This window comes from Hibiscus syriacus, unplaced genomic scaffold (assembly GCF_006381635.1).
Source record: "Hibiscus syriacus cultivar Baekdansim isolate YM2019G1 unplaced genomic scaffold, ASM638163v2 tig00110458_pilon, whole genome shotgun sequence".
Classification (NCBI taxonomy): Eukaryota; Viridiplantae; Streptophyta; class Magnoliopsida; order Malvales; family Malvaceae; genus Hibiscus; species Hibiscus syriacus.
The window spans coordinates 34,119-106,207 of NW_024062745.1; the positions used below are offsets into that span (position 1 = coordinate 34,119).

A 72,089-nucleotide genomic window follows, 5' to 3' on the forward strand; every position below is an offset into this window, starting at 1 on the left:
GAATAATAGAGTAATTTTCACTCTTTAAAAAGTATTCTTTACAATCTAGAAAAAAATCTAATTACATTAACCATTTATTTTTTTAATAAACATCAAAAGAGTAAAAATTAGTTTGTTAAATAATGAAATTACAATCACACAGAGAAAAAGAAAAAGAAACTAGATAATTTTAAAAATATAAAATAGGCAACCAAACATCACTATTAGTAATGAATGATAAACACCATCAACAATAATATAATAATGATAGACCAAAAGGACAATCAAATAAATGTATACCGAAAAATAACGGTAAATTAAATTTTAGAAATGAATTTTTTTTTACAAGAACAAGTAGAGACATTCATAACTTTTACAAGAAAAAATGAAAATTTATTAAATAAAATTACATAAAAATTTAAATATATAAAAATAAGAGTATAATATTAAGAGGGTAGAAAAGAGAAAAATAAAGTGAGAAACAAAACACAACCAAAATTACGATTAAACATGTAAAGCACTTCAAAAGAAAAAGAATGAGTGATAAACACTTGAACCAAAGGTGGATGGTGTTACTCTTGTAAACAAATTATAAAAAATTTCTAATAAGGCATAATATAAAAAAAATAGCCCCCAACGTTTTTTCATTTTGGCCCATATTTTTTTAAGTATTTTGACCCTCAACGTTTCATTTTAGGGCAAAAACCCCCCTTCTATAGATCAAAACTATTAGCTAACACATAATTAACGCTCTAAAATATGAGTCTTTTCAACCTAAAATTTGAGTACTAAAACGCTATAGAAAAAAAGGAACAATGGTCAAAGTGATTATTTTGTCAAATGTCAAGGACTTTTTACCTTAAAATGAAATATTGGAGGCCAAAATGCTCCCAAAAAAATAGAATGGTAACCAAAATGACCATTTTAATAAACGTTGAAGGTTAATTTTGATATTATGCATTCTAATAAAATGAAGATAGACATGTGGGGTCTCAATATTATATTTTGTACTATACTATTTGTACTCATATTACCAACTAAGAATTATTCGAATGCATCCATGACACGGTATTATTCATTTTGAAAGTCTAAAGAATATTCTCACGGCTGAGAATTTTTTTTCCCAACACTAATTCTCTAGTTAAAGGTGTGAATTAGACGTTTATTTAGGGTTTATTTATGATATAAGTAAAACTGTGTTTGTTACCAGACATTGTCTACTTCAATTATGTTAGTTTTCTTAAGAGTACGATGTCTCGATTTTTATTTACAAAATTAAATCTAAATATTTCAAGTAACAAATCAATTAAACGATCTCAATTACTAAAATAATATTACTTTTTAGGACTCAAATTCAGATAACTCTATTTATAAAATATGTACATATTTTTATTTATAAAAATATTTTAAGTCCGTAAGGATCGTATAATATTCTTACAACTATGTCTACTTTGAGAGATATCACAATGGATGGTTCCCATGCAATACATAAAATGTGGGGACCGCCCGATTGACAAGATCCCATAAGCACAAACGACGACCATCGATTGTGCTCAAATCGCTGTTAATAATTCCACTCCCCCTCAAGCTACAACTAAGCCCTTTATATTGCATTGTTTTATTCCAAACGCTTCATCATCTCTCTTACATAATAACCGAATAGTTCAAGAAAGTTTACAAAACAGGAGAGACATAGTCGATGGCTAAACAGATGCAGAAGACCAGCATGTTCATCGAGCGAACTCCCGGCGAGTACGAGAATGGCGATATCCAAAAGAACTTGGATGACGACGGTCGATCCAAGAGAACGGGTAAATAAAAGTTACTGTTTACAGTAGTATCTATTTAGATGTTTTCTTAGTCTATTGATAACATTCACACCTTGCAAATATGACCATATGTAACTTTTGATTTTGACGTGGCTCTGGTTTTTTTTTTTTTTGAAAGGGACTTGGGTTACCGCGAGTGCTCATATTATCACTGCAGTGATTGGGTCTGGTGTTTTATCTCTTGCATGGGCTATTGCACAACTGGGATGGGTGGCAGGACCGGCGGTTCTCATGGCTTTCTCCTTCATAACTTACTTTACTTCCACTCTTCTTGCTGATTGTTATAGAGCTCCTGATCCTGTCCATGGGAAGAGAAATTATACCTACATGGATGTTGTTAGAGCTTACTTAGGTATTAATATGTACTAAATGATGGATTTTACAGTTCCAAGAAAAATATGTTTTCGAAGCGAAATTACTTCTTGATTATGCGTGTGTACATAAATATTTTCTTTTTCTTTTCTCCAGGAGGAAGAAAAGTTCAGCTCTGCGGATTGGCTCAGTATGCAAATCTTGTTGGGATAACCGTTGGATACACTATCACAGCATCAATCAGCATGGTGTAAGTATACAGATAGTCAAAAAGAAAATTTGGTATAATGTCAAAAAAATGTCTCTAAATGTTTGATTATTTTTATTCATTTATTTTAAAGCATTCAAATTTCATTTTAAGGCAAAAAAGTCTATAATACTTGACTAAATAGTTATTTTAGCCTTTATTTTTTTAGCATTTTGGCCCTAACTTTTTTATTTTATGACAAAAACTGTCCCTATTTTGAAACGTTATTCGTTTGTTGAGTAGAATTCATTGAGCGACTTTAATGTTAAAAATGAGTGTTGTTCTCTTTAGAGGATTCAGGTTTAAGTAACTTTGCAGTGTGTGTGCGCGCACAATTTGTGAGAGGTTAAGAAAATTTTAAACGTAGTACCTTGTGATTACTTTGTTAAGTACATAAGAATCTTTTTATCTCAAAATGAAACTTTAAGGATCAAAATACTTTAAAAAATAAAAATTAAATTAAATATTTAAGCAGACATTAGGGACATTTTTTTGTCGTTATACCAATAGATTTTGTAACTTTGAAGTTTGAATTTCAGATTCTTGTAAAATACCCTTTTTTTTTACTTAATTGTTTCCTTTTGATTAATCTTAATCAATTGTGTTAATTGCCTTGTGAAACATCAGGGCGGTGAAAAGGTCAAATTGCTTCCACAAGCATGGTCATCAAGTGAAGTGCCAAACATCAAACTACCCATTCATGGCCATCTTCGCAGCCATCCAACTCGTTCTGAGCCAAATCCCCAACTTCGACAAGCTTTCTTGGCTCTCCATTGTCGCCGCCGTCATGTCTTTCGCTTATTCTTCCATCGGCCTCGGCCTCTCCATTGCCAAAGTTGCAGGTAAAATCATCAACACCTCACATAATATAACAAAAACAAATTCATTAAAAAAAGTGAACGTAATTGTTTCCATGTATTTGTGACATGAAGGTGGGGGACATGTGAGGACAACCTTAACGGGTGTAACAGTGGGGGTTGACGTGTCGGGATCCGAAAAGGTTTGGAGGACCTTCCAAGCTATCGGCGACATCGCCTTTGCCTATGCTTACTCCACTGTCCTCATCGAGATTCAGGCAAGTACACTTCCACCGTAACATAAATACATATAGACACCGATTTTATATCATGACACAAATTTTAAAAATTATACTAAAAATGGAGATATTTTGGAATAAGTATTTAGATAGTTTGTATATTATTGGGACAAAATGTTTTATCGTATAGACCCACAAATATAACTTCGTGTAAACATATATTTTTTTCATATTTGAATTTATATGAATTCAATTAAAAAATTAAATTACTCAATAGCATAACATATAAATTAATTTATTCTTTTTTAATATAATAAAGAAAAATTAACAATTTATCTTGCATAGGTGAGACCAAGATTCGTATGGACCAAAAAAAAATCAAGTGGACCATAATATTCTAGAGTTTGAGCCACTTTTATTTTCGTAAAAGAGAATTTTTTTTCTTTGTCGATTCCCATGAATTTATTAGCGACGGATTGTGACATCCAGTCTACTTGTGTTCAGCTTTCAACTTTTTATTTTTGTCGCATATAAAGAAAGAAAGAAAGAATCATTTTTCTTAAAAGAGCAGCCTCAAGAATAATTCGTCGCCATAGTCCATGTGAAGTTCTACTTAGCAGCAGCCTTGATATAGAAATGTGTTATTGAATTTGTCATTATTTTTTAATAAAATTGGTAAAAATTACTTAAAATATTATTATTTCTATTTAAAATATTAATTTTTTAACATGTTTGGTAAAATGTCTAATAATAACAAAATTAGTAAAAAAAACCGGTAGTACTTTACTAGATATGTTAACAAAATCGGTAAAACGCTCGATAATAACAAAACCGATAGAATTAATAATATTTCTAATAATTTTTTTACTAGTTTTATTAAAAAATAATAAAAAACCGATAACATCTTTTTTTAGTCGTATATTAAGATTGCCTCACGTGATACTTTCTTGATAGTCCATAGACATGAACAAATTACAAAACAAGAAGTACATTACTGAAACATCTAATCGTCACTATAAACAATTTTAGATAAATTACGTATTTAGTACTTAAATTATTAGTTTTGATCTGCTTTACTATATAAACTTTTATTTTTTTTCAAAACCACACCCAACGTTTAGTTTTTGTTTCATTTTAGTACCTGCTGTTAAAAGCTTAATGCGTTTAGTACCTAAATTATCAGTTTTGATCCGTTTTATTATCTAAACTATCAATTTTTATTCGTTTTAGTACCTAAATTTTTAATTTTTTTAAAACCATACATAACATTTAGTTTTTGTTTCATTTTGGTACCCGCCGTTAAAAGTTTAACATGTTTAGTAACTAAACTATCAGTTTTTGACCGTTTTAGTACCTAAACTTTCAATTTTTTCAAAAATTAACGTTAAGTTTTAACGGATACTAAAATGAAACAAAAACTAAACATTAAATATAATTTTGAAAAAAATGAAAGTTTAAGTACTAAAACGGATTAAAACTCATAGTTTAGATACTAAATATTTAGTTTACCCTTTTTTTGTCTAAGAAAAATGGAATTTTTATGATTACAGGACACAATCAAATCGAGCCCACCGGAGAACAAGTCTATGAAAAGAGCAACTAGTGTTGGTGTTTCGACGACCACTTTGTTTTATGTACTTTGCGGTGTTTTCGGATATGCCGCATTCGGAAACGATGCGCCGGGGAATTTTCTTACAGGCTTTGGTTTTTATGAACCGTTTTGGTTGATTGACTTTGCCAACGTCTGCATTGCCATCCATCTCATTGGTGCATACCAGGTAAAATCTCATATCCTCAACGCATACATGCACATATTCCAAATACTGATAAAAATCTGACACAGTCAGTATTGATATCACCTATAATAATAAAAATAAAACTAAATTGTATAATTACCGTGTAGTAATAAAATTTATTATCTTAGAAGTAATTTAATTTGACTTAATGTAATCTCAAAAGTAGCCGTTGTTGTAAGGTTAACACAGTCTTTAAATTATGTACACCTAAAATTAGAAAGTGAAACTCATTTGGTATTTTATTTTTCGAAGATCTAACTTATCAAACGAGTTTCACTTTCTTATTTTAGGTGATCAAAATTTAAAAAACTATTAATTTTGAAGAATAATATCTACTTTTGAAAATACACCAGACCAAATAACTTCTAAAGTAACTATATCATTTTCTTCTATTTGCATTATCTAACAATAAGCTCTAACCATGATTTACATGCATTCAGGTCTTTGCACAACCGTTGTTCGGGTTCGTCGAGGGTTGGTGTTCGAGGAACTGGTCCGATAACAAGTTCATTACAGGTGAACGCGAGGTTGACATTCCGTTCTACGGAATTTACTACGTTAACTTCTTCAGGTTAGTGTGGAGGACATCATACGTTATCGTAACTGCCGTCGTAGCAATGATATTTCCTTTCTTCAACGATTTCTTGGGTCTCATCGGAGCCGGCTCGTTTTGGCCGTTAACGGTCTACTTTCCGATAGAGATGCACATCGCGCAAACGAAAATTCCCAGATACTCGTTCAGGTGGATATGGTTAAAAATACTTAGCTGGGTTTGTTTGGTGGTTTCACTCGTCGCTGCAGCCGGATCCGTTCAAGGACTGATTCAAAGCCTGAAGACATATAAACCTTTTCAGACTCAAGAATAATACTTTTAATTGTTAACAAATATGAAAAAAATTGTGCAATAAGTAAGAATCTGTAATTTGTTCACCCTTCTTCTGTATTTTGAAATTTGAATGTGCATGTAGTGTGTTACCTTTTGAAAAACAATGTTAAGACAGTTTCTGCGATGTTGTTCATGGAAAATGTTGTTTTTGAAGCGTTATCGAAATATACACAACGCTAGGCCATGCATTACTATCGCAGTAATCTTTCGGGTGGGTCCGGAATTGGGCTTCGACTTGAATAAATGGGTTAGAGTCACCACCGATCATTTAAAAAATATTTAGGTTGATCGTACACCATCTTACCTGATCTGCATTTTACCATAAATATGTCAGATTCGGGAGTCGGTTATAGTTAAGGAAGGATTAACACCCTTGAACTGCCCTTTCGGTACAATTTAATTTGTCGGTTGTCGTAATTGTGAAAATTAAAATTTAAAAAAACGCGATTCAAATTACTTACCTTTGATTGATTAAAATTCCTCTAAAAAGTCAAAAATTTTAGATAAGAAATAATAAATAAATGTTAAATAAATCAAAAGGAAAAAATAAAAAATAAAAAACATAAAAATAAATAAATAAAATAAAATAAAAAATAAAGGTAAAAATATTAAATATTAAATATTAAATAAATCAAAGGGGAAAATATAAAATAAAATAAAATAAAATAAAAAATGTTAAATTTTAAAAGTAATAAAATAAAAGCAATAAGAAGTAAAATAAAAAAATGACAAAATTAAAAGGAGAAGAAAAATGAATAACTAAAAAAAATGCTAAAATTAAAAAGAAAAAAATGAATAACTAAAAGTTTAGAGGATCAAATTGAAACAATTTGATACTAAAAATGAGATGCAAGAGAAAAATAAAGAGTTAGAGGGGTTAAATTGTAAAAAATGTAAATTATAAATAGGGACTGAATTGAATAAATTGAAGATTCAGAGGCCAAATTGAACATAGTGACCAAAATGAATTACGCTTTAAAAGTTGGGGGACGGCGAAAAGGATTAACTATCTCCTAATTACACAAAGGCCTCTCGGCTATAAATAGCCCAAAAACTAAAAAAATAGCATTTTCCTCCAAAACAAAAAAACCTCTCACCCTTAAAAAACTCGGTCAAAAAATTCTAAACTCACCCAAATGACCCTCTCGACCCCGTGAACCCAAAACCGACCCTCAAACCCCCATATCCCAAAAAAAAAAACACTTTACTCAGTGTGGATCTAACAAGCAAGTTTCGAGTTTTCACCTTTTCTGAGGAAAACGTTTCATTTTCCGGCGCTTTTCCTCCAATGTCGTTCCTTCACTGCCCTTGCTCCTTTAGATGAGAAAAAGCCTTAACTTTTTCTGTTTTTGTTGATATTTGGGATGGTTTTTGTATGATTTGCTCTTGTGTTTGCTTCGATATTTTCTGTTGTATTTCGATCTTGTTGTTTTTTTGTCGTATTCTCTGTTGGTTGTGGTTCGTGATAGACTTTGTGGGGTATTTATACCCCATCGTCGGTGGTTCGTTTTCGGTGATCTCAGGTTGTTCCCGATTATTTCGGGACGTCAATGGACTGTTCGTGGGTTGACCGAACACCCCGGGATAGTGCAGTCTCGGGGATCTCGCCCGCCCGTTTCACGTGCTTGGCTCTTGACTTCCCAGAGCGTGTGGCGCCCTCCTGCTAGATATAAAACCCTAATTGGTTTAGGGCTGAATCAAGCCCAAACTCGATTGGGTTTCCTACTGGGCCTTTGTTGGACTTCATTTGGACCTGAAAATAAATAAAAAGAAAAAATTAATAAATAATAATAATAATAATAATATATTATTATTATATATTTTTTCAAAAATATTTCCAAAACTATATAATATATATTTTCAAAAATATTTTAAAACTATATATAATATTTTTTTTAAATGTTTTTAAAATTATATATTATATATGTTGTCAAAAATGTTTTCAAAACTATATACTATATAAGTTTTCAAAATGTTTTCAAAAACTATATATTATATAAGTTTTCAAAATGTTTTTCAAAAACTATATATTATATATATTTTCAAAATGTTTTTAAAAACTATATATTATATATATTTTCAAAATGTTTTCAAAAACTATATATTATATAAGTTTTTAAAATGTTTTTGAAAACTATTTATTATTATATATATATATATATTTTTAAATGTTTTTTTAAAAACTATATATTATAAATTTTCAAAATGTTTTCAAAAACTATATATTATATATATATTTCAAAAACTATACGATATTATTATATATAAAAAAAACTCCGGATGAAAATGGGTGTCTACCGCTACCATAATAACCGATAAAACAAATCATAGAAGATCCTGTATTAAACCTGCACTTTTATATCTTTACTTAAAATATAAATAAACTAATCCTTACATTATTTTTTATTAGCCAACATCCTTTTTCATTAATGACGTTACTTAATCCGGTTAAATGCTGCAGAACAACGGTGAGCTGAAAGCCACGCCATCCGATATGGTAGATTAGTTGGTTTGGAATTAGAACTTTGGCTTCAGTTACAGGTCTTTAGGCATCCAACTTAAATATTATTTAAGAAATACTACCCAACATCAATCGGTTATAGTCTAGTTGGTTAGGATATTCGGCTCTCACACGAAAGACCCGGCACGGAATTTTAATGTTTTTTTTAATATGGTAAGGCAGTTGATGAATAATCACTATCCCATCGACTGTTTCCTTGGGCATTAATCCATGAAACCAATTAAATATTAGTTGCTATCATCTGCTCCTAATTCCTCTGGCGAAGCTTAATTCTTGGGCAACAATGGATCATCATGACCTTTTGCAGACAAAGCTTAAACTACGACAACTACAAATTTTGATGGTGTCTATATTTGGATCTCTCAAAAATAATTTTGTTAAAACAGAACCAAAGACATGATGGTAAAATATAGTCATGGTTAAGGTGCTGTGGAAATTTGTATTTGACTACCGAATGTTAAGTCCAGGTGAAGCATAAACTTAGTTTATTGTTTTACTTGCCTGCAATCTCTCTCTTGGTTTATATCCTGCTAGGTCGATAGTCAACATTTTGTTGTTTAAACGTTCAATATTTAACTGCATCAACCTCGGCATGTAGTTGCTGTGGTGTAGTGGTTATCACGTCAGTCTTACACACTGAAGGTCCCCAGTTCGATCCTGGGCAGCAACAACTATTATACCACTCAAAATTTTGAACTCCTTCCCTCCTTAATATTAACTTGTCTAATATCGCCTCATATTTATGTTGCAAAAGATAAACGTAGGTTGTTCGAGTAAAATCATCAACAATGCTCTGATTGAATTCTTTGAAATGACCTTAACAACAAAATTACCAACATTCTGATATTAGTTGGGCTTAAGTTTGATTAGTGCACGAGTTATTCATACTTCTCTTTGTATAGAATTGAAATCGGTTGCATTGTGTTCTTGATTGAAAGCAAATAAAATTGTTTGGGGAAAATGTTACATGACTCGCGAAAAATTGTTACATAACGAGAACCAACAAAATTACTGGTCTTTTTTAAGAGAATTAGTTGATATGGTGGGATGAAGCATTAAATATTTATTTTAAATAATTCTGGCTGGAATTATGGAATACTCTTTTAAGCTTGAGGGTGAATGATTCAAACTTCTAGGTAATTGGTGGTGAATTTAATGTGGTGAGGAATAAGGCCGAGCGAAGCGGTTGTGTGGGTGTGTCTTTGCGGTCAAAAGAGTTCAATTTATTTGCTTATCAATTCCATATTATCAGTCTCGGCTGCGCTTTGGTCTGCATGGTTGTGTCGTAATATATGGATGTTTAATGGGAAGCGTATCTCCTTAAAGGTGTTGTTGTTTCAAGTTAAACTACCGGTGTTGGTTTGGTTAAATGCGCTGAAAGCTAGTATTGTGATTAATGAATCGGCTTGGTGGACAAATTCGAGGGATTGCCTGTCCACGGATTTGAGCTTATTTGGGCGAGCTGTTGTTTGGGGTCCTAGCGGCTGGATTTTCTGAATTTCAGGTGTTGTCAAAGAGGGGTAGGGGGGTTGTCTTCGCTCGCCTTCGGGTTTCATTAGGGCCTTATTCTATGCCCCTTCTTTGGATTGTAGTTCCATTGATTCTGATTTGGAAGCGATAAAAGTAGATTTGGAAGGTTTCCCCCCCCCCCTGGATACAGCTTCTGAGGGAACTAAGTATTTGTTGGTGGTTTCCACCTCTCGTGTGACATTGAATTGAATCTCCACCTCTCGTGTGGCTTTGAATTGGATCTCCAATCCAATCTATCAACCAGGGTTTTAAATAGAACCGTGATAGGACCCGCAAAATAGCGATCGCGCTGTCTTCTGATATGTCTTTTATGGTTGTAATTGCAGTAAACGAGACAAACCGAAAACACGACCGCGACCGTGATTTGAATCCCTGCTATCGACCAATGAAACTTGCGCAGCTGCTGGATGAGATTGAGGCATGATACTTTTAAGGCCTGGCGGTAAGCTTTGTTGGTTTACTATTGGGACTGTGGACTGGGTCGAATGTGGAGCTTGTTGATGTTTCAAATTGGCGTTCAGCTGCTGCTTTATCTCGGTTTAGAGTCCAGCAAATGCCGCTGGTTTGGTGGAGGGCCCTGATTGTGTGTCTTCTTCTCTTCACTTAAGCTTTACTGTTTATTCTAGGCTTTTATGTATCTAGTGTGTGCTTTGATGATTGGATGTGCGTTTAGTTTTGGGCTTTGTGTTGTGTTCCTGCGGTTTTGTCGGTACCATGATCGTTTGCAGCACTGTTTTTCTTTTGCTGGTTGTAAGCTTGGATATTGTGTAGTTTTGCTTCAGGTGGATCTTAGTTAATTATACGTACTCTTTTCTTCCACTTAGGTCTAGAGAGATTTTCAACTAAACATATAACCAAATCGGTTTTGTTTAATCTATAATATTACCTTGTTGATAAAAAATCCAATAATTCTATTGTATTAACAAAAAAATCGATTTTTATTTTATTTTAAAATACATATAAAAAACTTCATTTAAATATATAATAATAAATAACAAACAAATTAATCTAAATATTTATTTATTTATTTTATTTATAAAATTTAAGATTACTTTAGAATACAACACATGTAAATTCCAGAGTTTAAGGCTCCATTTGGTTAACGTCATATTTCATTCCCGAAAAGAATGTTTTTTTCCAGGTAAATATACTCATGTTTGGATGGTCTACATTCCCAAGTGTAGGGAATGAATGAATACCAACAGTGGTATTTTTTTCATGCTTTCTCGGGAATGTCATACCCCCACCTCTCTTAGGTATTTGTTTATTCTCGGTCCCGTTGTCTAAAGTACCCTTCTCCCCGCTTGGTTATGGCTGATAGGAAATTGTGATGAAGAGAATGTCGATGCAGCTGTTTCAAGCAGATGGAAGCTTAAGTCAGAAATATATGTTCATTCGGAACTAATGGATTTGTTGCATAAAGACATGGGTGGATATGAAAGAATTGCTGCTAAGCTTCCAGTATTCATTGGAAAGAAATGGCGATGAACTAAGAAGATATATAGCTTATTTGAGCACTTCGTGTTGTGCAGTCTCGGCCCTGAGATGCGAACATCGGATGGGATCAAAGGGTACCAGGGAACCGAGTACATGTTTTTGCCTTATCTCCTAGACCAGTATCCGCCTCTCAATCATATCATCTATCCGCCTCCTCCTCAGCTCTCAATCGTAAGTCCCCTCCTGATTTCCATAATCATTTTCCAATTATGAATCGATTTTCCCAATTCTTTGTCTCTGTGTTTGCTTCGTCTCCAAGTGCAAGCCAAAGTTTGTGTTGTTGCGCCCCACTTTTACCTTTTCATCTCATTCTGCAAGTCTAAACTAGGTCTTCTTTCTCACTCTCTCTTTGTAAGGAGTTCATTTTTGGATTTCTTTTCTGGGTTTTAGGGCATAATCAAACTGAGTTATAACATAGATTTCTTTCCTGGATTTTGGTTGTTCCGTTTCAATCTTAAGCAAATCCTTAGCTTTGCTCATGGTTTAACCTTGATATTAGTTATTAAATTGTTTGTGAAGTAAAACCGCGAAGAATCATGAAGGGTTTTTGATACACATTGCAAATCAAAACACTAACCAAACAATTAGTTTAAAAAGTTAAAAAAAATGTTCATAAAGTGATGCCCTTTTTCATTTTGATAGCAAAAACATTTTCCTGTGTTTCCTTTGCTGATCAATTTTATGTTTTAATTTCGCTTTTATGTTGGGTTTTGAGATTTTTGACACAATTTTCTAAATTTTGAATCAGGGAATTTGGTTTGGGCAGTCGAGGACTACAATTGAGCTGTTGTGTTTAATAATCTTATAGAGGCTGGTATATCAAAGATGTTTTTGAAAGAAGATTCTTTCAGCTCTTTTAACTTATGTTGGGATCAATCTTGGTCTTTGCTTCTTCTTTTTCACTCTAAATTCGATATTGAGGAACAACCCAGGTAATATCACAGTATATTCGCTCTAAACTCTAAACCGTAAGTCCCCTAGATTTCCATAATCATTTTCGAATTATGAATCAATTTTCCCAATTCTTTGGATCTGTGTTTGCTTCGTCTCCAAGTGCAAGCCACTTCCATAATACGATTCATGTGTTTGCCTATTGAATAGATGTTCTAAACTCTAAACCATAACTCCAGCTTATATTGCACCTGAAGTTCTTTCTCAGAGAGAATATGATGGCAAGGTACTTTACTCTCTATCTACTTTTGTTCAAATATTGTTGATAGTGGCTTGTTTACGAGGCTAGGGTTTTTCAGTTATGATTGTATTATTATGCTAAATAGTTTTATGATGGAGTAGTTGATGCCTTAACTTACTGTTCTAAAGAATAAAGATAGTCAGATGTTACTTGATAATATTTTAAGAATTGTTGAGGGTGATTATAAGCTTGGTTAAAGATCAATTGCTCAGAATATTTATCAATTGATTGGATATCTACTAGTAGTGCACTTTATCATGAAGGTTTTCATTTTAACGATCATGAAAGCAATAGCTCCTAAGATATTTGGCAAAGAGAAACTGAGGTCTGGATTTCTTTTAAGTCTTTCCAAAGCATAGATATAAAGTCTTCTCATTTTCTATTTCTGATTAATTTTAGGATTGTATTCCTTTTTCATATGGCAGATGTATGGTCATGTGGAGTGACTCTTTATGTTATGTTGGTTGGTGCTTACCCGTTTGAGGACCAGGAGGATCCAAAGAATTTTAGGAAAACTATTAGTGTGAGCTACAGACTTCTGAACATCCATTTTTTAACTATCCTCGATCATCTAATTTCTTTATGATTTCTAATGTTCTTTATTTTATTTGCAGAGAATAATGTCAGTTCAATACTCCAGCTTTGTGAATTGCAACTATAGTGATTATAAGCCCTTATGCATTGAATAGATATGTGGATTCCACTGTCGATGAGTTGTTGAGGGAAGATGAATCTATGTCCCTGTTTTGTCACTCTGCTTTTGGACAAAAGTCGATTCCTCCGACTGGCAATGCAATTTTGATCAAACATGTAATTAACTAAGAATGATTTTGAAGGATTAGTAGTTGATATAGTTAACCTGACTTTTATCTTTGCTGATGTTTTTCAAATTCTGGATTTGATAGATTGCTAATGAATGCAAAGTACTTCCATTGGCACTTAAAGTGATTGGAGCTTCCTTGCAAGACCAACCAGAAATGTACTGGATAAATGCAAGGAAAAGGTTATCACGAGGAGAACCAATCTGCGAGTCTCATGAAAGTAAATTGCTCGATCGAATGGCAATCGGTTTCGAGTGCAGTAACAAAAATGACTTCTGTCGAAGTAAAATCCTGATTAACACAGTCTAAGATGAACGTTGCCAATCACTATTTGTATTAAACTTGGGAGTTTGTACAAAAGTGGAACGGATACAATTTTATTTTTCACAGGAAAGTGTTTGTAAAACAAGTTCTTGTAATGGAATTTGTAAGAAATACAATATATATTTTCTATCATATCTTAAGAATGTGAGCGTTTTGTCATAGATTTTAACTGAAATGTGAACGTTTTCAGGCAAATGGACCAGCTAGCATCATATCCATAAAAAAAGAACATATCCATAACTATGTAATGTTAACATTACAGAGTGGAAAACACGTAAACAAGACAAGCTGCAACAGTTAACCACTAGAAATTAATCACTAACATTTAATTATAAAAACACCTTGTTTACATTGCATCCCTAGAAATGACATAGTTACCAAGTAAGCTCTAATCTCGTGTTTTGCCATGTTTTTTTCCAAATAAAGGTTGTATCAACACTGTCAAAACAGTTATCAATCGGTTAACATCTCCATGCACAGGAAGCGACAATAGCTCGATTCATCCAGCCGAGATAAAGAACATCATCTCTCTCTTCAAGTGTATACTTGTCACAATAGCTTTGCAGCAAAGTTTTGATGGTATTGTTGACGAATGAGCTTAATGGAGAGGGTGTAAAGCCAACCATAATAAACCTTGATCTCCATTTTCCTAGAAGTTCATGACATTCCACTCTTTCAAGCCCTTCGCATGCTATAATGTTGACGATCTCCCGGGCCAGATAATGATGTTCAGTTTTGATCCGCTCCTTGTGTTAATATAAAATTTTAATATATTTTTATATAAATTATGTAAAATTTAATATTAATTAAAATTAAAATAATAAATTATATATTTAAATGCTCAAGTAATATATTATCGATGAATTTTTATATAAATAATTTTTATTTAAATATTTAGAATTTCACTTGTTAAAAAATATAGAACAAGGATAATTTGGTAAAATATACATTCCAGTAATCTTTTATTCCTTCAACCAAACACTGTAATCTTACATTCCTGCCAAACCAACTAACCAAACAAAGTAATGTAATATTCTCAGTAATCCTATTCCCTGGTAATCTTTTATTCCCACTGGTAATCTTACATTCTGTGAACCAAACGCACCCTAAGGGTATTCAGTCATTCCAAGGCTTGGGGTATTTTAAGTCATTTCACACTTTAGGGGTATTTTAGTCATTTTACAGTTCAATGATATTTCAGTCCTTTTTTCGGTCCAGTCTTTCCATTTAATTTAAACTTGTCATTTATTTAAGTTATTTCGAACAATTCTGAGAATAAGAGTACTTTCGATAAGTTAGTCCTAGGTGAATTCTAGTAAATTAGAAATTTTGTGTCTAGTGCATTCTCAGGTTACAAACTGTTTATAAAAAATATTCCGAATAAAATAGGAACTTAACAGTTAAATCAATAATTTATCTGACTATATATGAATTCTCAGGGTATTTTCTCAGGGTCAATACGGGCTATTTTTACCACTCAAGGGTAATTTCATAATTTTTCATCTAGTTATTTTCTGTGTTTCAATTATTAATAAGAGTAATCAAATTTTAAAGGTTATGAGGTTAAACGCTTCACTGGTTAATCACAAAACTTGGAATTGTTCCTTATAAATCTTCTAATTTCTTATACGAGTCATCAGAGTTTTATTCAGTTACTTACTTTTCACCGTATTCGAATCGAGTTTAGAAATAATTAACTATACAAATGAGACGAAACATATTTATCCATGCACTTAGCAATACCAACATGTATCGTAAAGCATGTATAGGGAAGTAAAGTATTACCTTGATTCTCGAGCTACACTGGTCGAACATTCAAACTCTATTCGATCGCTCTCACACTTGAATCCAACATCCAATAATATCTCGGATACATATCAACAAATATTACATCAGAAATAGAGCTTAATTGCGAAAAATAGATTGAATCGAGAGGTTAATAAGTGAAAAACAACTTACTAGGTTTGAATTTGGCGAAACAGACCTAAAAACGAACTCAAAACGTCAAAAAAATCAGGATATTTGTTCTAAGAAATAGCCAACGACGATCAATGCTCGGTCAATAGCTCGGCTCGACTCAGCTCAAACGACTCGGTCCAGACCGACCCAACCAGTTTAAACTAGTTTCAGACTGATTCAGTTGATCAACAGACCCCCTGGTTGACAGACGACACCCACGAGCAGGGAGCGGTGTGTGCGGCAGCTCTGGTCGTCAGTTTGACGTGAACTTTTCTAGTCTTGTAGATCAGCACATCAAGAGTCTCATGGTGGTGGCAGTGTGGCGAACAAACACCGGGGTCGTTTGAAAAAGATGAAAAATTGAAGCAATAGGGGTGGGTTTTGGGCGTAGCTTTGGGATGAATTTTTACGGTGAATGACGCCGATTTTCGGAGAGAGGTTGGAGGGGTTTTAGTCGTCGGTCAATGGTGAGTCGAATACTGGCGACGATGCAGTCCAAAGATGGTCGAACGGCGAGGAATCAACGAAGGGGTGACAGCGACTAGGGATTAGAGGGATTAGAGTTGGGGAAATTTTGGGAATTTAGGGTTTGGGTATTATAACCTTAGTCTTAAGCCTTCAAAATATATATATTTAATAAAAATCATTAACAGTTCCCAACCTAATGGTAGGATGATAGGCGGCTATGTCTGGGATATGAGTTAGAAACCCCTCAGCCATATTCTTACCTATTTTATTTTAATTTTTTCTTTGACAACAAAAAAGAGAAAATTCAAGATTAAGTCTCTGAACTTCCTACATATTCAAAATCGAACTTCAAGATTTGAAAAATTGCAATTCAGTTCCTAAATTAACTAAATTAATTTTATAATTTTTTTGTACTTTTTTATTATTTTTATTTTAAAATGGGGTTGTGACATTGTGAGTATTTTCTGTTTATTTCTTGCTACGTACCAGCTCTTCTTCTAAGAAGATATTTTTTTATCACATTATTGTTTCCTTATATTTACTTTTTGGTGTTCTGTTTCATATTTGTGGCATGAATTTTCTTAATCCCTTATCTTGATATCTGCCCAGGTCAAAGATGTCTTCCTCCCATGGTATAATGCGTATAGGTTTCTTGTTCAGAATGCTAAAAGACTCGAGTATGAGGGTCTGCCCCATTTGTTCCTATTGCTGTCACTGTTCTTCAAAAATCATCTAATGTGCTTGATCAATGGATAAACTCTTCAACTCAAAGTCTTGTTCACTTTGTTCGAGAGGAAATGGATGCGTATCGACTTTATAAGGTTCTGTCTATAAACCAACATAACCTCATGAAATTTTCTTGCCTATATATCAATATGAGAAACCTTGAATTTAATACCAAACTCAATTTAGAAATTTTGGCAACATATATCTAGGTTTTGATATAGATTTCACACTTTTTTAGCATTCAGAGTTGGCATCAGCTTAACAACATTGATGGTGCATACCGGATTTTTAAGATTTAAGAAATGTGTGGTACTGGTTCTATGGTTTTTTGAAACAGACTAAATCGGCTTCTTATATTATTGCTACAATGTAGATTTAGGGAATACCACTACCATAACACATTTGAGACACCTTTCAATAGATGTTATGCGCTAGTTTGTTGTACATCTATAATATCACTCTGTAAAACTGAAAAGAATTTATGCATGTGTATACTTTTTTTGGTGGTTCCATATCTTTTGAAGTTTCTCGACAACCTCACAAATATATATGTGAGATTCAACCGTAAGAGACTGAAAGGCCGTACTGGAGAGGAAGACTGCCGTATGGCACTCTCCACTCTTTATAATGTATGTAATATTGTTTCATTTTCTTAGCGATGACTTATTGCTTCTTATCTGCTATTATGCGTTCAGTAATGATCGTATCACTATTCACATGCTTAGAAACTTGTACGATGGTTTTAGGTGCTTCTAACTTCATGTAAGGTGATGGCTCCCTTCACACCTTTCTTAACTGAGGTTCTTTATCAAAATATGCGAAAAGTCAGTGATGGAGCAGAGGAAAACATCCATTATTGTAGATTTCGTCAGGAAGAAGGAAAGGTATTGTTCATTTTTGTTGTAATTATGCTAATATAGTCTGGTCTGTATAGTTCATTAATGGTTTGTTTTCTTAATTATAAAGTTGTATCATACTACTATAAATTTTACCGAGTCAAATGTCATTGGTGTCTTAAGAGGGGGGAGCGAATTGAAGAAAGTGTGACAAGGATGATGAAGATAATTGATCTTGCCCGCAACAATCGTGAGCGTCACAACAAGCCTCTCAAAACACCTCTGAGGTCTGCTTATAAGCTCTCTTGTTGATATTTCACTTATATGTTTCTTGTCTTTCTGCATTCTCTCACCCATTCGTTCTTATAATTTAGGGAGATGGTAGTTGTTCATCCAGATGAAGACTTTCTTGAGGACATAGCTGGCAAATTAAGAGAGGTGCATGGGCAATATGAAAACTTTAGTTCTTTTTTCTTAATTTAATAAATGCCTGTTGTTCTACTTGTTCTCTCTTTGTTATTCATTGGCAGACATTACCTATAGACAAAGTTATTCAAGTTTTCAATGAAGCATTCAAATTCTTTTATTTTTTTTTTTGGGGGGGGGGATGGGGGAATCAAATTGGAAAAACTGTAGAGGGAAATATAATAAAAGGAAAGAAATTTTATTTTGTTGATTGCATGTTGTTTCCAAATTTGTTTGGGATTCTAAGGAGATGATGCAGCAGTTATATTAGATGATCCTTTAAGTTGAAACAAGAAAGTGTGTCAAATGAATGCAAAATTTCCCTGTAGCTTAACGGCAGTAAGAATTAGAATTTATCTAATATTATGGTATTATTTAAAGGCTATCCACTTTGTTCGACCCCCTTGCCAATTATTTCTTTCTCCTTTCTCGGTGTGCTGATCATGAAATTAAAATTTAGTGCTTGGGCAATACTTTCCATGTTTTTCTTGCATCTGATTTTTCTCGTCTTTTCCCCCATATTCTCTTTATCTAGTATGTGCTGAAGGAGCTCAATATAAGGTCTCTTGTTACGTGTAAAGACACTTTGAAGTATGCATCTGTTTGTGCAGAGCTTGATTTTAGGTATGGTACTTGTTATTTTGTCCGCTGCTTTATTCTCCACTGCTCCTCCATTCAATTGTGAGGAGCAGGGGAGGGTATCAAACTAGGTTTGAAAACTTATGTTTGCTTACTCTATTATTCTTGCAGCGTACTAGCTTTTGAGAAAGCTGGAGAGGTGACTATTGCTACACACTGTTTGAAGCTGACAGACATTAAGGTATGGCAACTTATTCTGGCATGTGCAGGGTTGTTCTGCATAGCTTTTTACTAAATGTAATATATTGTATTTGTTCAAATTGTTTGGTGTCTCATTTGTTTAGTCTTTTATATTGACGCATCAATTGAAACACTGAAGTGATCGGTTAGTGTCTACTGTCTACCTGTTTCTTTTACTTGGCTCTTATCCGTGCTGTACATTCTTGAATAAGTCTGGATTGCTTAAAGTTTTACATTAGTTTGATGTTCTTAGCCAAGAATGATGTTGGCAAAGATGCGCTGAGTAAATAAATGTGTTATTTCTGATGTATTGGACATTGTAACTAAGTTTATTGTAAGTTATTAATAGAATTCGAAAATTACGAAAGAAAGCTGGCCTTGAGCCGACTGATATGGTGGAGGTCTCTTTGAGTCATTGGATGAAGACAAATCAGTCATCCGACAAGTATTGAACTCGCAGGTAAGATTTGATTAAAGAAATCCAGCGAGGGTTCAGTTGTATTCGCTAATCGATGATTAGCTAAATCTCATGCCGGATCTTTTCATTTAATGGAGCTTTGTGCATCCTTGTGCATCAGTGACAGTTTCTGCGTGCTATTATCGTATCTTTGTGAAAGATTTTTGTTGTCTGATGGACAGTGCGGATTTACCTTGTGTATTTAGAAAATCCCTGCTGGGAGACTCACCTATCAAAGCCACGTGTGTGACACGGGTCGATCCGGATTAGTCAAGGCGAAACCTTAGAACCAGAAGGACAACAAAAAAAAATGGTATCCAAGAGAAATTTTGGTATTAATACATTACTTTTATTATTATTATGTTTATGCAAAAAGTCGTTAATTTTATTAAAAAGAAATTTTTTCTCTTGAAATTGACCTTTTCTTCCTGTTTAAATTTGTTTGAGGCTTTAATGAGATAAAAAAAAATACACACTTGGTCTGGAGGCACTGCAAAGTCTTGATCAGGTACTGCTAGTTTAAAGCAGCATGGTAGATAAGATATCTAGTAAGGCATTGCTCTGATTCATGATCATGTTCTTTTGCTACCTTAAATTCTACTTTGTGCTCGGTAAGTGATGTGCACCTGTCACAAGTTATTCTCGAGTCTTTGGTTGAAGCTGTTCTACTCCACTCATTTGAACAATCGGCTCTCTTTCTTACAAATTTTCATGTAATTTCCTTCGTGTCTTGCTTATATTCCTTTGATACTATTGCATGGCTCATGTGGATTTATAAGAAATATCCCTCCATATTTTCTTCTCCTCTATAGTTTTTTACATAATCTTTGATAGACAAACTTATATAATTTGTCGTAGTCAAATTTGTTATTTAACAGTTAGATCTATTTCAAATTTCAGTATATAAAAAGTCATTATCGTCCTAAGTCTGATACTAACACTAAGGACCATATAAACTATCATATAAAGTTGACAAAAAGAGAACTCTCATACTCCCTCTCTAGCTCAGGCATGACTTATCGTCCTCAATATACCACACTATGTAAAACCATCGATTTTAGTTTTTCGTCTAAATTAAAAGAAAAATATCTATGATCATTATAACCAACAATTTCCCATCAATAATTCTTAAATTTCTCTCTCAATTTTTGTTCCGACATCATCATATGGACAGAAATGAATGTTGGAGACCTTTGGAACATGGTGATAGAACACTGATCCCAGAAATTGAGTGGAGAAACAAACGTTGGCTTCTGCAGTTCTGCCTTGATGTGACAGAAATTTTCCCAGAAGAATTTCATTTGTGAGGTTGATATTTCTAATGTTCGTATGGTTTTGGGTAATCTTTTTAGAAAAGAAACTTGAGATACGTGGAAGATGATGAGTATTCCAAACTATAGAAAGAAGTTCAATAAATGATTTATCATTTACAATATTTTATTTATATCTTAAATTATAGCTCATTTTGCACAAACTAAATTATTTAATAGTTAAAGAGATGATTGTTATCTCAAATTTTTAGAGATTTTAGATTTAATCACATCATATGATAATTATGTTAAAAAGTAAGTGGTCATCAAGTGGTCAATTTGTTGAAATTAATGGCCAAACTTTAGGTGATTGAAAGTTGGCAAAACTTTAGGTGATTGAAAGTTGACAACAATAATGGTTTATAGTTGACACCAATAATGGTTGAAAAGTGATAAGAAAAAATTGTACATTTAGTCTTTGTACTTTAGGATATTTACAAGATTAGTTCTTAAGCTTCAACTATAAATACCTTAACCCATTTAGCTTCAAAATCATCTCAATCATTCTAGCTTTCTCCCAATACTAGAGAATTAAGAGAGTTTTCTTGATAGTTGTTTTCTCATTTTTTTTCAAGAGAGAACTATTATTGTTTTCTCTTTGTTAGATCGAGAGAAGTTGTAATTCCTATTTTCTCATAGTGAAATTCTTCTAATGTTGCTCGTGGTTTTTACCCTATATTATTTAGGGTTTTTCACGTAAAATTTGTATCTTCTTTATCTTCATTTTTATTTCCTCATATTATCAGTTGCGATTTTGTTCTATTTGATAATCGTATTACGCAACAAGTTATAGTTATTTGAACTTAAGATCTCTAAAGAGAATAACAACCCTTTTAATATATGCATTCACATGATGGGTTCAAAAGAATAAATGGTTTGATTTATACCATTTTAATGATCAAATGATCTGATTGACAAATTTCATATGCTAATGGTATAAAATGAATTATTTCTATAATTTAGTTACTATATAAGTAGTTTACCCAAAAAATAGCATGTACTTTAAAAACAAATTAATATGACCCTTCATATTAATTTTCTTTCTATACGACCTTATAACTCAAAAAATAAAATAAATGTGACTCTTTAATCAATGTTTTACATTGATGACCATTAAGATATTGATGTGACAGTTTACGGTGATGATGTGGTGGTCTACGATGTTGATGTGGTGACAACAGATTAACCTGGCAGATGACATGACAGATAAACTGTCATGTCAGTACCATGGACAATCAGGTCAGAACTGTGAACTAATACACCAATACTACAACGGTCAACGATAAAAAATATTAATTAAAAGATCATATTAAATTTATTTTTTAAATTAGAGAACAAGGTCGAGAGAAAAAGCATTCGAAAATCATATTAGTTTTTCTTCAAAGATGTAGGGAGCCTTGATGCCTTCTTTTTTGGGGGGGGGGGGAACTTTTCGGGTGTGTTTAGTTGGGGGAATGTGAGATCTCAATGGGAATTGAATCCACATTCTCCCGTTTGGTTGGTCGTGAATGTCATTCCCGGTAATCTTACATTACCAATAGTAAATTTTTTAGGGTATATTACCGAGAATGTCATTACCTCCCTTTCCTTAGGTATTGTTGGATTACAGGCGTTTTGGACTAAAACGCCCTTAAAATTTTTTTCTTTAAAAAATATTCTTATTCTGTCATTGAATAATAAAAATTCTACGAAGGTTAAATTATAAATTTATCCTTAAACTATTTTAGATTTACAAAAAAAAAATCTATATTTAAAATTTTATATGAAGTTCAGGGATTAAAATAAAATTTTACCCTTTCATTAAACTTTTTTATATTTTTAATTTTATAAAAAAATTATATAAATTTTATGAATTTAATTTTTTTAAAATAAAATATATAAATATTTTCTAACTTATTAAAAAAATAAATATATAATAAGGATAATTTAGTTAAATATACATTCCAATAATCATTTATTCTTTTAACTAAACACGATAATCTTATATTCTTGCTAAACCAATCAAACACAAAATATAAAATTCTCAGTAATCTTATTACCTAATAATCTTTTATTTCTACTGATAATCTTACATTCCGTAAACCAAAATCATCATTCGTGTAATGAACGTACTTAGAGTTGCTGGTGGATATAAATACGGCAGTATGAAGGTTTAGTAAAGGCCGAGAAATCCTCTCCGTTGTCATCTACCCTCGGCCTAGCCTCGCTTTCTCCCCTCTCGCAGGCAGGGTCCTCTAACTCCCACTCACGGCAGCCAGTAAACACTACGTAGTCAAAGATTTACACCCTCTTCGGTCTGTCTACCCATTTTTCTATTTACTGTATCCCCCCCCCCCCCCAAAAAAAAATTAAATAAATAAAAAGTTACAATAAGAAAAGATAGCAAATTCTAAAATCTCGATTATCCCCAAATCATGGCCCTGTCGGAAACCCTAGATTCTCCGCAATCATCCGCTTCTTCTTCAGATCCACAACTATCGAGGAGCTTGTCATCCAGCCGTCTCAACGCCCAAGCTGCTGAATTCGTGCCTACTCGCACGACGCCTCATCATCATCATCATCAGCAGCAGCAGCAGCAAAGTCTGAGGATGATGATCCCTCCTTCTCCACCCCCTGGCATGATGCACGTGTATTCTCCTCATCCTGCACTGCCGGGCACGGGTTTTCACCTCCCCGTGCCTGTGCCACCTCACTTGGTTCCAGTTCACCATCACATATCCATGCGAAACCATCACCCTAGTCCTTACCACAACCATCATCATCGAGAGCAAGAAACGGAAGCTGTTGCGAGGAAAGATCAGAAGGAGCACAAGGATCATGATACAGCTTCCTCCAAAAAGGGACCATCCGAAGAAGCTGCGTTAAAGATTTTGAATCAGGTCCCTAGCATCACTAGACAATGTTTCTTCTGCCGCTTTTTGCTACTTTTTTCTAATTCTTGTCTTCTTTATGTGTTTCTTCAATTGCTTGTGCTTATTCCTTCTTTGATTATTCTGCTTGAATTTCTTTGTGCTTTATTCTAGAATCTAATTCTAAGATTAGTTAAATGCTGGACTGATGTTGTCAGCTTCTTCGTGAATTTAATTTAACCATAGCTATTAGACTATTACCAATTTTCTCATTGCGGCCTTCTCCTCTGTCATTTCCCATTGCAATTTTTCTTTAATGTAAAACACCACAATCTAACAGGTTGAATACTACTTTAGTGATTTGAACTTGGCCACGACGGATCATCTCATGAGATTCATCAACAAGGATCCTGAAGGTTATGGTATGACTTCTTTCCGATATTGAGAAAAAAGTTTTAGACTAGAACTAGTTTATTGACATTCATACCATTTAAACGGGAAGTCTCACCGGTTTGACCACCTGTCTGGTTTTTAAAAGGTTATTTTAGACTAAAATTGTTCTTTGTTTCCAATATAGCGCCAATATCTGTTGCTGCATCCTTTAAGAAGATTAAAGCCCTTGTAACAACTCATTCCCAGCTAGCTACTGTTTTGCGGAACTCATCAAAACTTGTGAGTATTTTTCCTTTGTCTTAGGTTTTATGCACTTACAGTTCCTTCTTAGGTTCTATTTTATTTTTGTAGTTGTAGTTGCCTCATATCTCCTCAATGGCCATGCTTAATTATTTTTTTGATTCCATGATAACAGGTAGTGAGTGAAGATGGAAAGAAAGTAAGACGCCTGCTTCCCCTTACTGAATCAGATATGGAAGAGTTGCAAGTATGTTTTGTTCATTTTATTTCCCCCTTCATATTTCTTATGCAAGTTTATTATGTTTTTTTTTTCATGTAAATGTCGTCTTTTTTAGTTAGGCAGCATCTTAAAATGTTGCATGAGAATTTTGTATATTTTTGTAGCTTACATTATATTCATCAAATTAAATATTCTAATGTCTTTACATATTGCTTTCAAATTCTTTTGATTTATAGTCTCGTATAATTGTTGCTGAAAATTTGCCCGAGGATCACTGCCATCAGAACCTCATGAAGATTTTCTCTGCTGTTGGGAGGTACCGAGACTATTACCTTTCCAGAGAAATTATAAACTCTGGGTAGTGAGTTTTACTTCCAACTATTTTTATTGGTTCAATGTGGACCAAAATCTCTTGATGTTTTCATTCTTAGTGTGAAAACAATCCGTACCTGTCAGCCTCAACCCTCTGGTGGTGGGTTGTCTCCAGCATCTAGGTCAGCAAAGAGTGATGGCATGCATTTCAGTAACAAGGTACATTTTCTTATCATGGATATGTTGGCTATTTTATTTATTTTGTATGGAAAATCTTCCTCTTTTTGGTCAAATTCTAAGGAAATATATCATAATTTTTTTTCTTTATCCTAACTAACAAGTATCAACCATTGGAAGGTGCTTTAATTTTGGATTCTTTTGTTTTCCTTCTGTAGTTGCATGCATTTGTTGAATATGAATCTGTGGAGTTGGCTGAGAAAGCTGTAAGTACCCTGAATTTTTATGGAATGACCCTTTTTACCTTCTGTAGTTATAACAAATGTATGTGTGACTAACTTTGCAGGTTGTTGAGCTTAACGATGAGGGAAATTGGAGGAGTGGCCTTAGGGTCCGTCTAATGCTTCAAAATGCAGTATGTAGATTTTTGCTTCAATTATTTTGTTTGCTCTTTGCTTACTTTCTCTTTGCCTTTATTTTGTGCAACTCATTTTCTGTGAAGAATCTGGAGTTGAATTTTTTTATGCACAATGAAAAAGGGTGGAATACGTGCTATGTTTTCCAGCAGAACCAAAATTTAATGTTAAATGAGTATTTAGCGGATCGTACAGTCCAAGCACAACACAAAATTTGATCCAACTATACTAAGTTGTTTCTTATATCATATATTACATTATTTTCAGTTGAAATTTTGGTTTGATGGAGAAAATTCTATATGTTTTGCTAATTTCAATCGACTATGAAGCAATACTGGACCATTGATTTGTATTTGTATTCTCTCATTTTAGTTACAACCAGTTCATGCAAGAGCGAAAAAGGGCCATAATGGAAAAGGTCAATGTGAGGAATATGAAGTTTCTAATACTGAGATGCATTCAAATAAGAAACAAGAAGATCCTTCTCAGTTATTTGATATTCATTCACATGGGAATCCTGTAAGTATCGACTCAATTCAAATAAGTATATACCTAAAAGATTTCCCCTACCAATTAAATATTGAAATGTCCCCTTGCCAATTATGAACATATGGTGCCATTCTTAATTGGCTAATTTGCTGAACTAATGGATATAATTGGAATTTAGCTGTGCCTTTAAAATAATGGGCTTGTTCCACATTCTGATTTCTTGTTACTTTGAAGATACCTTAAGACCATAACATTGGATTCTATGATTTAACATAAACAATTGGTCCGACACTGTTACCTGTAGGGTTTTAGAGCTGAAAAGAAAGTTTGAAACTTTGGTGATATGACTGCTTTGGTCGCTGCTTTTTCTTTTTAATCCCAGTTTCCTGAATTTATTGTACCATATATTTATCTTGGACAGGGTGAGGAGCATCCTAATGACAAAGAGGGTGGGCAGAAAAAAGGGAGAAACAGGGGCTGGGGCAAAGGACGTGGACGGACTCAATACCATATTAACCATCATAATAGTCACGGAAATCAAGTAGGCAGTCCAGCTTCAAGTAATTGGGTCAGTAATGAGCAACCTACTGTAGCAAAGCAGACTCCTGGTCCTCGAATGCCAGATGGCACGAGAGGATTTGCAATGGGTCGGGGGAAGCCAGTTGCTGTTAATACTCCATGAATATCTACGCTGCTGCATAATCGTGCAACTTTGTGCATTGTTATAAAGGGGTAGGGAGGTGTGCTAAAAAAGTCTTGGGTGGCAGACGGGTTTTTGTTCTATGGCAGGTAGATGTAGCTAATTAGACCATTTTCCTCTGATTTTGTATGTGGATGTAACCCTCCAGACTCGGTCTGTAAGTTAGACCCAAACTTAAGTGGTCATATGTCCCATTCAGAGGTTTTTTTAACAACTTATAGAACATTAAATATAATATAGAACAAAATATTAATAATACAGATATATCCAAAACGATAGCAAATACATGTCACCAAATATAATCGAAAAAACATATAGAGATATATGTTTGTACAAAATAAGTAGTTGATTTCTCCTAATGCCAAATCTGCTAGTTTATGGTCTGTTGTTATCTGAAAAAGGTAAAAACTACATAATGAGCTAAAAAATCCAGTGTGTTTCAAACAGTGTATTAAAAACATACGAATAAAATATTCCAGTAAAATCAATTATCAAACATGTTTTAAAATATGAACACTAATCCCTTCCGTCAAGTCCAAAATGTGTAAGTTCCCCAGAATTATACACCCACCAACAAGTCCAGTAAGGCTCTGAGCACACAACAGATGAGCTGGTAAGTAAGACCCTGAGCACACAGCAGAGGAGCCTCCAGGTATACTTCCTCCATCATTACCACAAATAAATCATGTTCCGCACATAACATATATATATATTAAAAAATTAAAACATAAATCAGATCAGGTAACAGATCAGAATCCATGTCAAGTATCATATAAAAATTCAGGTTAGGTAACATATCAGAATCCATGTCAAGTATTATATAAAAATTCAGGTCAAATATCATATCAGATAATTATTTATATGATAGTTTAAACTTGTAAGATAACACTGTCAGGAAATACACCTATAAATCAGATAGGGAAACCTACTACTGGGTTTGTCGATCACGCTCTGCTGCAGCGCTAGATCCTACGAATTGGAAAAATCCATATTGGAATCCTAATATATAAAAAAAATCTTAATCTTTATTTAAATCATATACGAAAACTTACGAGTAATTCTTATATTACGTGGTTCGGACTTATCTGATGAACGGACAACACCGAACCTGACTGATCCTCGCTCAGGTGAAACACGAGTACCTTCATAAAATATCTTATTTAATCAATTCCTTAACCATATCTTAAATAAATAATCAAAATACTAAAATACTAAGCCTATTTGGGTTCACAAGCTCGATTCGGGAATTTCGGGTCAGAATTTGACAAAACGGACTTCGAAATCAGATTCAGGACGTCGAAAAACATAAAGTATGACCTCCCGAAATTCTGAATTATTGGTCAAAATCAAAGTCAACGGGTTTGACTGACAATTTGGAGACTTTCGGGTTTGAATTTTGTGAAACGACCCCAAAAACAGATTCAGGACGTCGAAAAATGTCAGGATATGTATTCTCGGAAAAGATTAACGGCTGTTTAATATCTGGTCAAAGTCGGTCAAAGTTATAGTGGTTAACCATTTTACGAAATTATTATTTATTTATTTATTTACAAAATTACGAAAATAACACCATTTTAAAATTAATTACCAATATAGCACCATTTTTAAAATATTTACTAAAATGTCATTTTTCAAAAATTACAAAATAGCATTTTAAAAATTACAAAAATAGCACCCTTTTCGAATTAATTCCCAATATGTCACCAGTTTCAAAATAATTACTAAAATGTCACTCAGTCAACGGTCAACGGCCAATGGTCAATGGTCAACGGGTCGGGTCGGGTCAACGGGTCGGGTCGGGTCGGGTTGTAACCGGTTAAAAACCGGTCAAACCGATCATTTTGACCTTCCCCATGCGCAGTGGCGGCGCGTGGGACGTCTTAGGGCAGCGTAAAATTCACGGAAAAATTTCTAAAAATTATTTTGAGCGATTTCGAGATACTTACAAAGCTCGGTTCAAATTTTTGAATGGCGGAGAGCTCGATTTCATCAAATCGGAAACTTTGACTGCTTCACCACCACACGCGCCGCCGCCGCCGGAGAAAAGGAGGACACTGGTGGACTCGGAACGGCACAAGGAACAAGATGGTGTAGGAGGTGTCGTAAACGGAGCAACGATCGGCGATGAATTTAAGATTTTCTCGGCGATGGAACTAAAAAAAAGGTCGAGACTTTGACTTGAATTTCACGGCGTTTGGCAGCGTTTCACTTCAATTAATTTAAGGGATTTGTTCCTCGCTCGATGATGAACACGGTGGTGTTTTCAAATCAACGATCAGAGGTCGGACGACGTCGGGATCGTGGTTGGAAGATGGGTGTTGGGAAGGGAATTTTGGAAATGGTTTTATGTTTTTGAAACAGAAAACCACGTATATAACATGGTTTTAAGACACTTCATGGGTAAATTTTGGGCTTGGTCCCAGAATTTTTTTTAACTCTAAAACAAGCTACAAATTTTAAAATCTTTCAATTTAGTCCCCAAAATTTATCAATTTTCACAATTAAAAACTCAAATTTCAGTTAAATATTATTTTCAAATTTTCGGGTTGTTACAATTCTCCCCATCTACAAGAAATTTCGTCCTCGAAATTTACCTTATGAAAATAGATACGGAAATTGAACCTCCATTGACTCCAATATTTCCCAAGTAGCTTCTAAGGGGCTACGATTACTCCACTGAACTTTGACCATTGGAATACGCCTATTCCGAAGAACTCGCTCATCCCTTTCTAAAACCTGAACAGGCTCCTCCTCTTATGTCAAATCAGGTCTCAGCTCTACCTCATCAACTTGAATGATGTGATCTGGATCTGGACGATATCACCTCAACATAGACACATGAAAAACATCATGAATACGATACGGCCCAATAAATCGCGGACTCATTTTACCCTTACGTCCAAATCTCAATACCTTCTTCCATGGAGATACCTTGAGAAAAACCTGATCTCCAACCTCAAACTCGATATCCTTACGTCGCTTATCTGCGTATGACTTCTGCCTATCGAATGCCTCTTTTAAGCGATCACGGATCAATCTGACAGTATCTTCAGTCTCTCGAACCAAGTTTGGACCCAAAGTTTTTCTATCATGCAACTCTGTCCAACATATAGGAGTACGACATCTACGTCCATACAGAGCCTCGTACGGTGCCATGCGAATACTTGCCTGGTAAATATTATTGTAAGCAAACTCAGCTAATGGCAAGAAATCTTCCCAACTACCACGAAAATCAATCACACAACCCCGTAACATATCCTCCAACACCTGAATAACTCACTCAGGCTGTCCATCAGTTTGAGGATGAAAAGCTGTACTGAAATTCAAACGAGTACTCAGAGCCTCGTGCAAAACTTTCCAGAACTTGGAAGTGAATCTCGGATCTCGATCAGATATGCTAGATAACGGAACACCATGAAGTCTAACGATCTCATAAATTTACAACTTAGCCAGTTTATCCAGAGAATAATTAATCGGAATAGGGATAAAGTGCGCTGACTTGGTGAGTCGATTAACAATCACCCATATAGAATCCTTTTTGGAAGGAGTCAGAGGAAGACTAGTAACGAAGTCCATCGTAATGCGTTCCCATTTTCACTCAGGAATCTTAATTGACTGTAACAATCCATATGGATGTTAGTGTTCTGCTTTAACCTACTGACAAGTCAAACACCTCGCCACAAAATCTGAAATATTCTTTTTCATACCAGTCTAGAAGTAGCGCTCTTTGAGATTATTGTACATTTTGTCCCCGCCAGGATGCATAGCATAAGGACTACTATGAGCCTCCTGAAGAATAACCCGTCTCAACTCATCATCTTTAGGGACACAGTAACGATCGTGAAAACACAAAATACCATCCTGATCCACAGTATACTCTAAACTCAATCCCTGCTTAACTTGTTCAATAATGGGGAGTAATGAGCTGTCCAGAAGTTGTTTGGCCTTAATTTCCTCGGCCAAAGTGGGTTTAACCTGCAACTCTGCTAACAGACTGTTATCATTAAATAAACTCAAATTGGCGAATAAGGCTCTAAGATCTGATATCGCCTTATGGCTTAAGGCGTCTGCCACCACATTAGCCTTCCCTGGATGATATTCTATCTCTATATCATAGTCCTTTAGAAGCTCCAACCAGCGACGCTGTCTCAAATTCAATTCTTTCTAAGTAAGTAGATACTTCAACTCTTATGATCAGTATAAATATAACATTTTTCTCCGTATAGGTAGTGTCTCCAAATCTTTAAAGCAAAAACCACGGCAGCTAACTCCAGATCGTGAATATGATAATTACATTCATGCGCTTTAACTGACGCGAAGCATAAGCGAAAAAATTCCCATCTTGCATCAAAACACATCCTAATCCGGAGTGAGAAACATCACTGTAGATAGAAAAATCTTTCCCAGATTCAGGCTGAATCAATACTGGGGCTTAAGTTAGAACATTCTTCAATTTCTCAAAGCTAGCTTGTTGGTTCTCAGACCAGACAAATAGAACATCTTTCCTTAATAGTTCCGTCAGAGGAACTACAATAAGGGAGAACCCCTCTACGAAATGATGGTAGTAACCAGCTAAGCCCAAGAAACTAAGGATCTCAGAAATGTTCCTGGGTTGCTTCCAGTTCAAAATAGCCTCCACTTTGCTTAGATCCACCCGAATACCATCAGTAGAAACGATATGTCCAAGAAAAGTCACTTCGCTGAGCCAGAATTCACACTTGCTCAATTTGGCGTATAACTTATTCTCTCTTAGAGTATGTAGAACAATCTTTAGATGCTCCTCATATTCTGCCTCACTTTTAGAATACACCAGTATGTCATCAATGAATACAACTACAAACTGGTTCAAATAAGGTCGAAACACCCTATGCATCAGATCCATAAAAGCAGTAGGGGCATTTGTTAACCCGAATGACATCACTAAAAACTCATAATGCCCATACCGAGTACGGAAAGCAGTCTTCGGAATATCTGAGTCTTTCACTTTGAGTTGATAATAACCAGACCTCAAGTCTATTTTTAAAAAGATAAAAGCCCCTCGAAATTGGTCAAATAGATCATTGATCCTGGGCAGAGGATATTTGTTTTTAACTGTGAGCTTGTTTAGTTTCCTATAATCAATACAGAGTCTCAATGTCCCATCTTTCTTCTTGACAAAGAGAATTGGGGCTCCCCACGGTGATACACTGGGTCGGATAAATCCCCTATCCAACAACTCCTGGAGTTGAACTTTCAGTTCCTTAAGCTCCTTTGGGGCCATACGATAAGGAGCCATTGAAACCGGAGTAGAATCAGAATAGACTTCAATCTTAAACTCGACTTCTCTATCCGGAGGTAATCCAGACAACTCCTCGGGAAAAACATCGGGAAATTCCTTGACAATCCGGATACCTTCAATATCAGGCTGAGAACTCCTAGTATCCAATTTATAAGCAAGAAACGCCTCGGAACCTTTCATGATCATCTTCTCAGCTACCAAAGAAGATACAATATTCGTCAGAAATCCACGGCGTTCCCCAATCATTACAATCTTTCGATTATCCGGGGTCTTCAGAACAGCTCTCTTAGTCTCAAAATCAATATTTAATCGATGTTTGTCCAACCAATCTACGCCAAGAATCAAATCAAACTCTTCCAAAGGTAACTCCATCAGGTTAGCCAGAAAAATCTCCCCATTGATCTCTATAAGGCACTCTCTAAAAATACGCTCCAATACAATGGACTTGCCTAAGGGACTTTGAACTATCACCGAATGCTCAGTATTCTTAACAGGAATATTTAAACCCTCAGAAACGGAATGCGATACATAGGAATTGGTAGAGCCACTATCAAACAATGCAAAATATGGAACTGAATGAATAGTAACAGTACCTGCAGTCACATTAGGCCCATCACGATCTTGTCGAAGTCTGGCAGTGTAAACCAATGCAGGCTGTCTGGCCTCAGATCTGACTGGACCCTTACTCTAAGATGCTCGGCCTCTGCTAGTCGATCCAGGTGCTCTCTCCTGAGTACGACCTTGTGCTGGAGTCTGGACTGTACTATGAGAACTAGCGGGTGTACGAGCTGGTGTCTGAAATGAACGATTTCTCTCTGGACAGTCTTTCAAAAAATGTCACCAGAACCACATTTATAACATGTGCCCAATTTCATCTTACATTCTCCAAGATGTTGTTTTCCACAGTAATCACATGTCTTCAAAGGTTGTAACCCAGATGATCCACCATGTCTAGAAGAATGTACAACTGAAGAACCAGATGTAACAGGTCTGACACTCGTACTGCCTCTCTGAAATTACTCACCCCTGCCTCTCTTGCTAGGGTGTGTAGAAGAATCAACAAAACCAGAAGGCCTCCTGAATCGGGTTTGAGCTCGATCACTATCTCTCTTGTGCTCCATACCCATTCGCTCTATTTCCTCAGCAGTCTTGGCTATCTCAACCAAAGCATCAAAATTCCTCTCTCGGTGGGTAGCGACTCGACTCCTGATCTCATACCTAAGTCCATTCTCGAACCTCAAGCATCGATCTGTCTCCGTGTCAACAAGTCCAGGAGCATAACGGCTCAATCGGATGAACTCAACCTCATAGTCCATAACAGACATGTTACCCCGATCCAGATTCTGAAACTCCTGACGACGCTCCTGTAGGTATCTCTCTCCGATGTAGCGACTTCGAAAGCGCGTCTTGAAAAGATCCCATGTTAACTGGTTTCTCGGAATACTACTAGAAATTGATTGCCACCATCTGAAGCTCTCTTTCTTCAACATAGTTAGGGCCTCCTTCAACTTCTGTTCAGGTCTGAGGTTCATCTCATCCATAATCCTCTCTGTGTCCTCCAGCCAATACTCATCATCTGTCAGAGGTCCACCAGTAATACCCTCGAATGGAACTACACCAGCAGCAACCAGAGAATTTGAAATCTCAACCGCAGTCATATTATTAGGGGCTCTGACAGCTCTCTGAAACATGCGGAATATAGCTCTATTAATGGCATATTCGTTCATGTCAGTATCCTCATCTCCAGTGACGGGAGGATCTCTCACAGGAGTAAACTAGTCATCATGAGAAAGGGTCGGATCTACTTGCGGAACAGGAGGATCACGTGGAGACATCGGATTGTCGATCGTAACAGAAGGTCGAGTGACTCACCCTCGACCCCGGCCACGTCCTGTCCTACGACATCTAGCAGCACTCATCGTTGAATCTATAAGGCTCTACAGAAATAGTTTGAAACATATGTCAGATTAGCATCAGAGATCTCGAGAAAATTTTAAATCATAAAATAAGGTGACACATTTTTTTCTTCAAAATTTCTTAAAAATTTCTTAAAAATCCAAAGTTTAGGACCCATATACAGTCCAAGTGTTTAAAACCCAAAGCTCTGATACCACCAAATGTAACCCTCCAGACCCGATCTGTAAGTTAGACCCAAACCTAAGTGGTCACATGTCCCATTCATAGGTTTTTTTTAACAACTTATAGAACATTAAATATAATATAGAACAAAATATTAATAATACAGATATATCCAAAACGATAGCAAATACATGTCATCAAATATAACCGAAAAAACATATAGAGATATATGTTCATACAAAATAAGTAGTTGATCTCTCCTGATGCCAAATCTGTTAGCTTAAGGTATGTTGTTATCTGAAAAAGGTAAAAACTACAGAATGAGCTAAAAAGCCCAGTGTGCTCCAAACAGTGTATTAAAAACATATGAATAAAATATTCCAGTAAAACCGATTATCAAACATGTTTTAAAATATGAACACTACCCCCATCCGTCAAGTCCAAAATGTGTAGGTTCCCAGAACCATACACACACCAACAAGTCCGGTAAGGCCCTGAGCACACAGCAGAGGAGCTGGTAAGTAAGGCCCTGAGCACACAGCAGATGAGCCTCCATGTATACTTCCTCCATCATTACCCCCAAATAAATCATGTTCCGCTCATAACGGATATATATATTAAAAAAATTAAAACATAAATCAGGTCAGGTAACATATCAGAATCCATGTCAAGTATCATATAAAAATTCAGGCCAGGTAACATATCAGAATCCATGTCAAGTATCATATAAAAATTAAGGTCAAATATCATATCATATAACTATTCATATGATAGTTTAAACCAGTAAGATAACACTGTCAGGAAACACACCTGTAACAGTCTGGGAATCAGATAGGGAAGCCTACTACTGGGTTTGTTGATCACGCTCTGCTGCAGCGCTAGATCCTACGAATTGGAAAAATCCATATTGGAATCCTAATATATAAAAAAATCTTAATCTTTATTTAAATCATATACGGAAACCTACGAGTAATTCTTGTATTACGCGGTTTGGAATGATCTGATGAACGGACAACACCGGACCTGACTGATCCTCGCTCAGGTGAAACACGAGTACCTTCATAAAATATCTTACTTAATTAATTCCTTAACCATATCTCAAATAAATAATCAAAATACTAAAATACTAAGCCTATTTGGGTTCACAAGCTCGATTCGGGAATTTCGGGTCAGAATTTGACAAAACGAATTTCGGAATCAGATTCAGGACGTCGAAAAACATAAAGTATGACCTCCCGAAATTCTGAATTATTGGTTAAAATCAAAGTCAACGTGTTTGACTGACGATTTGGAGACTTTTAGGTTTGAATTGTGTGAAACGGACCACAAAAATGGATTCGGAACATCGAAAAATGTCAGGATAGATATTCTCGGAAAAGATTAACGGCTGTTTAATATCTGGTCAAAGCCGGTCAAAGTTATAGTGGTTAACCATTTTACGAAATTATTATTTATTTATTTATTTACAAAATTATGAAAATAGCACCATTTTAAAATTAATTACCAATATAGCACCATTTTCAAAATATTTACTAAAATGTCATTTTTCAAAATTACAAAAATAGCATTTTAAAAATTACAAAAATAGCACCTTTTCGAATTAATTCCCAATATGTTACCAGTTTCAAAATAATTACTAAAATGTCACTCAGTCAATGGTCAATGGTCAACGAGTCGGGTCGGCTCAACGGGTCGGGTTGTAACCGGTCAAACCGGTCATTTTGACCTTCCCCACGCGCAGTGGCAGCGCGTGGGACATCTTACGCCAGCGTAAAATTCACAGAAAAATTTCCAAAAATTATTTTGAGCGATTTCGAGATACTTACAAAGCTCGGTTCAAATTTTTGAACAGCGGAGAACTCGATTTCATCAAATCGGAAACTTTGACCGCTTCACCACCACACGCGTCGCCGCCGTCGGAGAAAAGGAGGACACCGGTGGACTCGGAACGACACAAGGAACACGATGGTGTAGGAGGTGTCGTAAACGGAGCAACGATCGACGATGAATTTAAGATTTCATCGGCGATGGAGCTAAAAAAAACATCGAGACTTGGACTTGAATTTCACGACGTTTGGCAACGTTTCACTTCAATTAATTTAAGGGATTTGTTCCTCGCTCGATGATGAAAACAATGGTGTTTTCAAATCAAAGATCAGAGGTCGAACGACGTCGGGATCGTGGTTGGAAGATGGGCGTTGGGAAGGGAATTTTGGGAATGGTTTTCTGTTTTTGAAACAGAAAACCACGTATATAACATAGTTTTTAGACACTTTCTGAGTAAATTCGGGGCTTGGTCCCTGAATTTTCTTTACTTCTAAAACAGGCTACAAATTTTAAAATCTTTCAATTTAGTCCCCAAAATTTATCAATTTTCACAATTAAAAACTCAAATTTCAATTAAATATTATTTTCAAATTTCTGGGTTGTTACAGTGGATATGGAAGATGCAAAAACATATGCATGTCTTCTTTTTTTCTTTTAAATTTTTGGATTTTAGATTGGGGTTGATGTAGTGAATGGATGACAAATGCCCCATATATAATGATTGAATATGCAATAATATTACTTGTTATGATAAATCTGTTTAGCTTTCTGTGTGATGCTTATTTGTATGTATGTATGCGTGTAGTTTAGTTTATGTGTTTGCACTGGATTGGGGTTAAAAACCCGAGTGGTTTTTATCGAGCTGGGAAATGCAAACAAAGCCTGCCTGGCTGCATTTACCAATTCATTCCTGCTTGTCCCCAAAAAGTGTTACCATGCTGTGGAACGATGTTCCAATTAGCAAGCCACTGCCATGCTGCCGCTGGATAGAATGCAGCCTTCATGCCCAAAATATATTTTCAGCAGCCACCAGCGACAAGATGGCAGTTCAAACTTCAAATACAACCATCAACTATTTCATTCTCTCTTCTCTTCATGCCCACTGGAAGCAGGGATACTTACTCCAGCTCAAGTACTTAATTTACGCAATTATACAAACCAATAGAGCTGAGGCAGCAGCTGCTCCTTTCAAAGTAAAGTTATAGATGATCCATAGTTCCATACATGTTCTCTTCTTCCATGGTCAACGGTCCTTTTATATTCATTATTCAGTATCTCAGAATTCGAAGCCATGGACATAGAGAAAGAAAGGGAGTGACTCTCAGCTATCCTTATGCTCCTTAACATTGACTCCACCATTCTATGTAAAATAACAAAATAACACATCGAGCGAAATGCAGCAAGCATGATTGTGCTGACAATTACAGTTGCGCACACAGCAAGCCATCTAGACTCTTTTCCGACCACCACATAAGTCGCGAAATAAATGCAACCGAAATGAAGAGGCATGGCGGCCACATGAACATCCACCGATGTCTGAATAACCACCACAGCCAAGGAGATGAACAAAGCAAGGACATCGAAAACAATTAACGATGCCTTGTTATCAAGAACGGGAAAAGATTTGTAATCAATCAGAGAAGGTTTTGCTAGCGAAAACCAAAAATCAATCAAGATAGATGTCTATCCCTGTTAATCTAAACCTGAACTAATGTTTTTCCTGGCACATCAGAAAAAAATTGAATGTAGCACTAAAAAGAACAAACAGTTGATTCCCTCTAACCATAGAAGTTATAATTGATGGTTTTGAAATTTATTTAATGAATGAGAAAGCACCTGAGTACGAACCTTCTTCATCGCAATGTGCAGTGCCGTTTGACCCTTCTTGTCTATGCAAAAACCAGTAGTTGGATCCTTGCTGAGCAAAGATTTCACTATTTCCAAGTGCTCCATTCTTGCTGCTGAGTGGAACCAAGTTCAAAATCATTTTTCTGGGACCTTTTATATATATATAACCTAGAGCTTTTATCTACTTGATTTTTCTGGAACCAAGTTCAAAATCATTTTTCTGCTTCAAGTAATGTACGATTGTATCTTCTTATATCTTAATTAGTGATTTTACTTTTTAGATCAAGGTTTGATCCATCCAAACAAGATAATTAAATTTCAATCTGAAATGACGAATATGATTTTCTTACCAAATTTTTGGAATTTTTAGATTTGATGATTTTCTTGAGAAATATTTCTAGTATTTGTTTTGTTGACAAATCTGAGTTTTAGGAATTGTTAGTGATTGAAATCTTTCCTAGATGGTAAAATGTGATTATTGGGGTGTGCTTAAGCTTTTAGAAATAGAGTTTTGAGCATTTGATCCAAGGTTTCGTCAAACTAAGGTATTTTTTAAGGGAAAATCCCTTATATCAACATTTTGTAAAGTTTCTTATGGTTTTCCAACATTTAATGACAAGTTTTCATGATATTTATGTTTATATGGAAAATCGATTCTTTTGTATTCTTTTACCATGACATGAAAGCCATATCAATGAGTATTTTAAGTTATTTTAAGGTTGGAGGACACATTTTACATTGCAACGTCCAAACAACAAAAAATATTTTTTGAATTTTCAGAAATATTTTCAGTGAAACGAACAGACCTTTAAGACCTTTAATATGTTGCATGAATAAGTGAGACATATGTAGATGATTAATGCTAAGCATGTGGTAACGATATGACTATTGTTTTAATGCACATAATATAATATAAATTCAAGCAATTCAATAATGACACTTAAAAGCACCATCTAAGAATTTAATTGAGATATGAAAAACTTAAAAAGTGAATGTGTAAACGATGAACTAAAAATTAGTGAAATATATATTCTAAAAAGTAAATACATATGTGTGGATATGAATATATATATTGAATTAATCAGTGGTATCTGGTCTATTAACCGACTAATCCAGATCGAGTACTACAGAGGCGAGGGTGACCCTCCCAACCCAGTTTGCTCCATTCACAAATACCAGAATTTGAACCCCTGACCTTGCTTAAGGGACCTAGTGTCTCATCCCACTAGATAGATAACATGCTATAGGATTGAGTATACTCGTGATATGTATTTTAATGGACATTGAAGTCTCATGATATGTTAGAGAGATAAGAGAAAGATCAACCATTCATGTGGCATGTTTGGTGTGCGGGAAAATGCTTAGCTTATGCTATACTTCGATATGGATACATGTTTTGACTCTATAAATCTTTCCGATGCGTTATAAGGAGAATTGTGGATCCATCCATTTAGGTTTACATAACGTTTCATATGATGACAAGTGTCAATAAATCAAAGGTAAAAAATTCAAGTAATGCTTTGTGTCATGTGCTGTGTAGTGCATTAATGAGCATGATTCACATGTGGCTAAAAGAAACATGATATTAATGCATGAAACTTGATAAGAATAATGGTTTGTATGATGCATATAATATGCTCCTATTTAGTTTAGATAGTAGTGTATGTTTGTGGTATTTTACAACACAGAATTTATATGAACTCGCACTCGTTTTATCGAACATGTAGAAAAATAGAATTAAAGAGGTTGGAGAAGAGGACAAGTGAAGTGATCCAACGAAAACATTTGTTAAATAAATAATAAAGTTTCCTTGAGGTTTTAAAATTGAGTTGTTTGATTAAAACTCGACGAATTATGTTATAAAGTCATAAGATATTAAAAGTGTCATGAAAATAAAAGTGTAGATATTATTAAAGTTGTATTTATAATTTGATGAGGAACAGAGTTATAAGTACATACAATAACCGATTCTTAAATCAGCTATATAAAGAGGTTATGATCCCCAAGAAATAGACATTCTCGTATTTCCTCCCGTCAGAGTTTATACTTAAAGAACTCATCTTCTTGGAAGATCACAACCAAAGAAATATTCAAGGATTTCAACCTATCAATTAATTCATGTACGTTTCCGCGTTCTAATATTTATTTTATTCTTGACGGTTTGGCATGATTTGATCCTTGTTTGTTTTCATATTTATTACGATTTAGTTCTTACAAGTGGTATCATCGCCTTATCATGTTGAATCATTGAGAATCAATTGATTTTAGAATTGATGTTTTATAAGATTAAAACTGTTGTATAATATTTAGGGTTTATTTATTTTATTTATTCAATTGATATTTTCGATTAACACTGTGAATAGATTAGGAAATATTTTTTATATTGCTTAATTGATTAGCGATAGGTTTTTTGGTTATTTGTTATCAAACAATTTCGATAAATTTATATATGTTAATCTTGGTGTCAACATTGCTGTATATTATAATTTTCTAGGCGATTTTCATTGCCAAACTTTGCTGTTGCTATATGTGGTTTTTCCTGTGTTGTATAAATTAGGTTTTAAATTGCAATAATTTATTGTTGGCATATGCGTTCATTGGTTTTGATGGTTTGGTTTCTATCATTAATATATATATGTATAAGTTATTGATTGCAATTGTGGGATAACTGATTTTGATTTCCATGAATGTGTGTCTAGAGAAGTTTTATGGTATATTACTTTTATTCCTCTAATAGCATATGTAGGGATGGGCATGGGTAGGGTTTTGGCCAATCCGACCCGACCCGACTCAACCCGAAAAAATATATACCCTCCACTCGATTCGAACCTGACCTGACTTTTTGAGATAAAATTCGAATCTGATTATACCCGACCCGAAATAATAAAAAATATTATTTTTTATTCAATAAAAAAGTGATTTAATTGAAAAATAATATATAGAGGGGTATTATTGTAATTATTCCTAAATATACAAGATAAAATTATTTTTTTCGGGTCGGGTATTTTTCACTCTAAACTCGAACCCGACCCAAACATCACCTTTTAAAAATCCGACCCGACCCGAACTCGACAGATTTATCGGGTCGGGTCAAAACCCGTTGGGTTCATTTCCCATGCCCATCCCTAAGCATATGTGTGTGTAGAGAAGTTTTATGGTATATTACTTTTATTCCTCTTATAGCATATTGAAGGATTTATGTACAATAGGAGTGCGTTAAGGAAATTCTTCAGGAATAAATAATTTATTTGATTGATTCAAATGGTAAATTTTACAATGGATTCAATATGGGTTTATGCTATTTTAGCGAATAAATACATATTTATATCGCGTTTTAATTTAATTTGGTGAATCCATGATTAAGAAGTTCTTGAGGAATGGTAAAAAAAAGTTTAAGTTTTTTGGTTTCTAATAACCTCGTTAAGACAACCTTATTATAGGTTACTTCTGAAATAATGACGGGATTAGAAAATTAAATTTTGGTTTTTTACTGTTATGGATTATATAATATATATTTAACTTTGATATATTCGATTTAGTTTGATTAAAAAATATTTTTTTAATCTTTGGAAAAGTTTTGATTCACTAGTATATACTTTTGACATTTAATTAAATATTGATTATTTTGAATTCAGTTTATTTTTTTATATAAGTTATGAAGTTATGAATTAAATGTATGCTTAAGGAATAGTTTAGAAACAATCAAAGAATTGAGTTTCCGACTTTTGATAGCACCATTTAAGTAACCTTGTTTCGGATTATTTCAAATATTGTGATGCAATCAGAAATTTCAATTTTACCATTTGATTGTTATAGAAATATTAAATTTGAATACTAGTATTTATTTTGAGATGACTTAATTAAAGGAATAAGTCATTAAAGTGACCCATTTATGTAAAATATTTTATTTTAAAATATGAAGTGTTATGCGCATGTAACTTAGGATATGTTAGTATTGATCGAAAAGATTAATATTTGACATAATCGCATGTACAGTTTTGGTAATAAACATGTCATAATTATTCGGTTTGATGTGTGAGTAATAAATCGGCCCAAAGGAAGATTTTTGCTTGACATGTTCTTATTATCAGTGTTTGATTACCACCTCATATATCACTTAAGGTAAATATCCTATCTAAAGATAAAATTTAATAGAGTATTTGATATCTTGAGATAAGGTTTAAGGTTATTCAAATTTAATATTATTTTAGTTTTCTTTTAATTAAAAGAAAAAATTAAGAGAAATTGATTGATTGACAATATATATGGCTTTGTTTATATTGTTAATGCAATATATATATATATATATATATATATATATATATATATATATTCAATTCGATTTGATCAAAATTTCAATTTTGTTTATTGGTTATTGGAATATATATTGAAACAAATTAATTCATATTTGGCTAGGTCTGATATTTTGATAGATTAGTTGAAACAAAATGCCGCCAAAGTGACCTCTTTTGTGTAATTGATTTATTTAAAATATCAAGATGATTATGTATTTCTTGTGATTCATGCGTTTATTAATTTTCCTAAAGGAAAGTTAATATTTGGCTGGATTTAGAGCGACACTTGTGGCAATAACATGTGACAATTATAAGGTATTTTTTATGTGAGCATTGCATTAGTCCAAAGATTAATCTTTTATTCGACATAGCTTATTGTCAGTGTTTGATTACAACAACAAGAGTATCGTTTATTGTTAATATTACTGTCCAAAGACTTGATATTGATGTAGTGTTTGGTATTTTGTGATGGGAATTAGCCATTATTTTGAATTTATTGTTTGCTTATGTGAGCTTGTTGTTGATTTTGTTCATCTAGTTCTTTTGTTGTCACAATTTCTACTAATATCAATTTTATTCTCATGCTTATGGGACAAATTTCAAGGAATGAGAAAATGCACTTACATAAGGTTTTGGTTTTATGAACATAAACTTTGTACTAAGGAAAGAACAATTTCCACATCTCATGAGGGATAACATCCTTAATTGGATTTTGAGAGGTGAAATTTGTTCAAATTGCATAAGTCTAGAGGTCATAAAGCACAATATTTAGAAATTTTTAGGGGTACATAATCTGAAAAAGATTACTATGGCTAATGGTTTTCTTGACGAAATTGAGAAATGTTTCCCCAAAAACAATAATGTTTAAATAACATCATTTTAGACTTATTTGATGTCTATAAAGTATAAATGTCAAGGAAATGTGAAGGAGTACATTATGAATATGTTTCATATTGCTTCAAGACTTAAGACACTTATGGTTGAGTTTTTTTTTTGAAGAATGATTTGTTCTTGTTATTTCAGTATCGATTTTTTTATAGTTTAATCAATTCAAAGGGAGAAATAAACTCTAAGTGAGCTCATTTTTCATTGTGTGCAAGAGGAAGAAAGTTTAAGCATATAATAAGTTTCAAAGTACTCACTTGAAAAGTGCATATAAAGATAAGGGCAAAAATTATAGCACCCTAAACCCGATTAGGCCAAAAGTGCCACACTAGGCTACCGCAACAACCCCTGATTTTCAAAACCTATTCATTTTCTTTCAAAACATACTAAATGGTATCATAAGTAAAACATAAATAATTGTTATAAAACATTTTTATAAAACATCAAGTCTATGATACATAATTTAAAATTCAAATAATACAAACCCAAGTTTAACAACCGAATACACAAGTAAGGTTCTATGAATACATTTTGCCCACTAACTACGAAACAGTACTCTGAAAGAGATGTTGGAAATTCTTCCATGATAGTGCTCCACGAACTACACAAGCTACAGACCTTCCAACAAGAAACATCTGAAGGCTTAGCTTACAAAATCAGTAGTATAATTGCTAATCTAGAGTAGCATAAGATTTCATAAACATAAGCATGCTAAAGACATGGTACTAAGCAGTATGTACAAGGAAGATCTAAATCAAGTGTTGCCCACTTAAGGTTCAATAGTTCTATCGCTATAGTATGAGTCTTATGCTTCCCTCAGTCTTCTACTAAGGGCCTCGCCATGAGTTCACCTCTAAATAGTCTATAACCCTAATACCAATTAGTGACAAAATGCAATAATCATGATACATATCCAAACATAATATATGTAAGTATATATATATATATATATATTGACACTGCCATCAATATACAAAAGTGCCTTAGCACTGATACTAAAGTGCCTCAGCACTGATACTAAAGTGCCTTAGCACTGATACAAAAGTGCAATCGCATTGATACTAAAGTGCCATAGCACTGGGGAAGAAAATCCAGATATATCTGCTTACTATTCGAATAGTACATATATATACACTCCAGTAACTCGGGTGTCCTCATTTTTTCTCGAGTGTAAAAAAATGATAGTTTTATGCCACATAATTTAATGTTGCTCATAACGGGTTCAAATAATATTTCCATTTTTTCTGTTATCATTCACGATAAAAGTAGATGAGAACGCTTCCTCACTTACTAGTATTTTGACTGTTCTCTCTCTTAGAACGTGATGCAAAGGCTTAAAAATATTTTATACTCTTATGTTCTTAAGGCAATTTATATTCATTATTACCCATACATACCTAAGGCCCAAAGGCCATACAACACTGACAATGTTAACCCACTCCTTGCGAGGTTTCGGGCCTCATACCCTAGTTAGCTCCTAAATTGCCTCACTCACTACCAATGCCTCACTAGGGCAACCTAAGCAACCTTGTTATGCTCTAGCATTGCTAGGCTCACTAAAATTAGGTTATCCTCTCACTAACTGCTATCTTGTTCGTTCTCTTACGTAGAATGTTATACGCAGGCTTAGAAGACTGTTGCAATTGTTATTTATTAAGTGAATCTATCTGGATCAGACGTTACTAAAGAATTCTTTGGTCTCTTTGACTCAAGGGAAGTCTCTACCCATTTTGTGATTTCAATGATGATTTCTGAGTTTGTTAATCAAAGTCTGAAACACAAGGTAACCCGATACCAGACTCTGGTACTCTATTGAGAAAAACACTCTGGTCATTCTTATCGTACTTCCCTTCAATATGTAATACCCCAAAATTTTGGATAGTAACCAAAATGTAAATTTTGAAAGTTTGGTGGTCAAAGTAGATAATTGGGAAAATACAGGGACCTAAGTGATATTTTTTCAAAAAATATTTTTTCCATAAATGGATAGTTTACTCTTGAGAGTGGAGTTTTATTGAAATCAGATTTTTAGTCTGAAAATTTTGTTAAAAACTAGAAAGTGTTAAAGTTTGGTAAAAATTTGGTAAATCGAATCGAACAAAAAAATGTTGAGAAAATTTGAAGGATGATAAACTAATCTTAGAAATATTATTTCCACGTTTTAAAATGGTGTAAAATAATATGGAGCATTGGATTTGAGAATTTATTTCATGTTCAATTTGGACCGTTGGATGAAAAATTACAATATTGAAATTTTTGGAAAATGGCATGGGCAAAGTTGTAAAGGGTAAAATATTTTATCAATCTTTGACTTTGGAAGATGATAAGGTTTATGTGGCTTGGTATTAAGGTAAATATCAAGTTTCATTAATGGCAAAATGGACATTTCTCATTAAAATAATATTTTATTCATTTAAGCTTAATATAAGATAAATTAACATGAAATTCATTAGAGATTTCATGAAAAATTAGTCATTTTCAGCCAAAATTTCGTGATCCCCATGAATAAGGTAAGAGATTTTTTTTTTCATTTTTGAGCAATTTCCTTTGGATTTTGGATCATGCTGTGAAATAGAAAATTGTTCTATTCGAAAAATGCTATCATTTGGTACCATTATTGTTTGCTAATTTGGTTTGTGTTCAAAGATCCCAAATTCTAGGGTTTATGGAATTGATGAAGGATTTTGATGTTTTTGAGGTTGAAGAATCATTTCCAAGCATGATTGATGATTAAAATCACTTATACATGGTTATATGAACCTATAAAGTTTCGGCCAAACCCTAGATTTAGGGGAGAGATGTGTTTTGATGAAATTAAGTTAGGGCTTTGATTGTAGAGATTTTATAAGGTTGAATCGAAGTTGATTTCATGCTTGAATCGAATCAAAATCGAGTAAAATCATGAAAACCTTAATCTTGAACATACAAAGCATTAGGCCTTGACTATAGAGGATGATAAAATTATGGAAAAATTATATAGGGGTTGGAAATGATGTAGAAAGTATTCTACGGCCTTAGAAAAGTTTTGGGGACCATTTTTTAATTTCTAAAAAGTTAGGGGACCAAATTGATATTTTTTTGAAAAGTTGTGGATTATTGTGTAAGTGTTCAATAGATTATGGGATAAATGACAAGTATATTGGTAAGAAACTTTATATCCGATTATATCATGTTAAATTATGGTAACATGGTTGGAATGCATATAAAGTGACCACATTGCATTGAATATTATTACTCATTTATATTTATATGTTGCATTGTTCTGAATATTTATATGATTGCCTCACTAAGTGTATATTTAGTGTGTGATGATTTTCACGCGTAGAAAAAAGGAAGAAAATGAGTAAGGAGGTGAGTTTGGCATCAATCACCAAGGAAATATTTACAGGTAACAATGATGACATCCTATTTTGTTCTAAAAGTCTTAATTGGCATGTATACGAGAATGAAATGTTTGAAATTTCTTAATATATTTAGTATTAAATATAATTAATAGTATGAATAAATATTATGATATTAAACTATGCTTAGTAAAAATTAATTTGGTTTTTAAATCAAATGTGTTTGACAATTTTATTTATTTTATGAAAATAGAACATAACTTTCTATCACCGCTTGAAACTGGTTTTGAATTGGTAACCATCAATATTATATTATGATTTTTCTCTGAATAATTATTTTATAATAATTGTTCAAGTTATGAAACTTGAGATGTTTGAATGAAAAAAAATTTTACTCAGTTCAATTAAAGAAATGTTTTGAATTTCTTATATGAAATTTGTAACTCGTATTAGTTCGCATATACGAGTTATGAGTGTTACACAATACCTCATGAACTCTCTTCATTATATCCTCTAAAATGATCCTCATCCTCAATGGTCCGTGTACGTACTTGACGAAAGGTATTTCAATGTATTACACTTAGTATGGTTACTCCTGATGTAACCCACTCCTATGAGTGTTTTTAGGCATACTTAGTCATTTATGTCCATCATGGACTAAGTCTTAATATTACAGGTCATCCTTAGTCCTTATCGTCCTTAACTGAGTCAAATCTGACCATCCCAAGTGAGTAGTATCGATACTCTACTTGTAGCATCAATACCCTGGGGTCAAATATCGATACCAAAATGAGTATTGATACCAAAAATGTATTTTCTTGCTGAAATTGGGGCACGATCCCGAGACCATCACTTTCAGTCTCAAGATCGAGTGGGCAGTATCGATGCTAAAATTATTGAAAATTTATGTATGGGCTGGAAATTATGTAGAAAGTATTCTACATATAACACCCCCAACCCGTACCCGACCTGGATACGAGTCTGAGGTGTCACATTGACCATTCAAAGCATATACTTTAAAAAAAAACCATAGAAAATTTAAAACTTCTATTCTATAAAGTAATTCTTTTACATAAACATGTTTAAAACCTTAAAAGACTCCATCAGAGCGTACATATATAATGACTTAGTTACATACCAACATACTAAATTATATGACAAGACATATTTTACAAAATATTTATGATCTGAACTTTGCGCGGAGATATGCTGCTTTACGGATCCGAAGCTTGATCTTCTGACTTATCCACACCTACGTGTAAGACACTTACACGCTAAGTCATAGACTTAGTGAGACATGTAAATACATAAAGTAACTAACAAATGCATGAACATCTTATGTAATACACATTATACTTATATACCTATTGAACTCATCACTAACATGTTTATCCTTATTTATTTCCTTTTCATTAATTTAATTCCATCATATGAGCATATATCGAACATAAACATATAATATAATTTCAAAACACAATAATACATGAATGATTACTATGATTATATCATACATAACCATATAGCATCTCATATCACCACTACACTTATGCACTTGTTACCATTATTATCATATGATCCTAACTTATCACTTATATATATCACATATCACATATACCATTTCACAGGAAACACACATATCATCATATCAAATTATGTTTCTTTCAAAGCCCATGCACACTATTGAGAACTTAAGGTATGTGAGTACCTAGAGGTTGTGCACAATGTTGTCACCACAGCTCGTATAAATCCCACTAGGGGGCGTAGAATTTGTCCCGTAGGACCACTGTGTCCCGAAGGACCACTGTGTCCCGAAGGACCACTGTGTCCCGAAGGACCACTGTGTCCCGAAGGACCACTGTGTCCCGAAGGACCACTGTGTCCCAAAGGACCACTATGTCCCGAAGGACCACGTAGACCTCGACTCTTGGCATGCCGACTATACCTATAGCTCTCGTATTTTATAACATGGGCATTATTATTTATCTTTTTACATATTCATGTAGGCACATAGTTCACGTTCACATAGCATATTTCCATGTAATTCACATTCACTTATCACATAGCTTTTCACTTTTACTTGTATTCCTTTTCACATAGTTCATAGCCATGATTCTTATCTCACAACACATTGTTTCATATACATGTTCTCATACAACCTCTTCATTCAATTATAACATCTAATCTATCTTATTACACTAACATGTATTCATATCATTCATTTCACATACATAACATATCGTATAACATTCTAATAGAAACACATGAGTCATATTATTTTCACATATATTTTATCATATATCTCATGATCACATGACCTATTATCATAAATACATGCATTTACATAGTTCACACATAAATATGCATTCAACAATTAGATATATGCATTTACTCATATACCATACATCTAACACCATATCACTATATGTTTATGCTTTAGTACTCATATCATATAATATCGGAATTAGATTCACCGCAAGTCTTAATTCCTTAACATAATGTACACTTACTATCATGTACTCACCTGGTCTCAATGAACACTCTTAAGCTCTTGTTTTCTTTGAGTATTTTACTCTGCCGACCTATCCGAACTTTGCTTTCGATCGATGTCTACACAATCATATATTTATACTATCAGTATCCCATTGATATACTATAATCTATAATTTCTCAGACTGAAAGAATGATTTATTTCATTTCCTATGAAAGTGCATCGGTACATTCTACCATGTATCGATGCATCCCTTAATATGTGCATCGATGCACTACCCATGCATCGGTACACAAATCACCTTCGATGTTTTACTCTTAAGGGGGTGCATCGATGCACTCCTCATGCATCGATGCACTAATGGCATTCGATGTTCATTTATTTGAGAGTGCATCGGTACACATTGAATGTGCATTGATGCACACAACCCAGAAATTACCTCTTGAGCACGAAAATGTCTTGTTTTGACCCCAAATTCTACTTATTAATCCCTCCTTATACCTTAAAACTTATCTATACATATATAAACCTTCTTATAACACTATAACACTTTACCATCTCTCATAATTCATCATAATTCTTGAATTAAATAATTTCATCAAATTTTCCATGTGTTCTAAATTCAATTCTATCACCTTTAACTTCTTAATTAACCCATTGACAAGTCAAATTCATCCTTAGAACTTCAAAAATCTTTCTATAACAAAAGTTCATTTCTAAACTCTTAATAGAAATTCCTTTCTAATTCTTTCCTCTTGGTGTTTTAAGCTTATATAAGCTTTCTTTAAGCTTATATAACACCTAATTATTCCAACCCAACCTATAAATTCCAAAAATTAACCAATTAAATCAACTTACCTTTAGGAGCTGAAGCCACGAGATGAAGAAGAAGAAAGAAAGAAGATAAGCTTCCGAAGCTTTTCCTCTTTCACACGTGTTATCTCCCTAAATAAGGGAGATAAAATATCTTCCAAGTTAAATTACTATAATACCCTTATAATCATCTCATATTTACCCTTTTATCCAATAATAAAATATTCTTATTTAAATCCTTGAACTATCAATTTTCCTAAATTGATCCCCAAATTTCTAAAAATCTCATTTTAGTCATTGACCCGGATTTCGGGATGTTACACTAAAAGCCTTAGAACATTTTTGGGGACCATTTTGTAATTTTTGAAAAGTTAGGGACCAAATCGATATTATTTTGAAAAGTTACAGATTGTTGTGTAAGTGTTCAATAGTTGATGTGCTATGCTGGAAATTAATGTTTGACTGTTGAAATTGAAGTTAGGATGTGAAATTTGATTATTTTGGAAAACTTGTAAAAGTTGAGCTTTAAATCACAAATATGAAAAGGTTGGGAGCTTAAGTGAAAATGTTATGTGAACTTGGATCAAATAGAATTTGAATATTTAATTGGAAGTGGTAAGATCAACGTTTATGTTGTGACATGGAAATTATATTGAATAAGCATCGTAAAATTTGTTAGGAATTTATTTTCCAAAGTATGCCTATGTTAGTAAGATTCTAACATTTGGTTTGAATTTGTATATTTTTTATAATGATGTTCATCTAGATATTGAGTACCTGAAATAAAGATCAAATATTATTAAAGCTAAGGAGAAGCTTAATGATGAAATGGGAAATTCCAAGGAATGTTGTAAGCTAAGGATAATAGGTGAGTGCAAATTTAATTTGTACTTATATTATCAAACAAACATTGGCTTGCAATGAGCCACTAATGGAGTTACTATGGTAATAATTGACTCCTAAAATGTTATGTGATTTGTGATGCATGCATATATGTGCATTTGGTTAGCTAATAGAATTAGTTAACAAGTCGAAAATGCAAATTGGTGAAACCTGCTTAGAATTTATGTTCTGGACAGTAAGTTTAGAAAATTACCATAAATTCTAAAAAAATGATTCGAGGATTATTTTTATACCTTTGGATTATTATATCATTATAGTTTTTTAGAACAAACGGAAACTAATTTTGAGGTATATATAAAAAGATGTGAATTTTTAACCGAGGATAGGTAGAAAACGGAGCAATAGATTCTGCTCAAAACAGATTCTGTTGATCAACTTTGAAAATTTACCATAAATTGTATAAATCGAACTTGAAGGAGTTCCTTATATGGATAAATTCTTATTTGAGTCTAGTTTCTAGTGGTATAAACGGAATAATTTTTAAAGGTGTATATTAATACAAAATAATATTTCTTTAAAGGTAGTGCAAACTGCCAGGATATGAAATTATGACAAATTTTGGGATTTAACCAAATTAGAAGCAAATAATCAAGTTAAAGCTTAGTGAGGCTTATATTTTTAGGTGTATATAATTTCAAAGTGAGTGCAATGCATACATAACATTATACATGAATATTTTATACATCGTTGGGTATAACTTGCGATAAGTCTACCTTATTTATGTTTTCATGATATTTATGTCATATATCATATATTTGACATATTCTAAATATGTCAAATGTTGAATATAAAATGCATTGATCACTAGTTATTATATATATGATTTTTATCATGAATATATATGATGTTTATTACGAATATTACTTCGGGTATGAACTGCCCAAAGTTAAAATTATATTAATATACATTGTCATGGATGGAATAAAAAATAGACTATATGCCCAAGTAAGTCATTGAGGGACAGGATATAGTTGGCATACCATAGAGTATAGCAGCAACATGTTTATATTAACACTAGTGTGTAATGACACTAAGTGCATGTGGTGGACACAATCTTATGTGCCATATCCGGATTAGCACTAAGAGTGTAAACCTAGTGTAGGTGGTGGGCACAACCTTATGTGTCATATCTGGATTAGCACTAGAGCATAAACTTAGTGCAGGTTTAGCACTACGGTGCATATATTTGACTCGAATACCCAGGGTTCTTAGGGTTTAAATTGAGTTATGGTTTATTGGTTAATAAAGGATAAGCATGCAAATAAGCTTACGAGCTTTTGGTATAAATGGCAAGTATATTGGTAAGAAAATTTATGTCCGATTATATCTTGTTAAATTATGGTAACATGGTTAAATTACTCATTTTATATTTATATGTTGCATTGTTTTGAATATTTACATGATTGCCTCACTAAGTGTATATTTAGCGTGTGATGATTTTCACGCGTAGGAAAAAAGAAGAAAATGAGTAAGGAGGTGAGTTTGACATCAATCACCAAGGAAATATTTACAGGTAACAATGATGGCATCCTATTGTGTTCTAAAAGTCTTGATTGACATGTATACGAGAATGAAATGTTTGAAATTTCTTAATATAATTAGTATTAAATATAATTAATAGTATGAATAAATATTATGATATTAAACTATGCTTAGCAAAAATTAATTTGGGTTTTAAATCAAACGTGTTAGACAATCTTATTTATTTTACGAAAATAGAACAAACCTTTCTATCACCGCTTGAAACTGGTATTGAATTGGTAACCAATAATATTATATTATGATTTTTCTCTGAATAATTATTTTATAATAATTGTTTAAGTTATGAAACTTGAGATGTTTGAATGAAACAAAATTTTACTTAGTTCAATTAAAGAAATGTTTTGAATTTCTTATGTGACATTTGTAACTCGTATTAGTTCGCGTATACGGGTTAAGGATGTTACAAAATGCCTCATGAACTCTCTTCATTATATCCTTTAAAATGATCCTCGTTCTCAATGATCCGTGTACATACTTGACGGAAGGTATTTCAATGTATTACACTTAGTATGGTTACTCCTGATGTAACCCACTTCGACGAGTGTTTTTAGGCATACTTAGTCATTTATGTCCATCATGGACTAAGTCTTAATATTATGGGTCATCTTTAGTCCTTATCGGCCTTAATCGGGTCAAATCTGGCCATCTCAAGTGAGTAGTATTGATACTCTACTTGTAGTATCAATACCCTAGGGTCAACTATCGATACCCAAATGAGTATCGATACTAAAAATATATTTTCCTACTGAAATTAAGGCGCGGTCTCGAGACCAACACTTTCAGTCTCGAGATTGAGTGGGCAGTATCGATGCTCCCTGCCTGGTTCATAAGATATTGATACTATTTATCCCAGTATCAATACTCGAACCCAGAAACTCATAATTTAGGCTCGGGAATTCACCCAAAACCATCATAAATGACTTGGTTTGGCTTCTAAATTTATTATGAATTTTTAGTAATTTGTTTAGGGTCTTAAGGCATAATAAAAACGTGTTATTAACACCTAAAACATGATTTACTTGAGAAATTAAAAGTAAACCCTAAAATGCTCAAATCACCAAATCCTAGCAAATACTTGAAATTTATGAAAGCACAATACCCCAAATGATTATAAACACACTACCTTGATTTTAGAAACTCAAAATGAACTTTCTTTAGCTAGCATTCACCCTCCATAAAGCTTCAATGATGAAAACCCTTTTTTTTGCAAAAAAAAAACCCAAAGCTTGAATCTTTAAAAAATGAGATTGCTAGGGGGTTTATTAGGACAAAAATAAAGTATAAAGGAGCTCAAGATCTTACCTTGCTAATGGATCTTGGAGAGGGAATGAAGGAAGTAAGAAAATATAATAAGAAGAAATGAAGAGAAGAGAATGAGAAATGAAACTGTAACACCCTCAACCCATACCCGACCCGGATACGAGTCCAGGATGTCACATTGACTAAACAAAACAGTACTCTTAAAAAAAATCGATAAAACATTTGAACTTATATTATTAAAATACAATAATATACATATGTTAATACAAGTTTATCAAAATACTCAGAGCATACATAACTCGACCCTTTGATTACATGCCAACATTTATTTACATAACAAAAGAACCTACTGATTACGTTGCCTCTGATCTGATAGTTGCAGGAGTAGTGTTGTCCAGCTACTTAACCTGTCTCGTCTACTTTCTCGGATCCTACATGTGAAACACTCACGCGCTAAGTCATCGACTTAGTGAGGCAATATAATAATAATAAGGAAATATCATGAGAATGCCAAAATGAAATGAAATGCAATAACATATGCATTTAATCTGTATAATGTCCATAACCATGTTTCCTACACATAGACTCATCACATTAACACTCATAAGTTCATATTAATCAGTTTACTAGCCCATGATACCATACTGAGAACCTAAGGTATGAGAGTACTGTGAGGTTGTGCACTATGCTGTCACCACAGCTCGTATAAATACATCAAAGTGCCATATAGAATTGCATCGAAGTGCCACGTAGAATTGCACCGTAGTGCCATATAAGATTATCCCTAAGGACCACGTAGATAATTCCTTAAGAATCATATACATATGCCAAGGATCAAGTATGTGTCTTAAAGACCTTACACATGTTCCAAAGAATACATATATATCCCGAAGGACCGCGTAGACCCTCTACTCTTGGCATGCCAACTATACCTATAATTCTCATCTACATAACACGAGTTTTTCCCAATTTACATAGTATATCACATAAACATATCATTTCCTTACCTTCATCACATGACTCATATAACTTTGCATACATATTCATTTAAAACATGTTACACAATGCACATAGTATGAATTCATATCATGCTTCACAATATGAAATGAATCATGCATCAATGTATTGAATCTAGACTTCTCACAAGTCTATAACTGAATATACCATTATATTCATGCTATGCATATGCACTCACCTATATTTCCTTGTTTTTCCTCGATCGATCCTACTAGGCAATTGTTCTGGAACTTGTTTAGGCTCTGTATCTACATAGTAATTCACTGATACTTATCAGCATATTAATTAATATATTCTAAACTATCATTTCTTAGGCAAAAGAAAAGTCATTTTCATCTTTTAATGAAGGTACGCATCGATGCACTACACCATGTATCGATGCATCCCTTGATGGGTGCATCGATGCACTATCTATGCATCGATATATAAATCCTATTTGATGTTTGTATTTAAGGGGGTGCATCGATGCACTACTTGTGCATCGATACACTGATGGCATTCGATGTTTGTATTTTAAATTAGTGCATTGATGCACTTTATGTGCATCGATACACCTTGAACAATTTCTGGGATTTATCCTTGATGCATCGGTACACCTTGAAAGTGCATCGATGCACATTTCCTAGAAATGTCATTTTAGCATGAAAATCTCTTCATAAACTTCTCAACACTTTATATTTTTCCCTCTTTTACATCCCTCACTTGCATACACTTACTTAAACTAATTATTATCCATTCAATACTTTTAAAACTTAGAAATCCAATCCTCTATATGGAATTTAAAAATCTCACTCAATTTCCAACATGTTCTAATTTTAATTCTAACACTTCTTATTCCTTAATTAACTGGATGACAAGTCAAATCCTACTTCTAATTCTTATTATGAACTCTATTCCAAGATTTCGCTTTTCTACTTCATTTCTTTAATCTTTCCTAACTCCATCATCTTTTGATTTTAAGTTAACCTAAGCTTTCCTTAAGTTTAGTTATCATCTAATGATCAATAAGCAACCTTAAATTCATCAACAATTTGATTAACAAGAAAGCTCACCTTTAACTTTGTCTTCACGGTGAAGAAGAAGAAGAGAAATCTGGAAACTTTGGTTTTTCTCACTAGCTTTCACGTGGGTATAAATATCATCAACTAAGATTTAATTATTTTCCTTGTCAAAATATTCATTTGCCCCTTTAATTCCACATTCTTTGCTAATTGATCCTACACCAAACATTTCAATCAATTCTTTGAACTTTTCAATTTATCCAATTTGGTCACTAAATTTTTAAATCTCACAATTTAATCACTAACCGGTATGGAGGATGTTACAGAAACCCACGTAAAAAATACAGTAAAACCCCTAATTTTAGCTTCAAAATCCAACAATGGTCTAATTACTCTTTTGGTCCCTCATATTTTGACTCCAAATTTAAAATCCTCTTTTCAATGCTAATTGGGCCCAAAACCAACCCAATTAATCCTAACAACATAAATCATAAAATCCACGAGGTCCACTTACCTCTCAAGTAAACCTGAAACTACTAGCCTAAAATTTGGGGTGTTATAAAAATAAAACCAGAATGTAGTTGTTAAGGGTCCAACTCAAAAGAGATAATAATATGTTATAAAGGGCTGTTCTTTTTTGTAATAAGTTAGGACATATGAGGAGAAATTAAATTATAAAATAGTAAACAATTATTTTGGTTATTCTATGTGATTTAGGGGTTATAAGTTTTCTTATCTCATAATTAGGAATATTTTTAAGATGAGATCTATAATATTAATTTTGAGGATATTGAGTTTGGAGGGAGAAATAAGATTTGATAAATTAATTTTAAGGAGGAATTGGATTATAACTCAATTTCTATTATCACTTTTGATGATATCCATGTGTTTATACATGTCGTTAATTAAAAAGTGAATCTAGAATCTCAACAAGGTTATTTTGAACAACTCATCATTTAAGATGAGAAATCATTTCGGAAGAACAAACTCAACAATCTCGAAGAACAAATGTAATTAAGAAGATCCACAAGAAGAGAAATAATATTTAGATTATTATGTTGTATTTCTCCAAGAAATAATAATGATAGTGGAATGATGGAGGATGATCTAATCAACTTTCGCTATGTCATAAAAGTTCTGACTCTCATAAGTGGGTTAATGTCATGGAAGAAGAGTATAAGTTCTATACAAGATAATAATGTTTAAGAAATTGTCTCATTACCTGAAGGTGCAAAATTAATTGTTTGCAAAATGGATATTTAAAACCAAAATAAATGCAAATGTGATGTTAACAAGTATAAGGCATGTCTTGCATCTAAATGTTATACTCATGAAGGAAGCATTAATTTTATAGAGACTTTCTCTTTGGTTTCATTGAAAGACTCTTTCAGGATAATCATGATATTTGTTGCTCATATTTGAACTTAAGTTACATAAGTTGAATTTCAAAATTGTGTTTCTCAATGGTAACATTTATGAGATGGTTTATACGGTGCAATTAGAAAATTGTATGTAATGATATAAAATTAATGATATACAAATTAGAGAAATACATTTATGAGTTTAAGTATGACTCTCGTTAATTGTATAACAAATTTTACCAAGTGATTATCTCGTTTGATTTTGAGATGAATTTGGTTGACAATTGTATATACTATAAGTTCAGTGGGAGTAAACCAAATGATACCCATTATAGCTAAAGGAAACAAGTTTAGTCTTGATTAGTGCTCTAAGGATGATTTTAAAAATAAGGAAATGTAAAAAGGTTCCTTATACTTCAAAATAAATAAAGAATTTAATGTATACTTGTAACACCCCAACCCGAATCCGACCTGGATCCGAGTCTGAGGTGTCACATTGACTTTTTAAAACATTTACTTGCATAAAATAGCGAGTAATTTAAAAACTTTTATGTTGAAAACATTTTGATGTTTCGATATAACAAATGAATTTTAAGATTTTGCAAATGATTTTCTCAATATATTCGATATAATTATTCGAATATCAAAATATTACTCAAAGTCTTTCAAAGTTCATTTTAATCCTTACTAAAGTGTAAAATTGTGTTTTATACTTAACTATTTTAAAACAGTTTTACAAAGTATTTCGAGCCTTAATCGAGCCAAAAATATTTTCTTTTTAAAGGGTTTCAAGAAAAATCAGATTGCCCAGGGGGTACAGATTCCCCCCCAGGGGTACAGATTCCCCCCCAGGGGTATCGATTCCCCCCTGTCTAACGGTCAAAAATAGATTACACTTAGGGAACCGATTCCCCATGAGGGGGTACCGATTTCCCCCACGCTCCAAGTTGTTTTATTAATTGTTTCTCATTCCCAAACGGCTCCAAAACATCCCCAATGGCTATATACAACTTCAAACACATTCTAAGCTATAAATAAAACCTAAGGACACTTGAAGATGCAAGAGAATAACCATCCAAGTAATCAAACACAAGAGAAGAGTTTTTCATTCTTATTTCATCTTTCTCTTGTAAATATTTTGTTCTTGTGAGCTTAATTCTTGTAAACATCTACCTTAGAGAGGTTTTCTTGTTTACATCTTTTATCCTTTTGTAAAGGGAAAAGGTTCTAGCTTAGCCCGTGTAAAAGCTAGGGAAAGGTTCTAGTTTAGCCCGAAAAAACTAGGGAGTTTGTAAGATTACTCTTTATCCTCAAAAGAAAGAACAAATTAGTGAATTTGTTGGAAAATCCTTGGTGAGGAGCTAAGATAGTGGATGTAGACTTTGGTTGAGAAAGTCGAACCACTCTAAATCGCTGTGCAATTTTCTATCTTTCAATCTCCTTACTCCCTAAACACAAAACCATTCCGACCCATCTTTGCAAACCGTTCCGGTTGTCGATTCGAGCTTCCGAAAATCCTAACATTTTATAACATATAACTTATTCAAAACGTTTACAGAACTATTCAAAGCTTATACAATTCAAATCTTTTAAATACAGGCCAACTAGACTTTTATACCATAAAATACATTTAAATCATCTATTTTCTGATCTGAAACTTTGTAAGGAAAAATGCTGACCTGACTTCCTCAAAAATCCATAAGCTTGTAAGAACCTGCGTGTGAAACACTCACAAGCTAAGTCTATGACTTAGTGAGGCAAATAAATATATAATGTAAACTCTAACTTATAATCATGCATGAACAACTATTATGATCATATCATACACATCATATCAAATCATCTCACTCATATGCTTTTCATATAACAATTACATACATATCATTATTTATGTTTTTATCCTGCTCCTATACTATTATACTTCATATCTCTTATTTCTTATTCATATGATCTCTTACATTCATATTCTATAACTTATAACAAATTCTTATATCATCATATATAAGTCATTTATATTCACTCATATATACATCAACATATATTCATGTAACATATACAATAACCCATATCACTCATATAGCATATCATGCAATTCATATACATATATCACATACATTGATTTCACAATTATCTCTTTATTAGCCCATGTACACATGCTGTCACCACAGCTCGTATAATTCCCACTAGGGGTGCGTAGAATTTGTCTCGAAGGACCACGTAGATATCCCAAAGGACTACATATAACACATATGTCCCGAAGGACCACTATGTCCCAAAGGACCGCGTAGACCCTCGACTCTTGGCATGCCAATTATACCTCTAGCTCTCCTAACACTTACATGGGCATTCTCTTTTATATCGTTTCACATAGTCATATCTCATATGCTCATAGCTTTTATCATATCATTTCTCATATTCATATAATAATATGATTCACTTTCAAGTATCACATATACACATTCATATCACATGTTCTTATAAACTCATAACTTCTTTCACATGTACCTGTAATCAGGTAGCTTTTTTTCACGTAGTTCATGCCACTTTTCATATCATTCATTTATCACATACATAATCTCTATCATATATACATTTCTTCACTTATCTCATAGTTATTTATCATATTACATAATTTAACTTATATCATATTATCATGTGTGTATATATCATGGACACTTAACATGTATCATATAAACATTTATTCACTCATATCATTAACATATGTAACAATCAATAACACACACATAACATATCGAACATATGCTCATATTAATGAATTCATGCATTCTACTATAGGAAATAGACTTGTCACAAGTCTTATTTCCATTAAACATAATACACTATCTAATGTGCACTCACCTTGGCCTCACTACGTTCTAATACACTTTATGATTTTCCTCTTTTTCGATCGAATCTTAACTTGCCAATCGACCCGGACTTGTTTGTGCTTGATATCTATATAATCATACATTAATACATATCAGTATCCAATTGATATACACTAATCTATCATTTCTTATACCAAAAGAAATGTCTATTTCAATTTCCCCTTGAAGTACATCGATGCATTCTACAGTGCATCGATGCATTCTTTAACATGTGCATCGATGCACTACCCATGCATCGATATACAAATTACCTTCGATGTTTTCATTTTTAAAGGGATGCATCGATGCACTCCTTATGCATCGATGCATCAATTGCATTCGATGTTTCTTCTTTAAAGAGTGCATCGATGCACATTGAATGTGCATCGATACACCTTGCCCATAATTTACATTTTAAGCCCGAAAATCCATTTAATTCAACTCAAATGCTTCATATTTCATCCCCTTTTATATTCCTAACTTATATATACATATTTGCACTCAATTCTACTCAATAATCACTTATTTAACCTCCATATCCTATTCTCCTTAAGAAATTCAAGAATCATACCCAAATTTTAACATGTTACAAATCCAATTCTAACACTTCATACATATTAATTAGATTGATAACAAGTCAAATTCACTCTAAAACCTCATTAAAGAACCCTCTTTCAAAATTTAACTTATTCCTCTCTTTTCTTTAATTCCCTCTATTCTCTTCATCTTATTGTTTCAAGATAATTTAAGCTCTTCTTATGCTTAATTATCACCTAATAATCAAAACTCAACCTTAAATTTCAGCTAATAATCAACAACAAGAAATCTTACCTTTGCTTGAGCTCTCACGTGGAGGAGGAAGAAGAAGGGAGAAGAGTTTTCCAGATAACTCTCCCCATAAGCTTATCTCTTAATAAAGAGATAAGATAATTATCTTTAGATAACAAAGACCATTTTTCCCTTAATCTCATTTAATAATTACTAATAACTTTCAGGAAATATCTCCACATAAATCATTGAACTATTCAACTTTTCTACTTTTATCCCCAAATTCTAAAATTTTACAATTTAGTCACTAACCCGATATTGAGGATGTTACAATACTCAAGTTTATACGCATTCAGACATAGTGCATGATTTTAGGATATTAAGAAGATATTTAAGCAATTTGGGTATAGATCGTTGGATAGTAGCTAAATTGATTCATACAATACATTTAAGAACAAAATGTTACATGTTCACATATCGGAGGTCCAGTAGGTAAGAGTTCATTAGGTTTATGGACTCCGATTTATTGGAATATGGATGCAAAATTTTATCACATGAACTGCTAATTATAGATTGATAAGAAAGACCACTTGAGTTATTCTGTGACAACTAAGTTGCAGTTCTTTATTCCATAAATAACATAAACATCTTAAGTCTAAGCACATAAACATTATGTTTCTGGTTGTTAAAGAAAATTCAGAGTGATTGTGTGTTTATAGAGCATATTGGTACAAACTCATAATTGTGCACTTACTAAGGAACTATCACCTAAGGTCTTTCGTGAGCACACTACTTATGTGGGTGTAATATCATTTAAGAATATTGAGATTTAGTGGAAGTTTGTATTTAATGCTCGTTTATTATAAACACAATTTTAGTTACTTCAGTTTAAGGACATTTATTTTAAATTTATTTTCTGCAGAAATAAAGTTTATTTTTGGTTTATCCACACTTTGATTTTGGTAAAATTTGATCTCATTAAGGTTTAAAGAGGACCAGTTGGAAATAGACATGTGCAATTCACATTGAATGTAATTTCCATGCTACACTCCATGATTGATCTATGTCATTTGATTGTGTTTGTATACGCGACCATTGACGGGTCTAGTCATGATTGATATGACAAAGGCAACTTTGATCCTATAAAGGTATAGTTGATGGACGAGATTGCTATAGAATACCTATTACATGATAACAAGTTTTGAGCTCATAAGATTATACATTTATCAGGAAATATATATTACCCAAGTGGGAAATTGTTGGATTAAAATCCATAATTATGGGCACATATATATAATGTATATTGTTATCATAAAATATGAATAAATTAAGTGACCAATTATGTTATAAATTCATAAGATATTAAAAATGTCATGGAAATAAAAGTGTAGACACTATTAAAGTTGTATTTATAATTTGATGAGGGGTAGAGTTATAAGTATAGTGTTGAAAACATTTTTGATATTTCGATATAACAAATTAAGTTAAATGAATTTTAAGATTTCACAAATGATTTTACAAATTCGATTCAATTAACCGAATATCAAATTATTACTCCAAGTTTTTCAAGATCAATTTTAATCCTTACTAAATGTGTAAAATTGTGATTTGTACTTAAACTATTTTTGAAACAATTTTCACAAAGTATTTTGAACCAAAAACAAGCCTTAAATCAATTATTCAAAGGCATGCTGTCGAAACGATTTTTCCTTAAAAGTGAAAAAGTGAGATTTTAAAAAACCACATTAATTTTTGAATTATTCTCTTTCAAATGATTAAAAAAATGCAGTTTAAAAGACCTCTCGTTTCTAAAAATTTTGAATTTTCTTTACGATCGAAAAATACGGTTCGAAGAGTCGCCACCAATCTTTGATTAGGGTGTGATTGGGCACCAAAAAACGTTTCGTCATTTTAAGTAAAAATTAATTTTAATTAAAACAACAAATTGAGGTCTGCGTTACCAAAAAAATGAGTTCGGGAGTCGATTACGTGTGGGGAAGGATTAGCACCCCCACAACGCCCTAAATCGGTACCTAATCGATTAATTAACGTCTTTGCAATGAACTTTACAAATTCGGATTTATTTTGATTTTTGATCCCATCAAATAAAAATGTAAATTTAAAACATTCAAAAGCACTCAAAATAATTAAATTAAAATTACCAAGTCATTTTAGAAAGATAAAGAATGTTCGATTATTTACAAATATCGAGACCAGATCTTAAAGATATAACAACCTTTTCTCGATATATTTAAATAAATGAACATTTCTTTTTCTCTCGTTCCCAAATTTTAGGTGACGAATCATTTTTTTCGAGTTTCACTTTCGGGATACACTTTTATTTTAAAATCATTAAAAGCGGACCTCAAATCAGTTATGACTGCCCACTTTAACAATTTTAAATTAAAAGGGTATTACCCTTAGTCCGATTATGTAATAGGTCGAGTTATGCGCGTGAGGCTATCATGCAAATTATGCAAAATGATTTCAAGAAAACCTATACTTAGATAAATACCCAAATGAATAAAAATGCCATGTCAAACAAACATAAGGACTGAAATGGAACGAGCCATAAATTTTAAAGTTAAAATCATAAATTCAGCATAAATAAAGTCCTAACATATAAAACCATCACATTCCATGTACCAAATTTGAAATAAATACCTAAACATATGTAGGACTGAAATTAAATTCGCATAAAATAAAGGAACAAAATTACTAACATGAAAAATTCAGCCTAGAGATTCAAACGAAACATGCAAAAACATAAAAGCAAAATGCCTAAAATAACAAGAACTAAATGACACAACATTTGGGACTGAACTTAAATACGCATAAAACTATGAAGATCAGATTAAAAATAATAAGATACTCTATTCATGGATTAAAATGAACTAAACCGAATAAATGCATGACTAACTAAGAAATAAATCCACAATTACATGCTGGACCAAAATGTAGATTTACAAAACCACATAGCAAATGTACAAACAAAGAATAATTCAAAACAACTATGTTCAAGGACTAAAATAGAACGTGCAAACACTTGAAAACCAAATGTGCAAACGAAAGAAAATGTATACCATATCATTCAAGACTAAAATAAAATGTATATGAAAGATGAAGTCCAAATTACAAAACAAACAAGACTCGATTGGGACCAAAATGGAAATCAATGGCAGAGGTGTAGTGACCTTAAAGAAATTATCCCTAAAATTATAATATAAAACCCACTTTAAACTAAACCTAACCCTCATTCTTCATATTTTCTTCTTCCTCACAGCCGCAATGCTCCCCTCTCCCTATCTCATCCCTTCCTCTCATCTCACTCTCATCAAGGCGCCGCTCCTCAACTCTTCAAAATCTCAACCTTTTTCCGTTCAACCTTAACAACCTAATGCCCGGAACCCCAAATCGATGCTTAACACGACCAAAGGCCCTGACCTACGAGCTACGACCCCTAAGTTCTACGGCCGACGAGACTCCTCAACCAAAGGTAAATGCTTCACACTCTTCTATTTCCTTTCGTTCATATTTTTAGCTGAGTTCTATGGGTTTTTCGTTATTATTATCATTTTTTTTAAAAAAACAGAAAAAGATGGAATGAAATAATACAGTATTCACGCTGAAATCGTTTCAAAACAAAGAGAAATAACAGAAAATAAAATGAAATAGGAAAGTAGATCGAAAACCTTAAAATGTATATCTGTTCCAATATGATTTTATGGTGTCGACGCAAATGGTTTCCGAATGATGATTTAATGCTCCTGAGATTTGCGTTTTGTATTTGCTGAAAAATGGATGTGATATGAAGAAGGAATTGCTTTGGTTCTTTGAAAAGACCAATGAATTTTGTTTCCTTTGATCTCCAAAATCAAAGTCAAATCCCATACAATGTTCTTTTTCTCCTTTTTCTATTTTCTGTCAAAAGTAAAAAACCAAAAAAAACATGGAGATCCCCCCCTCGTTTGTAGTTTCCAGTGGTTGATATCCATCCAAAAAAAACTGACTCCTTACAGTTTCTTAATTGTTCAAGTAGCATTCTCCTCCACTACCGATAATGGCTCCTCTTTTTGTTAACTGCCTTCTCACGTTTATTTCTGATTTTTTAACTCCCCAGAACTGCTTTCATTTGAAAATGGTAAAGGCCCCAGACAAATTAAGCATCTACAGCTGCCCCTCTTTGCTCATTGTCGTGTAACGAGAATAGGGCAAAGATAAAAAGATGATCGAATTTGTCTGGTCATGAGAACTTCACAAAAAAAACCACTCACTGTTACGTCAGGATAAATAAGACTTGAAAAATCTTCAAATGACGAGCCTGCTCCCTATTCCTTCAGGAAGTATAAGACTCGAACAATCCTTTGCAAACGTGTCTTCTCCCTATTCATTCAGGGAGTATAAGACTCAAACAATCTTCAATAAACTTGTCCGCTCCCTATTCATTCAGAGAGTATAGGACTCAATCTTCAACGAACTTGTCCGCTCCCTATTCATTCAGAGAGTATAGGACTCAATCTTCAACGAACTTGTCCGCTCCCTATTCATTCAGAGAGTATAGGACTCAATCTTCAACGAACTTGTCCGCTCCCTATTCATTCAGAGAGTATAGGACTCAATCTTCAACGAACTTGTCCGCTCCCTATTCATTCAGAGAGTATAGGACTCAATCTTCAACGAACTTGTCTGCTCCCTATTCATTCAGAGAGTATAGGACTCAATCTTCAACGAACTTGTCCGATCCCTATTCATTCAGAGAGTATAGGACTCAATCTTCAACGAACGAATTTGCTTCACTACTCTTTCGTGAAGGCTTATAGATGATTTGCTTCAAAGGTCAAACATGAAAATCAAACATTATTCATCATGAATGTATATTTGAAAAATATTATACTAAAAAATTTAGAAGTTGAGAAATTTTTTGAAAATCCATCTCCATCGTGAAAACTTGTCTGGAGCCATTGGATATTTGAATCTGCTTTGACTCAATTTTCGTATAAACATCATTCTTGTCAAAATCTCAAGACCAGTTATCTTCATCTCGATGCTTTCATATCTTCAATCTTCAACTATCCCTGGGAAACCTGTAGATATTTAAGCCATCATGCGATTATGAATGCCATGATCCTACTCATGCCTAAAATGTATGCAATTATGCAATTCAATGCGTTTTCTTCTTTGAAGGAACTCTATCTCCTTTTGATCTCGATGGAATTCGGCTTCATCTTGGGCACAGAACATTTGACCAGTTCACCCCAGTTAACAATCTCAATTCCATATCTCTCGGCTTAACAGTACCTTGACTTATTTCTTTCTTGAAACCCGTCAGTACCCATGACCAACTTCTTGATCAATGATAACCTCCTTGGGTCATCTTTTAATGGCTGAAATTTTCTACGAACTTCAAGATCTCATTTTCCCGTAACCACACAAGCTTACATGTTTAAACCATTGTCAACTTCAGAATACCTGTATTCTCCAAAACCTTTTGCACAATAATACAAAATGATCTCATGTACTTCAAGTTAAGCTATATGTTTTGACCTTTCAAAATAAGATGTTTGTAAGAGGGAAATTAACAAGAAAATACATCTCTTTATTTATAAAATGCAGAGAATTTTTAGGTAATTTTATGGCAAACTTTTAACTGAAAACAGTAAAAGAACAAAAGAGTAGGCGTCTTCAAATATCAATAATGCAAATGCTTTTGAACTGGCACGCCGTTAGAATGTCTCGAGTGTAGCTTCTGTCAAAAGGATCTCCAAAATTGTGATGCTTACGAGTATGAAGCTACTTCTAAACTCCCAAATCTCTATCATTGGATGCCCTAAACCAGTATTGAATCTCATATGCATTCAATTTCTCTTTGTTATTTCGATCGAGACTCATTAATCTTTAGTCTCATCCCTGATCACCGACTGTCATTGTTACTATCCATATCAGGAGCTCTTTCCACTTCCAAAATTGATTCAGAACCTCCACCATGCACGAATTCTGAGTTTCAAACTCAACTCAAGTCGCCCTTTGCGAGTTTTCAACTTGAGACCTCCTTTGGTTCCAAGACGCCCTTTTCGGGTTTTCGTCTTGAACCCTCCTTTTATTTCTCTTTTTTTTCATTTTTCTCTTTTTATTTTTCTTTCTTTTTTTCATTTTTATTTTTTTTCATTTTTATTTTTTCTCATTTTTTCTTTTCTTCTTTTCTTCTTTTTCTCATTTTTATTATTATTTTTTCATTTTTCATTTTTTCTCTTTTATTTCTTCTTCAAGCGAAATATCTCTTAACAGCGTCGGAATTCACTGGATATGGTAATTCTGATCCGTCCATTTCAGTTAGGACTAGAGCTCCCCCAGAAAAAGCCTTCTTGACAACATAAGGTCCTTCCCAATTGGGCATCCATTTTCCTCTGAAATCCTTCTGAATAGGCAAAATCCTTTTAAGCACCAAATCTCCCTCATGGAATTCTCGAAGGCGAACTTTCTTACCATGTGCCCGTATCATACGTTTTTGGTACATCTGACCATGACAAATAGCTTTCAATCTCTTTTCTTCAATCAAATTCAACTGGTCATACCTAGCTTGGACCCATTCTGCCTCATCAAGCTTTACCACTGACAAAATCCGAAGTGAGGGAATTTCCACCTCAATAGGTAAGACAGCTTCCATCCCATAAACCAAAGAAAACGGAGTTGCCCCAGTTGAAGTCTGTACTGAAGTTCGATAAGCAAACAGAGCAAAGGGCAACTTCTCATGCCAATCCTTATAGGTCTCAGTCATTTTCTCTATGAGCCTTTTGATGTTCTTATTGGCCGCCTCTACTGCCCCATTCATCTTTGGGCGATAAGTAGTGGAATTATGATGCTTTATTTTGAACTGTTTACAGACCGAGTCCATCATCTTATTATTTAAATTCAACGCATTATCGGAGATAATCCTCTCGGGTAAACCATATCTACAAATGATCTCATTCTTCAAAAATTTACATATTGTAGACTGGGTAACATTTGCGTAAGAAGCCGCTTCTACCCACTTGGTGAAGTAATCTATGGCTACCAGAATGAAACGATGACCATTTGAAGCTTTGGGTGAAATTTGTCCAATAACATCCATGCCCCACATTGAGAATGGCCACGGCGCTGTCATTACGTGCAACGGATGAGGAGGAGTATGTATCCTATCTCCATAAATCTGACATTTGTGACATTTTCGGGCATAATTGATACAGTCTGTTTCCATAGTTGACCAATAATACCCAAATCTCATAATCTGCCTAGCCATAACATGCCCATTAGCATGGGTACCACATATTCCCTCATGCACTTCTTCAAGAATCAATTTGGCTTCTTTCGCATCCACACATCTTAACAAGACCTGATCCAAACTTTTCTTGTATAGGGTCTCACCATCAAGCACATACCCTGATTCCATTCTTCTAATGGTTCTCTTATCATTCTCAGTGGCCTATTCTGGATAACTCTGATACCTTATATATTGCAAGATATCATAATACCAAGGATTTCCATCTTCTTCCTCTTCGATATTAAAACCATGGGTTGCATACTCATAAGCTTTCATTTCAATGGGCATCATATTTGAATGCTCGTTCATCTTAAACGCTGCTGCCAGTGTGGCTAAAGCATCTGTCGTTTGATTCTCTTCTCTGGGGAGGTAATTGAAAGTTACTTCTTCAAATTCTTCAACAAGCTCCATAACCAACTTACGGTATTCTACAAGCTTGGGATCTTTTGTCTCCCATTCTCCTCTGAGCTGGTATATTACCAAAGCTGAATCTCCATACACCTTGAGCATTTTTACTTTGCATTCAACAGCAGCTCTAAGACCCAGAACACAAGCTTCATACTCGGCCATATTGTTTGTACAATCAAAATTAAGCCGACTGGTGAAAGGATAATGCTCTCCTTCTGGTGAGACCAAAATCGCCCCGATTCCATGTCCCAAGGCATTTGAAGCACCATCGAAGTTCAACTTCCAATATTTGCTAGTGGATGTAACTGCTTCTTCTATCGAAATAGCCATTAAATCTTCATCCGGGAAATCAAAGCTCAACGACTCATATTCTTTCGAAGCCCTGCTTGCAATGAATTCCGCAATAGCACTTCCTTTAATTGCCGTCTGGTTTACATACTGGATGTCAAATTTGGACAATAAGATCTGCCAACGAGCTAATCTTCCAGATAATGCAAGCACACCCATTAGATATTTCAAGGGATCAAGCTTGGATATAAGCCAAGTAGTATGATACAACATATATTGCCTAAGCCTTCGGGTAGCCCATACTAAAGCGCAACACAACTTTTCAACGGGTGAGTATCTTGTCTCACATTCAGTGAACTTCTTGCTGAGATAATAGATAGCCCTTTCTTTCTTCTCAGTTTGGTCATGTTGCCCCAGCACACACCCCATTGAATTTTCATAAACTGATAAATAAAGAATCAAGGGTTTACCTTAGATGGGTGGTGCTAAAATTGGAGTGCTCGACAAATATCTCTTCACTGTTTCAAAAGCTCTTTGACAGTCCTCACTCCATTCTCCTGAGTTATTCTTGCGAAGAAGGCGAAATATGGGATCACACTTTTCTGTCAGCTGTGAAATAAACCGAGCTATATAATTTAATCTCCCCAAAAATCCTCTGACTTCTTTTTATGTTCGTGGGGGTGGCAAGTTTTGAATAGCCTTTACTTTATCTGGGTCTATTTCAATTCCTTTTTGGCTTACTATGAATCCCAACAACTTTCCAGATGTCACCCCAAAAGTACATTTATTTGGGTTGAGTTTTAGTTGGCATCTTCTTAGTCTTTTAAAAAGCTTTCTCAAATTCCCAATATGTTCTTCCTCTGTCTTAGCTTTGACAATCATATCATCGACATAAACTTCTATATCTTTATGCATCATGTCATGAAATAACGTCACCATGGCCCTTTGATATGTTGCCCCTGCATTCTTCAGTCCAAACGGCATTACTTTATAGCAAAACGTTCCCCACATGGTAACAAATGTCATTTTTTCCATATCTTCAGGGTTCATCTTAATTTGATTATAGCCAGAGAAACCATCCATAAAAGAGAACAAAGAATTTCCAGCAGTATTATCCACTAGAGTGTCTATATGTGGCAAAGAAAAATTATCTTTTGGACTAGCTCGGTTGAGATCCCTATAGTCAACACACATTCGAACTTTCCCATCCTTCTTCGGTACTGGGACAATATTAGCTACCCATTCAGGATATTTGGCCACTTTAAGAAACCCGGCATCAAATTGTTTTTTCACTTCCTCTTTAATCTTGAACAGCATCTCAGGTCTCATTCTTCTCAGTTTTTATTGTACCGGTTTACATTCAGGCTTTATTGGCAGTTTGTTAACGACCAACTCTGTATCTAAACCCGGCATATCTTCGTATGACCAAGCAAACACATTCTTGTATTCTTGAAGCAATTCTATCAAATCATATCGACCTCCAACTGATAGAGTGGTACCAATCTTTACTTCTCTCTTATCCTCATCTGTCCCCAAATTCAAAATCTCAGTAGGCTCTTTATGAGGCAGAATCTGCTTATCTTCATTCTCCACCATTTTTAGCAATTCAGAAGGTAGTTCACATCTCTCATCATCATCACAATCTTCGATTTCCCCTTGACATATAGGCTTCTCGAAATCAATCTCCGGGTCAGAGTCATTGGCATTCATATTATTGATATCTGAGCTCCTGAAAAAATAATGAAAGAGAAGATATATATACATATATACATATGGGAGGATCTTTTCCCATATAAATAAATAAAAAGAAATAAATACATACATATATACATCAAAGAATGAATGAATGAAATGCATGGGAGAATGTTTGCCATTTGGAACTAACAGAATGCATCCTTTATTGAAAGCAAGAAAAAACAGACAGCTTAACCCTTTACATAAAATCACCTATTGCCCCAGGGTATGAACAACAGGGAGAAAGTTCCAGTGCATTACTCTGTAACAGATTTTTAAACTACAGGCAGTTCTTCCGCGGTCCAATTGTTCAACACGAAGCCCAGTGGTGCAGGATAAATGCCCATAGCTCTCATTTCCTCGGATTCATCATCAGTTATAACATTAATGCCTAAATATCCCAAGGCATTCTCAACCATCGTCTCAGTGTTTCTTGAATTCCCTTGAAACATATGCCCCCCAGACATGAAAATGCTACTCAACGGCGGGAAGGTCATGGGTTCCCAGCTAAGGTCTTCACCAGCCAATCTGGCCTTTCTGATTTCTTGGCCCTTCTTAATTCCCCTCATCTTATCCCTCGAAGTTGGCTGATATCCCAAACCAAATCGATCTTTTTTAGTAATAGGGCATATTGGATTCACCGGTCCTTGCAATTGTCGACCTAACCCCTTTCCAACTTTCGCTCCTCTTCCAAGAGTCAATTTGAGCCCCATCTTGGTACAATCAGACAATCGAGGCTTTGATATCTTCCTGACTTCGGCCACAAACGTAGCATTGAAAAACTCCAACGATCTGAAAGAACACTCGACGGCTTGCTCATCAACTTCAATATATGGAGCAGTAGTAGAAACAGAAGCAATAATGTCCTCTTCAGCATGAATACATACCAACCTTCCATTAATCACAAATTTTAGTCTCTGGTGCAATGTGGACGGAACTGCACCGGCCTGATGAATCCAAGGCCTTCCCAACAAACAATTGTATGTAGGCATAATGTCCATTACGAGAAATTCCACTTCATAAGTTGCTGGACCAATATTCAGAGGAACATCAATCTTGCCCAACACTTCTCTTTTAGTCTCATCGAAAGCTCGAACCACACTTTGACAGGTTCTCATAAGTGTACTATCTAATGGAAGCTTCTTTAGAGTCACTAAAGGCATCACATTCAAGACTGAACCATTATCAACCAAGACCCGGGACAACACATACCCTTTACATTTAACTGTAATGTGCAAAGCCTTCTGACTACCCATCATCCCAGAAGGGATTTCATCCTCAGAAAAAGATAAAAAATTATCAGCTTGTACATTAGAAACTAACCGATCCAACTTTTCAATGGGCAACTCTTTTCGGAACAAAAGTCTGGTTCAAAACCTTTAACAGAGCATTCCTATGGGCCTCTGAACTCAAAAGTAATGATAAAACAGAAATACGGGCAGGCAACTTGTGTAACTGTTCCACAACACTGTATTCACTGTGTTTCAGAAACTTCAAAAATTCTACCGCTTCACTCTCGGTTACTGGTTCATTGATAACAGGCTTATCCTCTTCTATCTGCACATCCACTTTTTTCCCTTTATCAACTGCAACCTTCTTCTCAGACTCTTTAGGTGGATTAAGAGAATAACACCTACCGCTTCTAGTAAAGCGTCCCACCTCATCTACTTCCTCATTCTCTTTTGTTACATCTCCCATCTGGCAATCATATCTCCAAGGCACTTGTTTATTATCCCGATATGGGAATGGAGATGGAGGTGTAATAACCACTTTCGGGGCTACCTTCTCAGCAACTCGATTTTTGGGAGTAATAATTAGAGGACAACTGGCATTGTATACCCCTTTAGACGATCCTTCTGAAGCGCAAACTTCCGCTTCCTCTTCTTCAGCAATCTCTCTAAAGAACTCAATTTCTTTACTGTCCATCATGTCTTGTACCAAAGATAGGAAGTCAGGACATTGCTGAATATTGTGTCCTTCACT

At 33.9% G+C, this 72,089-nt stretch overlaps 3 protein-coding genes and 1 non-coding gene across 4 annotated transcripts; all 4 read left to right on the plus strand.

The window, feature by feature from the left end:
* The first annotated feature begins 1,607 nt into the window (after window positions 1-1,607).
* Window positions 1,608-6,218, plus strand: LOC120126521 (amino acid permease 6-like). The gene is made up of 7 exons (XM_039144675.1): window positions 1,608-1,790; window positions 1,927-2,160; window positions 2,277-2,370; window positions 2,995-3,209; window positions 3,300-3,442; window positions 4,954-5,181; window positions 5,640-6,218. The coding sequence occupies exons 1-7, from the start codon at window positions 1,679-1,681 to the stop codon at window positions 6,063-6,065; spliced, it is 1,452 nt and encodes a 483-aa protein (XP_039000606.1). The 5' UTR covers window positions 1,608-1,678; the 3' UTR covers window positions 6,066-6,218.
* LOC120126522 (la-related protein 6B-like) lies at window positions 5,482-26,901 on the plus strand. The gene is made up of 12 exons (XM_039144676.1): window positions 5,482-5,508; window positions 16,149-16,153; window positions 23,417-23,889; window positions 24,200-24,281; window positions 24,437-24,531; window positions 24,668-24,739; window positions 24,949-25,028; window positions 25,144-25,243; window positions 25,420-25,467; window positions 25,548-25,616; window positions 25,990-26,136; window positions 26,528-26,901. Exons 3-12 carry the CDS (start codon window positions 23,425-23,427, stop codon window positions 26,786-26,788), a joined length of 1,419 nt encoding a protein of 472 aa, XP_039000607.1. The 5' UTR covers window positions 5,482-5,508; window positions 16,149-16,153; window positions 23,417-23,424; the 3' UTR covers window positions 26,789-26,901.
* Window positions 9,204-9,276, plus strand: TRNAV-UAC. Its single transcript has one exon. It is a non-coding gene; the product is annotated as a tRNA-Val (tRNA).
* Window positions 17,598-19,526, plus strand: LOC120126437 (isoleucine--tRNA ligase, cytoplasmic-like). The gene is made up of 7 exons (XM_039144639.1): window positions 17,598-17,752; window positions 17,870-18,007; window positions 18,143-18,246; window positions 18,334-18,397; window positions 18,960-19,048; window positions 19,175-19,244; window positions 19,497-19,526. Exons 1-7 carry the CDS (start codon window positions 17,609-17,611, stop codon window positions 19,524-19,526), a joined length of 639 nt encoding a protein of 212 aa, XP_039000570.1. The 5' UTR covers window positions 17,598-17,608.
* Window positions 26,902-72,089: the final 45,188 nt, after the last annotated feature.

Bases quoted from the DNA above. Each gene is read 5' to 3' on its own strand.
- LOC120126521 (XM_039144675.1), top strand. From the start codon at position 1,679: ATGGCTAAACAGATGCAGAAGACCAGCATGTTCATCGAGCGAACTCCC. The intron at 2,161-2,276 runs GTATTAATATGT...TCTTTTCTCCAG, and splicing joins TGTTGTTAGAGCTTACTTAG to GAGGAAGAAAAGTTCAGCTC. The intron at 3,210-3,299 runs GTAAAATCATCA...TGTGACATGAAG, and splicing joins CTCCATTGCCAAAGTTGCAG to GTGGGGGACATGTGAGGACA.
- LOC120126437 (XM_039144639.1), top strand. From the start codon at position 17,609: ATGTGTATACTTTTTTTGGTGGTTCCATATCTTTTGAAGTTTCTCGAC. The intron at 18,398-18,959 runs GTGCATGGGCAA...CTCTTTATCTAG, and splicing joins TAGCTGGCAAATTAAGAGAG to TATGTGCTGAAGGAGCTCAA. The intron at 19,245-19,496 runs GTATGGCAACTT...TGATGTTCTTAG, and splicing joins TGAAGCTGACAGACATTAAG to CCAAGAATGATGTTGGCAAA.
- LOC120126522 (XM_039144676.1), top strand. From the start codon at position 23,425: ATGGCCCTGTCGGAAACCCTAGATTCTCCGCAATCATCCGCTTCTTCT. The intron at 23,890-24,199 runs GTCCCTAGCATC...ACAATCTAACAG, and splicing joins CGTTAAAGATTTTGAATCAG to GTTGAATACTACTTTAGTGA. The intron at 25,029-25,143 runs GTACCGAGACTA...TTTCATTCTTAG, and splicing joins ATTTTCTCTGCTGTTGGGAG to TGTGAAAACAATCCGTACCT.